General features: G+C 41.0%; 3 protein-coding genes across 3 annotated transcripts; 1 reads left to right on the forward strand and 2 right to left on the reverse strand.

Annotated features, from left to right (window-relative positions):
- The first annotated feature begins 17,516 nt into the window (after nucleotides 1-17,516).
- ufl1 (UFM1-specific ligase 1) lies at nucleotides 17,517-28,320 on the forward strand. Its single transcript, XM_038727001.1, has 19 exons — nucleotides 17,517-17,730; nucleotides 17,906-18,051; nucleotides 18,223-18,251; nucleotides 18,387-18,484; nucleotides 18,795-18,909; nucleotides 19,058-19,188; nucleotides 19,938-19,996; nucleotides 20,240-20,386; nucleotides 22,610-22,785; nucleotides 22,875-23,054; nucleotides 23,157-23,283; nucleotides 23,754-23,876; nucleotides 24,095-24,215; nucleotides 24,302-24,471; nucleotides 25,618-25,748; nucleotides 25,948-26,028; nucleotides 26,133-26,218; nucleotides 26,338-26,518; nucleotides 27,852-28,320. Exons 1-19 carry the CDS (start codon nucleotides 17,654-17,656, stop codon nucleotides 28,068-28,070), a joined length of 2,397 nt encoding a protein of 798 aa, XP_038582929.1. The 5' UTR covers nucleotides 17,517-17,653; the 3' UTR covers nucleotides 28,071-28,320.
- Nucleotides 28,321-41,186: 12,866 nt separating this feature from the next.
- gpr63 (G protein-coupled receptor 63) lies at nucleotides 41,187-49,800 on the reverse strand. The gene is made up of 2 exons (XM_038726987.1): nucleotides 49,291-49,800; nucleotides 41,187-44,440 (listed from the first exon to the last, which is right to left on the reverse strand). Exon 2 carries the CDS (start codon nucleotides 44,340-44,342, stop codon nucleotides 43,110-43,112), a length of 1,233 nt encoding a protein of 410 aa, XP_038582915.1. The 5' UTR covers nucleotides 44,343-44,440; nucleotides 49,291-49,800; the 3' UTR covers nucleotides 41,187-43,109.
- A 17,175-nt stretch (nucleotides 49,801-66,975) lies between these two features.
- On the reverse strand, nucleotides 66,976-68,600 carry LOC119909226 (putative nuclease HARBI1). Its single transcript, XM_038727332.1, has 3 exons — nucleotides 68,435-68,600; nucleotides 67,464-67,934; nucleotides 66,976-67,296 (listed from the first exon to the last, which is right to left on the reverse strand). Exons 2-3 carry the CDS (start codon nucleotides 67,862-67,864, stop codon nucleotides 67,074-67,076), a joined length of 624 nt encoding a protein of 207 aa, XP_038583260.1. The 5' UTR covers nucleotides 67,865-67,934; nucleotides 68,435-68,600; the 3' UTR covers nucleotides 66,976-67,073.
- Between the last annotated feature and the right edge of the window lie 3,489 nt (nucleotides 68,601-72,089).

Here is a 72,089-nt window from a genome sequence, read left to right on the forward strand (position 1 = left end):
GCTAATGTTGTTTCCTAGCAGGTAATCATAGTGGCTGTATAAAAACAATAAACACATAAATACATGCAACAACAACAGTACAGTGGCTACTTTTTAAGAAATTGGGAAGGGTCAGAATAAATAACTAAATAAATCCCTATATTACTTCTTCATCTATATTACTAGTATCAGGAGAGCACCCATAACCACAGAATTAGCCTGTATGCTAATGTTTGAAGTATTGGCATTGGATATTGTAATTAATTTGTGACTCTAGAGAAAAATGACTCCAGGATTTCCAGAGCCTGAAAAATCAATATGACCGTATACTCACTGGTAAATGAATCAGGGTCAACCCGTCTCTGAGGCAGTTTACTGCTGAAAACCTAGCCACAACTTTCCTCGGTGGGAAGGTCCTGAATCTGTATTTGTATAAATATCATTGTCATGTTAGTGGTTTCCCATTTTTAGTTTTATTAAACCAACCTTTGTTAACCTAGTGTTATTTAAGCAACAAGAACGTAGAGCTCCTCTAAATAATGAGTGGTTAGTTCTCTAAGATAAGAGATAATTGATCCTGGGGGGGGGGAGATCATTTGTTACAGCAGCACGGGGGAAAAGCTTTCAGCTTTAATTCCAAACTATCATCACCAGCAGTAAACAGAGGCGTTAAAATCGACAGCATCGTTAGTGTGCTGTATATACACAGTACAGTATGTGCTTGACAATCACAAATAACAGTTGCTAAATCTTTAAGGTGTTTGTATGAGAGGTGTGTGGGTAAGATGAACCGCTTTAGTCATTTCTCAAGTGTAGATGAATCTTCTATGTTGCCATTGGAAAATTATTATTATTATTAACTGAACACAGGCATTAAGTACACCAAACAGGTGTAAGACATCAAAGTAATGAAACACGATCAAAATACAGACACAGATGAGAAAACGGACTAGACAGACCGACAAGCAGACGGAACCCAGAACAAATGACAATGGACCAGGATGGCTGAGCGCATGTAAAATCTAAACGGGAAAACTAATAAAACTAGTAAACAGATCTAAGAACTAAGACAGGACTACACACTAAGACATGAACTAAGACACAGGACTAAAAACTAAGATAAGAACACGGGGAATGGAACAGAAATGGTAATAACTGAACTAACACTGAACATGCAAATAAACAAAGCTGAATAGAGGGAAACAGAAGACATGGAACAAGAACCCCAAAATAACACAAGAAAACCCAAAACCATGACACCTGGTGCTGCTTGTAGCATAGCACAACTCTTGAATCTCTAGCCGTGTCCCATCAACGTTTTTTTTTACGCGCATTAGAAAAGGTTGATGGAAACGGCAAAATAAAATAAAAAATCCTTAATTTCGCAAAAAAGTTTTTACGCTGGCTTGAGGTGGGTTTGGTCATTGTCGAAAAAAGACTTAATGTGCAAAATGGGAGATGGAAACACTTTTGCCGAATAAGTTCTGACGTAGCGAACTTGTAACTCATGTCTGATCAGCTGTTTCCTCTGTCAGCGTCTTGCCGGATATTCTCATAACATACGGAGACATGGCTGGCAGCAGCTTGCCCACTTGAAACACATTCCGGACATCTCTCCATTTCAAGATCAGTGGCCATCAGGTTCATGCTGCTGATTCGTTTCTGGTTTGGAACCCATACGTCTTGTTTATTACAACCATGTGTAACGTCAACTGCTGACGTAACTACGCTTGCCGCTGCCTGTTTTTTTCGCTCCTATTTCTTATTTTATTTTGTTTATTTTTTGCGACATTTCAAAAGTCCACTTAAAATTTGCATGACAATTAGATAGAAACATGGCTACTGTTGAGAGGAAATGGCCGTATTGTAGCAGCCTGAAGAAGTATCACTGGGGCGATGGCAGAATACAGTGGTTGTGTACTCTAAGAGGTATTGTATACATTCCCTACATACAATGTAGCAGCACCTGTCACCCCCCCCACAAACACACACACTAATTAACAGCTCAACTGATGTCATGATGATAAGCAGTCTGGGAGCACACCAGGTGGATATAAACGGTATGTTTTGGCATCTCTGTCGCCCACTCGTGATGATCATTTTGCACCAATACTAAAAGATAGAGAACTGATTACACCTGTCATCACTATCTCAGGATCTCTGCTTCTGTAATTATTGTCAAAATTAAATTATTAGCCATTTTAACTTTGCTGCAAAAGTATACTGTGGTAACAACGGGGTGCAACCTGATGTGTGAGACAAAAACGAGTAACAAAACTACAGTAAAACTTGATTCCATATGGGACCATTGGCACACAAAAAAAATATAAAATATAATCTTAGCAAATTCAATAGGGACCTCACACGGTTGTGCTCGGGCCCTAATTAAAGCTGCAAGCAGCGATGAGCGGGCCCAGACACCTCCCGCTTTCTGTTTCCTTTTGCTATGTACACAACATTCACAAGCAAAAAGGCTTAAAGCTCATAGTTTTGAAACAGACAGACACTAGTATTTGTCTTGTTACTTAATAGCAAAGAAGGAAAACACACTGAACTCACTGATATTCAGATGCAGTCTGGAAATATAGATTCAAAGGAGCGAGGCCCTGAATAAGGACAGAGCCGTCCCTTTTGTTCATGGTTTATAGCGTATATGCTAAAATAACTTTGATCATTTTGATCATTGTGCTATTTAGCAGGCAGTATACGCATTACTGATTATTTTCTATTAATGTGATGTGAGACAGATATAATTGAGACTTGCTATGGGCAAATAAAGATTTGAAAATCTGAATTAGTGGACTCGGGTCATGACCTCAGGACCTCTAAAATCCTGGCTGTGGCCCAAAATGACTTGCCTGTGTTTCATTTGTTTGCAGATATTATTTATTGCTGCCTACGTGTTGTGAAAGGAATGAATATGTTTTCTTCATTTGCATTTCTTTTGTTTTTTTCAGTCCATATGCTTGTGTTTTCTTAAGCTGCAGTGAGCTCTCTCTCTCACCAAATAAGTTGCATTAAATATGTAATTCCAAGCATGTATTAGTTGTCTTTTTCACTTCTGCTACCAGGGCCACTGGTCCCTGAGTAGCTCCTCAATCTTTAATATATCTATCCTTCCCCCTTTAAAACAAACCAAAGACAGTTCACATAGTGATCATTGTGGTGTTGCAATTATGCATTTCTGAGTCAGTACAGCCCAATTTATTTCTTAAGGATTTATTGACCAACTCATCTTCAGCTCAGACATTGTATTGACCTTGAATGTGATCTAATACTCCAACCTGGTGGCCAGCAGAGGGCATGCTCCTTATTGTTAGGGGGGCTTGTCACCATTGTTTTGCAGTAGATTGTTTTGCAGTAGAAATTCCGTTCTTCGGGCAAATGTTTCCCTCTGATTTTGGCTTGCTTTCACAAGGGCCGTATGTGCAGCAGAATAATATGTACCCACCATCCAAGGTCCCTAGCCCACAAGAGTATCATGACATCTGCTGATGGAATTTGTCTCATGCCCAGTATGACAGATCCAAGCAATCTGGAGCCCAAGGACACAGGACATAGACCATGCCAAAGGAGGATGATAGATTCCTCCCCTCATGAACTAGGACTGAACCAGCAAATCAGATCTCAAAACCTTCCCTTCCTTTGGCTTTCCTTTTCCTTTCCGTACTTAGTCTTTCCTTACTTTTCCTTCAATTGCCTCGAATTTGCCTGTCATTCCATCTTCTTTCCATTCCATCTTTCCATAACTTCCTTCGGTTTCCTTTTCCCACCATGCCTTTCCATCCTTTCTTTTGCCTTCCCTTTCTTTTTCTTCCTTTGCCTGTCCTTTTGCATTACTTTCCTTTCCAAAGATTACCTTTCATCCAATTTCCATCCCTTCCCTTTCAATCCCTTTCCTTTTCTTTCTTTTCTTTTCTTTCTTTCTTTTCCATTCCTGTCCTTTTGCATTCTTTTCCTTTCTAAATATTTAGTTTACTTCAATTTCTGTCCTTTGATAATTGACTGTAAAGTAGTGATGGGAGGAAAGAATCGGTTTGTAAAAACACAACATACCTCTACAATGTTGGAAAAAGGACAACAAAAAGTGAAAATGCCATATAATATCTGTAATCTATAATGTGTCAATGTGTAGAATGTGTGTAGAGAGTCCTGTGTCTTGATGGAGGCTGCAAAAATGCAGCAAAGCTCTATATCTCCCACAGAAATGTTTTGCAGACCCCAAAAATTCTTAGACTTTTCAGCTGAGACGACATCCGGAACACAATGGTGAGGTGACTGATAGCTGTCTAAAATGATCTTTTAAAGAGGTGGTATTATGGTTTTTGGCTTTTTACCTCTCTTTAATTGAGTTATATACCTGCTCTGAACTGTCTGAAAACAGCTCGTTTGTAGTCCAGCCTTTCCCTTTCATCCCTGTGATGTCACAGGGATGAAAGGGAAATACACGTCATAACGCTCGCCAAGCGGCTAGTCCGACACACCCTCAAAAACAGCGGTGGAAAAACAGTGAGCTGCAGCACACAGCTCTCCTCTCCCTTCCAAACACTAGCTACCCTCCAGGCAGTCAGTGGACATAAAGTTGTTCCTGTGATGTAGAGACAGAGCTCAGTTAAAACTTTATGGATGAAAGATACTTTTGTTACAGATTAATAACTCACCACTCTGAAACTCTTGCTCCAGTCTATGCTGCCAAGCTGGTAAGAGGATGTACTGCTCAACCGAAGCTTACCAGTTTCTCACGACCCGCCCTTCTCTGCCTCTGATTGTCTAGTAGTCCTTAACTAGGAACTGCGCATGTGCAACTCCCAAACAAAGATCTTGTGGAGGTGAGATGTATCACTCCATAGCAAAAACGAAGCTTTCAACAGAAAAGAGGAGCTGCAGCAATGTGCAGAGTGATAAAAAAATATGGTGTTTTTTGAAAATGAAACCACATAAACCTGTTCTGGTACAACCCCTAAATAAAATGATCAACCGGAAATTGAGCATAATATGACCTCTTTAAGAAGCTCTTGTGTTTTGTGTATTTCCAAATGGGGAGATTTAGTAAAATTATTGGAGCCTCTGTGTGTGGATGGGTGGTCATTGTGTTGCACCATCATTACACTCTGCAGCAGTTTGTACACCCATAACCTCACCTCAGCTTTAGCAGCAGTTGGACAGCTGACACATTCTCCATATTCCCCTCTCTCAGGTCGTCTGCTCACTCTCACTTGCTGCTACTTTTGCCAGCTACCGCCGCTGCTCTGTCTGATCCAGCAGACACGCAGCACATGTTACAGTTTTTTTCAATTGCTAAGAAGCGTTTAGCTAAACATAACACTTTGTCAAAACTCTTACAGTTTTTACAACTGCTTACACACAAAATATTTATGTCACACAATTTTTGAAACCTCTCTCTCTTTTGAAACTACACTTCAAATCTCCACAACCTTTAGCTCTTTCTCAGCCTTTCACTCAGTTTTCAATTGTATTGTAAATGGCATTACGAAAACTGCATTACTTTTCATGTTTCAGCTCCACCTGCATACAGCATACAGTGTGAAAAATGTTGTTTTTTGTAATTCAGTTTCCCTTTACTGTAAACCACCCTACATTTTTGGCTTGAGGGGTCGAATGTGTGCATCTTTGTCAATAAACTATGTCAAAGTGAATGAGTCATCTTTACATTATAGAATATACAGTAGAAAAACATTGTTAGCGACAGAGTTACAGAAGCAAAATCTTTATTAGCAACATGAAATTGCAGCCAGTGATCAACAAATAATCCAACCTATGTGGCTTTTGGTTCAAAAGCTGTATAAATATATTTACGTTCCTTCTCGACCACAAACCAACGCCGCCTGGCTCTGTCATCCCTTCACACAAAGCAATCTCAGTCCCTGTTCTCATCTGTGACACCACGATGGTGGAACAAGCTACCACAGGCCATCTGAGCAGGGTCCCTCTCTAACTTCAAGAAGCTCTTGAAAACTCATCTCCTCCATGAACACTTCCTATTATAACACCTCTGTCCCCTAACCTCTAACATGCACTTCCTGTGCTCTTCTTCTTCTATCTCCTTACAATTCTCTTGTATTGATTGCACTATTCGTGAACTCTTACTTCTTTCCCTAGGTTTTTACCCCATTGCTGCTCTTACTAGTATTTACTGTATTGTCACTTGTAGATCTCTTACTGTATTGATGCTTGTATGTTCCTCAAATGTAAGTCGCTTTGGATAAAAGTGTCTGCCAAATGAGTAAATGTACAGTAAATACACAATTAGATTGAAACAAAAAAATGCACAGAAGGGAAAGACACAAGCCACATGTTCTCATCCACATTACATCTAATGTCATCTCTCGCTATGCACCTGGATAGAAACACTTACTGGTGGTTCCGCTGCTCCTCTCCCGGGCCCAACTGTTCTTCTCCCTTGTTCAGACATTATTCTTTCATATTATTTTTTAACTTCAACACCTGCCTATGTCTCTGGTTGAGATTAGAATTAGCTGTGGTTGATCTATTTTACCCAAATTACAATTAATCAACTATTTCTTAATCTTTCAATGATATGTTCATTCAGAAATTCTTGTCAGCTGTTTCAATATAGATTTTTGAGCCACGTTTGTAGCAGAAGTAGAGGCTTTATACATTATTTAAGGTTTTGAAAATGATGTCTTCGTTTCTGACATGTTGTGTGTAAGCGTTAGTAAATAAGACAGAAACAGCCATATTTTTGATATTGGGTAAGCTTGTACGTAAAAAAAAACGTCTATTTAGCATTTTAGAAATGGGTTAATTGGCTGCATATTCTGTGTAAACAACATGAATTGTGTTGTAGTTTTTCTCAATTACTTAAACAAATTGCAAAACCATAACTCCATTTTTCAAAAAGCACACCCATTTCCCTAAACTCTACACACAAATCCATTCATTTCTCATAGCCTACACCATGTGGTCATTGAGAAAACACTGACATTCAGTATTGTTCACTCAATCAGCGCAGGTTGAGCTCAGTTAGCACACAGCTACCCAGGTGGAAACACAAAGAGTCAGAATTGATAACACACCCATCAGAAGCTTCAATAGATAGATAAAAGGGCCAGGGTCAGTTCATTCAGTTCTGGAACAATGAATCCAGAGAAATCTGAAGGAAGGGGTAGAGGACACCAGAGAGGAGGAGGAAGAGCAGTATGGAGAGGAGGGAGAGGTGAAGGAAGAGGAACAGTAGGAGTTGGAGGAGATGGGATGGGACAAGAATCTCTGGCCTGTCCCAGACCAAAGACAGGATGCTGGGGCAGAATAATGAGTTGTTTGGTGTGTTGTACTGTACAGTAAGGAATAAAAATGTGCAAATGTTTACATTTGTTATTTCTTTTGTCGTGTTCATCATGTGAAAATGTTTTTGAGGGGGGGAACCACAAGGGGCAAAGTTTGGTTTTTCAGCAAGATTGAATGGTTTTGAGTGGAGAGCTTCATTTTGACCTGGCAATAGGTTTTGGGGGAAATTGGGTGAGAAGTTGTGGATTTGTGTTTAGAGTTTCGAGAAAAAGAGGCATCATTTCAGTAAATGTGTTTAAGCAATCGAGAAAAACTTTAATGATATGGTCCTGAACAGACCGATGTTGGGCGATTTGTGTTTAGAGTTTTGAAAATGTGACCACAGACTGGACAAAAGGATGTTAGCGGCTGTAAAATACTTCTAAATTAGCTAAGCAAACAGTAAAATGTCTGATCTAAATGCTGTGACCATAACACACCTTTTTATAATTGCAATCAGTGAAGTCAGCCCAGGGCTAAAGGCACTCTGAAGCTTCTTCTTTTAAATTCTGACCTAACTGGGGCTCTTAGCCATGGGGCAGCAAACATTTTGCACTGCTGTCTTTTGAAGTGGGTATGAAGGGACCTAAATTTAACTTGGGTAAGAGCTCAGTCCTTCATGAAAATATGCAGATGTGTGACAAATGAAAGAAAAAGCAACATGAAGTGCCTCCAGCCACCAGCCTCCAGAACAGCATCAGTGCTGCTCGCCAAGTCTGTGGAACCCTGTTGGAGGGATGGACACCACTCATCCATCAGATATTCCCTCATTTATATACAGGTGTATCTTAAAAAATGTCAATATCGTGGAAAAGTTCTATTTTCTTTTGTTATTTAATTCAAAAAGTGAAACTGTCATTCTAGATTCATTACACAAAAAGGAAAATATATCAAACCTTTATTAAAATTTAATCTTCATGAATAGAATTAGAAATGTTGACCTGAGACGAGCTCTAATCAGCTCATTAACTCAAAAAACCTCCAAAGGTTTCCTGAGCCTCTAATCTCTCAGTCTGGTTCTGGTGTTGACAAAGCACTTTCCACAATATTACATTTTTTTGAGATGTACCTGCATACCACCTTTATTTAATTAGGTCATCTCATTGAGATCAACGGGGACCTGAGCACAGCAGATAGAAAGAAACACAAGCCAGACAGAACAAAATAAAAGGCATCACAGACATGACTACATAGATCTGAAGATAAAAGTTTATAGAACATAATTTAGTGTTATAGAGATGGTGGTGGACAGCATTGTCTTACACGTTGGTCCAAAATCTTAAATAGGTGAGAAACTCACCAAATCATTCACTGAGCCCTGGTACACGGAAGCATCTTTGTTTGATATGTTTCTCCACCCTGAAAATCAGGTTTTTCATTTAATTCGTCCCTCATACTTTAAAAGAAACACTCCAAAATGTGTTATCTACTTATTTGTTTCTACACATTTTTTTTGGACAGAAATGAATGCAGTTTGTGTCTGTTCTGGAATAGACTGACTGTTTGGCCTGAATAAATAAGTTCCACCTACGTGTGGGCGCCACCACCGACTGCTATAATATCTGTCAGAGAGCTACCACCAGCCACCTCCGCCTTGAGGAATCAGAGAGAGATGAGAACTGAGGTGTCAACACCATTGGAAGGCAGGGGAAGTCAAAGAATCCACCTGGATCTTTCTGGTGTCAGTTTCAGGCCTCATGCTAGCTCTGCTTCTGTGCCTGCTGTATTTTTAGCCTAAAATGATCGAGCTGATGATTGAGTCAGATTCGGGTTGGCTGAACTTTCACAACATGAATAAGCTACAACACTCAATGACAATCTGTGGGGTTACATGCACTCAATGGAAAAATATGGTTTATTACAACATAGGTTTATTTTTCGATTGGTTCTGCCCGTTAACATTATACTCATAATGGGTCCAACAAGGCAAGAAAGCTGAGCAGAAAAATCAAACCAGAGTTAATAAAAAAAGAAAAGACAATGCGAATTTGTCACATTTCCATTAACTGGTTTGGAGCGAATAAACCGTAAACAAAACCAGTCACATGGATCTGAGAGAAATGGAGAGAGGTGCTGAGCAATGTCTTTCAACTGGACAAGTTGCTGCCAGTCATCTTTCTGCCCGCCAACACCGGAAACAGCTGATGAGTCGTGAAGTAAATGTTGTACTGTAATGGAAATGAACCATTCTGGAGATGTAAAATAAAGTTGGTCCTGAACAAAGAGTTGTCTTTGCCGCATTTATTCTGAGGCCTCAGAGGTACGAGTAGTGTTGTAGTCAAGACTGCCCAAACCGAGACCAAGTCAAGACCAAGACCAGAGTTTATCGAGACAAGACCAAGACTTTTAGGGGCTGAGAGCAGTCGAGACCAAGACCAAGGGAGGGCGAGACCGAGTCAAGACCAAGACCAGTTCCCCGCATTGCATGGCACGCAATAAAATGTGAAACGAGATCATAGGTAGTTCTCAAAGTGATCTGAAAGATCCACATTCCCATTAAAACACCCACATACAAACACTAAGAGCTGAAATCAACATAAGCATCGCAGGGAGGGGTGACAGTCGTTAATTAGGGTTATTGGTTGCATTTGAAGCAATATGTTTTACTTCCAATCAAAGTTAGGATGTTAACAAATCAGACAATGCAAAAGCTATTTATTGATATTTCCAAAGTTACAGTCTTGACTGTTCTTGAAATAAAATCCCGAGTCCTCAATGTCTGAGACCAAGACAAGACCGAGTACAAATGCAGTCGAGACCGAGACGAGACCAAGACCACTGAAAAGTGGTCTTAAGACCAAGACCGGTCTCGAGTACTACAACACTAGGTCATACAGAGTACAGAGCAGTCTGCAGGAGAGTCCAAAGAAAAGAGAAGTGTGTATGTGTTTTATAGAGCTGTGGAGTGTGGTTGTTTTTAGCATCTGTTGCTGTGAGGAAAAGGAGTATGAGTGGCAACTACTAAAACAATGAGTTACAAACAGGAACTTTGTCTGGTACCTGTCCGGCCGGATTGGGCCCTGGGTCATCGGTGTGAATAAGAATAGAGAAGTAGGAAAGTACTGAGGATGCTGTAGTGTAAAACGCTGAACTGACGGTGACCTCGGTGAAGTACATTTTGATACATAAATTACATCAAACAGTATGAGAAACATACAATAATACAGCAAAGGTGTTTCCATCTCCCATTTAGCGTGTGAACTTTTTCTCAGAAAAAAGCAAATAACACCTCAAGAGGTCGTGTAATTTTTTTTAGAATTTTGCCGTTATCATCAACCTTTTCCAATGCGAACCTCCAAAATGTGCATAAACAAATGTTGATGGAAATTCTACTACACTACTGTCAACCTTGTGCGGTAAACTTATTTCTGTTGCCTTCACAAATTTTTTGGCCACGTGGGGAGCAAAACAAGCTGTGAACACAAGATTGACGTACAGTATTAGGTGTGTCTGACCTCACGTTTCTCTTCGCACCGCTGACTTAATTTGATGCATGCTGGATTTAACAAAACGAATGCTGGCTAGAAATTTTGTATGACTTTTACTGGCGCTGCAAAACCTCAAGATGTCACATGACATTAAAACCTCGCAGGAGCAAGGAGGTGGCAGTTTTTTACCATCATTTGTTTAAGGCTTCACTGACATGCATGACGTTATTATTCTAAGAACTTCAGATCCGTTATCTCTTCTGAAGGGGATGCCATGTATTTGATCTCCTCCTTCTGGCAGCTCACTATTTACATATGGCCACAGTTTACGCTATAATTTTCAATTCCAACAACAATGCTTTCAAAACGAGCCTGTAGAAGCACAGAAAAACGACCATAGCCACACATTATTACGATTCATATTTACGTTTATTGTGGCAGTGACCTCTGCTGGCTGTACAACACAAACAAAGACATGACAAAGAAGGTTATTATAAATAACCATAAAGTTGTACTGTGGTGGGGGGTTGGGTGGAAGGATAGTAAGTAAGCTGCTTTTCACCCAGTAGGCTGGTGTTCGGTTCCAGTTTGAAACAAGATTGATATGTTTTTTTAATAGAGTTAAGTAGTATTAGCTACATTAGCTTTGTATCGTTAGCGTTAGTTTTAAAGACGCTGGCAGCCCCCCGTAGTCCCTAACCCGTATCCTAACCTTCACAGGGGTGTGTGCCTAAACCTAAGTCAGTGATGTATGCATGTCGACCAGTGAAGTGTACAGTAGGTTTATTAGAGCTTTTTAGCAGAAAACAGCTGCCTGCTGGAAATGAAACTGATGAGAACGGTGAGATTAAACCAAAATAATAAAGTTGCAGAACGCAAAACCAAAGCAACATGCCAAAAAATCTCATAGAACAAGGGAAGTGTGCAATTGGGTGATAATTCTCTGTTGGTTCATCACTTTATATTACATATTATTTAAGTGATACATTAACGTGCTATATAAGAATGCTGATTAGTGCAGCTTTATACATCATGTATATAAAAAAGCCTAGCTTCCATATTTGGGGAGGGAATTAGCGATAACTAATATCCCCAACTATATTTCTTCTGGAAGAAGCTGATTTCATGCACAACCAGGTCTGTAGTGTGTTTTTTTTACATGTGCACATGTGGACAACAAAGACTTCAGAGAGGGAATATATCTCACTGTGATCTGTGCGCAATGCAGAAGTCCCTAAGGCAAATTAATGATTTGTGATATTGGGCTATATGAATAAAATTGACTTAACTTGACAAGATGAAAAGACAGATTGTTGGCAATGAATCCTCATATTTGAAATAATTTAATTCAAACTTGGCCTGAAATTCGATGTATTTGTTTGCTTCAAACAAAGTGCTTGTTGGAGCGTCAACCCACCCAACCACCACCACACCATTCTGACAGTGGAATTGGGGGTTGTTGCATCCAACACGTCGATCACACCCACTTGAAGCGGGGATTGGCTGGAAGCAGAGGTGAGAAAGTATGAAGGATTTGAACTCCACTCTCAAGCTCTCTCTTTTTCATCTTCACACAACTACCTCTGTGTATGAATGCCTTTGAGGAGAGACTGACTGAAAGTGCACGCTGTTATGTAACAAGTGTTTCCTTTTTCTATGACAGCAGGTCAGTGTGGCCGTTTGGAACAGCTATACACTTTCCGACAGGGGCACAGTGTCTTTTATAACCAAAGCCATGGTTTCACAATAAAGTCTGGGGTGAAATAGTTACCAATTTGCTACCAGTCAGTAACCAGGTAATTATGGTGCGTATGTATTGTCCTATTTCCGTCATAATCTAATTGTCGAAGTAGTCTGGTTTCTTTTGAGTGTAAACCTGCAGAATGTAAAATCTTCCTCGTGCATTTAAGGAACAAAAAGGATTAATATTAACAAGCATCTTGCTTTTTGTTAAGTGATATCTTCTAAGCAAATGTTCCACCCAATCGACAGTGCAGGATCTGAAGTTCCGCTGTTTGAAGTCACAGGAGAGAAGTGTTCGCCCCTGCTGAGGCAAACGTGTTTACTTACGGACCTCAACTTGATTACAATTCAAAGAGGCAGTCTCACAATGCTTATTCACTGTGGAAATATGACCTAAATTTTGTCAGGGAGGCTATGCTTTGAAGTTTGAAATTAGAAGGGGGAACTTTCATTCTTCCTTTTAGAAGGAGGCGGCTTATCAAACACTATTTTTCATTTAATTCTTAATATCAAAGCTTTTGAAGACTCAATTAGCCACATCTCTGGGCTTGTCATAAAGCCACTTTATAGAGGGTCATAGAGAGCAGAATGGCAGACAGGCCAGTGATATAAACAGGCTGTTAGACCTGTTTCCGGCCACTTACTCAAAGGATGCACAGCAGTCTGTTTGCTGTTTCAGGAGCGGAGCTTGTTTGTAAAGCGTTACGGCTCTGTGAATGACATCATTCAGGATTCCTGGGCTATCACACAGAAACATAAACCATGGAGCATCTGGTTGTTGGGTGTGTGCATAAATCCAATCTGACTCCAGTCTGTTTAAGAGAGCACTCTGGTTACACTGCTGCAAACCAGCATGACGGAAAGAGATGCAAGGCTCACATGGTACATAGAACCAAAGAAAGGCTAAAAAGGTCACATTGTCAAATGGTTCCAATAGTTCCACATGTACAGCAAGCAAGTTAAAAGTGATTTTGTAAAGTTTTATAAATGTACTACTTTAAGGAAACTGCTCTAAACAGGTAACTAGGCTGATTTCTTTCTTACAGCAACTTACAGCACTTTAATGTTTTGCACATTTGAGCACATTTTCATTTTCAATCATTTCTGTCACGATATCCTGAGATACAATTGAAATTATTGAGGATAAAAATGGCATAAATGTAAAAATGTTTCCTGTTGGAAGGGTTAAATGACCAAATGGCAGCACTTTAAGTCAGACAAGAAAGGGTCAATCCTAGTTAAATATTTTATATGTAAGGGGTAAGTGAAACAGAAACGCCAGTTGACTTATTTCAATTGCACTGAAATTGATCTGCATCTTCCCACATTTGTTTTTGTTTCATGTTTATTTTTATTCAGGCACAACAACACACAAATGCTGTTACAGCAAAGATACCATCACACCCGATCATTTATGACTACCTGACTGAGCCCTGAACAAAGCACATTAGTTTACAAACTGCTTAAGATGTTATTTATTTCTGGCAGTAATAATGTCCTAATGTTAACGTTGTCAAGCATAAAAATATTATAAAGAGCCAAAAGCTTATTTCCATGGTGATCCTCATGAGGAAAGATAGAAGATGAATGTTCAAGTCAGGAAAGAAAAACAACATTCTTTCTCAGTTGCTTCAGAGATCCCAGAGAACATTTCCAGAGAACTGCAGCAGAGTATAAAAGTGTTATTGCCCATGGTATTCCCAAATCTAAAAGGAGCATCATTAATTGTGCTGTGTTTTGTTGCTTATCATGACAGGGAAATTAATTTATATTAGATGTTCTACATATGTAACAGTTTTATGCAGTAATTTTCATTTTGACCTTATATTAATGTTAAATTCTCCCACATTCATCACAAACCTGTGATCATCCGTTACAGATTCAAACATCCACAAACATGCAACACCAAGAATACATCTCTGTACGCAGCAGCACTGTTGATTATTAACTGAACACATTCATCTTTCCTCAGTTAGCTGTGTCACGTCCTACAGCGCTCCCCGACCAGGTTTACGTTTGCTGGAATGGGATGCTTAATTATTAGCTGCCCACACTGGGTCCGACTCACTCAAACCTGTGTGGAAAATTCCTTTAAAGTTGCCTATCAAATGGGAAGTTTGCAATGGCCCACGTTTTTTGCTTTTAACAAATGATCTAATATTCAAATGGGTCAGATTTGGACACTCCTCGGCTCCGTTTTCACCGTATCCAGAGGTGTATCTCACCCACACATTCCTCCTGGAACCAGCCAGACCTCCTCCACAACATACTTTAATCATACTTTAATTTTCCTTTACCTTGACTGGTCATTTAAATCTGAGCTTGAAGGCAGAAATTATATGGAGAGAATCATATAATATATCCTAAAGTTTGAACAAATCTACTTACAACTTTTCTCCTGACTCTAAAAACTTAGCTTGAGGCTACTGATTAGTTTCTTCTTTACTCTCATAGAGAGTGTGTATTTCATCAGACTGGTAGACCCGCCACACTATATAGTGATGTGGAGGCTGGTTGTAGAGAGGGTATTTCAAGAAGTTCCTCATCACAGCAGGTTATTAAAGTGTACATGGCTGTAAGACATAGTTCACTTTTGTCAGGCACGGAGGGACAGTTTTCTCATTGAGATTGTGGTTTTTTAAAAATTTACTTGCTATTAATTACATACGGGCCTGCAGTGAATATGCATATGACATATAATTACAGTATTTCACTCCTACCAGGTCTTTGCTGGCATGATGGAGTGCTTCATACTATACAGCACCATCTGTTAGGAGGGAATTTAATGGCTTGTGGTCTACTGCTCCCTAGAGTTTACAGGTTTGCACTGCAACTTGTGTTTGTTTGATTTCCTTTGATGTCATGTTTTACTGCAAAGGCAGGATGGACTTTTTAAGAAAGGAATTTCCAAATGTATTCATGACAGGGGGGTTCAATTAGAAATGCTTTTGACGTCAACTTAAGAATCCAAGGAAAGTTCAAATCAAGGGCAACTGGTGAAACGTTTTCGAGTAGCTTCAACCAAGTACACTTGCCCTTGATTTCAACCTTCCTTGGATAATAATGGCTTGGATGACTGGAAACCTTCACAGAAATTAACTTAAGAATTTCAAATGTTTCCCCCATCATTTTGTATCTGGGTTTTTTTGTAGCTTTGATTAGTTCTGAATGCAGTAGGGTAAATGTTAAAGGCAAGACATAAATGGGTGACAAAAAAAAGTGAAATACTGTATATAAAATTGTATAGTAAAAGAAGAAAAAAACAATTAATCAGATTTGCATGTATTTGTATGCCTGTTTCCACTATTAAAGCTCTTATTCTTCAGATATTGCATTCACTAAATCATGAGGTATTTTGTTAATTCAGAATTAAAAAGAGAGCAAAATTTTTTTTCAGCCCAAACGTATCTCATAATCCTGATATAATTATCTCGTTAATTCGGAAAAAGAGAGGAGAATATCCTTTTCTCAAGTGAAACCTTACATTCGACATCTGCTGAATAGACTTTTTTCACAGCACAGGTGTAATTAATAACATTACTAAAAGGTCCCCTGTTTAATTGTCACAGAAAGATGATAAATAGTTAGTACAGCTTATATTGATAAATATAGTTGTATAAAGGTTACTCCAAACTTTTCAGGAAAAAAACATAATATAATATGTAAACAATAAATGATTAATGCCAATTTTCCTTTGTGTGTGTGTATATATATAGTGCCAGTGGTAATCGGAGCACTGGGGGCTGTGACCCCCAAACTGGGAGAGTGGCTCCAGCAGATTCCAGGTAAAACATCAGAGGTCTCTGTCCAGAAGAGTGCAGTCCTGGGAACAGCTAAGATACTGCGCAGAACCCTCAAACTCCCAGGCCTCTGGTAGAGGACCCAAAGTCAAGGTAAGTTATTTACCACATAGTGGCACATACTGTCTTTTTTTACATCCATGACTGCATCTGGTAAACTCGCAATCATTTATTCAGACTCAAGTTGGTCACTGTCAGTTTACACAACAGTGATTCAGACAGCAGACCAGACATTTTGATAGAAATACAACAAATACACTTTGAATGACAGGTCTTGCAGTCATATTTTATGGGTACCAGCACATATTGGCATCAAAGGAAATGAAATGGAAGATAAGACTGCAAAGGAGGCCACAGAAAGAGATTACATTTGAGTTGCAGTTAGCTTCAGTAAAACAGAAATCAGGAATATAACTAAACAGAGTATGAAGGAAAGGAGGCTAAAGCACTGGGCGGAAGAGAGGAAAGTTCAGAAGAAAGTGGAAGAGATGAGATGTGCAAGAAGGAACAGGAGGGACAAGACTTACTTAGATTTGGACACACTGGACTACATTATTCAAAAGAGGTAAACATAATTCAGGCAGATGTAAATGAAGAAGAATCTGGTAAATGAACTAAACAAAACGATTTGCTGTAGTATTTGACGCCATTCCATGAGGCACACAAAAGCTTTATAGAAATAGGTGGAGGTCTGCCTGTATTTTTAAAAAACATGTTTGCCTTCTTCTGTCTCCCTCCCCAATCCAGCCGAGTCACCACAGTCACACAAAATGTGTTTCTTTCAACATCCTCAAAATAGTACAAACATGCCTTGTTTTCTTGTCCTTTCTGTGAAGACCACCCAGAAACTGTTTTGCACCTCATTTGGCATTATTTACACACGAGAACATTGTGGAAAGACTTCAGCAGATTCATCATTGACCATGTTTATAGAGATTTTGCATTGATGTGGGAGAGTGTGGTATTTAGCTTTTAAAACAGTCAAAGAAGAGAAAATTTACGAAACAAAAAGGCTAACAAAACATGTTTACAACAACATATTGACCTCTTTTAAAATATGTAGATAATATAGACTACCCCTGGCAAAGATACTGTTATTTGTGTCTACTTATATATTTGTATACTTACTTACTTCTGTATACTTCTGTATGTCCCATCTACACGTTATTCCTCTTTTTGCAATTAAGATTTTAGAAAGAAAAAAACTCGAAAGAAGTGAGGTGATTTTTGGACCTTGTCGCCTACGGTAGTACGTCACTGTATGTTGACGTGTGGCTAGTTAGGCAGAGAGGTGCTTTCTGGTTAGCCTGCTAACGCGAGCTGGACAGTTGCTTCTTCTTCTTGTTCGACAGCGCTGACAGCTGACTGTTTGTACAGACGCATAGACTTTCAGTAATGGCGGCTGACTGGGAAGAAATTCGACGGCTTGCTGCAGATTTTCAGAGAGCGCAGTTTGCTGACACAGTGCAAAGGTAACCGCAGCGTGCAGCTAATGCTAGCTAACATTAAACTTTCATACTGAAGGAACGCTGTCAGTTGTGGTTTGTCTCCTCTCTGTTCACAGCTGTCGTAAGCATAGCAAGAAAGGAATACAGGTTTATAAGTAGTTGGGAAACGCCACTAATTACAAATTAAACCTTTTCACAGGCTTTCAGAGAGGAACTGCATTGAAATTATTTCCAAACTGGTGCAAGAGAAGAAGCTGGATGTGGTGCACACACTTGATGGGAAGGAGTACATCACCCCAGCTCAAATCAGCAGGGAGATCCGAGATGAACTCTACGTCCATGGAGGTCAGTTTAACCAGCAGAACGTGAAACACACAAATGATAATGATACCTTCTGTGGGATTAAATCACTTTCCCTGCACTGACTGGTGTCTGACTCTTTCATACATATCAGCTGTAGCAAATTCAGAACTGGACATTGTAACATGGAATAAATCCTGTCATTCTGTTTCACAGGGCGAATCAACATTGTGGACCTACAGCAGGTGTGTATACCTTGATATATAGTCATAACATTACTTTGAGCCCTGTGTGTTACCAGCTGTATCCTCTACCGCATGCCATTATCAAGTCTTTTATTAAAATGTCCCATGAGTTATGTCCTGATCTCTTCTTTTCAGATTATCAACGTGGACTGGGTCCATGTTGAAAGTAGAGCGAGTGATATTGCAAAATCCGATAGAGGGGTACAGCTTGTACTGGGACAACTTATTGATGAGTGAGTATTAAGTGACGGGTCTACCACACTAGGGCTGGAGCCCAAGGCAGTGGCAGCCAGTCTGTCTGTTGGTCAATAAAGCAGAGTCCAGGCTGCCCAAATACTCTATGACACTGATACTGGCTATTAAAATACGTTAGGCACGATTCTTGGATAGTGATCAAACAAAAAATCAAGAACATGGTGAATCAAATCTTAATGCTGTTAAAATCCTAACTGAAGTGTAAAATCTGAAATGAAGAGGCAGAAAGCAAAATGAGAAGCATCATATTGTCAGACTTTCTGGACATGTTGATAATCTTGTGTGCAGCACGTACCTGGACCGCTTGGCTGAGGAGGTGAATGACAAACTGCAGGAGGCCGGTTTGATCAGTATATCAGAACTGTGTAAGAACTACGACCTCCCGGGAGATTTCTTATCTGAGGTCAGTGACATGCCTTTACCTGCATGTGTTTATTAAATCTTATAAGAAGTGAGGCGATAAATCGTGTCATGTTTGTATGTATCTCTGCTGACTTTGCTGTAAATTATGTGGTCAATGAAGTGTATGTATGTTTTCTAATATGTTTCAGGAGCTGTCCAAGCGTCTTGGGAAGCTTATCCAAGGTGAAATGGACCAGTACAACAGGGGAGTCATATTTACTCCAGCTTTTGTTGCTCGTCACAAAGCCAGGATACGAGGGCTCTTCAGCGCCATCACAAGGTAAACAATAAGATACTTCACACATGGGGCCTCATGCAAGATCCACTTTACAAAGAGATTTCACAGACTTGTCGGGGTCACAAATTTTCTCTTACTTCCGAGAAAATTCTTCAGTAGTTTTTGACCAGGTGACATAGAAAGGAGCTTTACACCAAATTTAGCTGTAACAAACTGGAATTATTAAAGCAAGTTTGTTACTGCAGTGAGGTGTTAAAGTCAGAATTGCAACGCAAAAAAAGAAGCAGTCAGAGCTCGGTGACGGGCGAAGGGTCTGGTGTCTGGGAAAGCACGCAACACTGGCCAGGTGTTCCCCGTTAGCAGAATGCTGCCTCAGCTCCACGCAGCAGAGGAGCTACAAGACACACACACACACACACACACACACACAGAGTGCACGGGACCCGCTAGTGCCTCACAAGAGGCCGCTTTAGGATGATGTTTTTTAGCGTCTGACTTCATGTCAAACTCGTCCGTCTTTATTTCTGCCACCTCTGAGGACACGTCAGTGACTGCTGGCAGCTGCATGTCATTCATTCGTTTTTTATTTATTGTTTCTTGCTGTCATATTTAGGGATGATGACATCGGGTGGGGCGTGCGGGTGGGGGGGGTTAGCGGTCGTCTTATGTGCATGTGTTCACTCGCACAGACTTCGACCGATTACAATTACGTTGGCGGCCTAATGTCCTTCTTAATTGTATTGTTTAGGTTTTTTTTACTAAATGCCCTCCTGTTTGATTTTCTTCTGTAGGCCAACACCTGTCAGCAGCGTGACTGCAGCATTTGGATTTCAGGAACATCTTCTGTACTGTAAGGAGAGACATTTGATAGTTCTTTATCTGATTGGTCGTTCCACATTGTATTGATATTGTGATTGGTTTTGTTGCTAGCTGTCAGTGGGGGAAGAATTACTCCGATCTTATTGTGGTGTTGGTACTTACTTAAAAGTACCAACACCACAATGAAAAAATACTCAATTACAAGTAAAAGTGCTGCATTTAAAATCCTGCTTAAGTAAATTAACATTAACGTGTACGATTCCACTGCTGCCAGCTGTCCTGGAGGAACTGGTGAACTCTGGACGCCTTAAAGGAAGCGTGGTTGGAGGTCGGCAGGACAAAGCCGTGTACATCCCTGATATTTACGCCAAAACACAGAACGCCTGGGTGGACTCTTTCCTCCAGCAGAACGGATATTTAGGTATGGATTGTTAACTTTTTGTTTAAACCAGTTTTTTTTCCAGCTTCAAACATTCCTTTTCAGAGTGTGTATGCTCTTTAAAAGTCCATACAATACGAAGCGCTGCTCTGTGAAGTGACGTTCAGCCCTACTCCCAAATTTCTCTCCACTGTGCTTAGCATATAGGTACACACTAGGGCACACACTTTATTTATTTATTTTTTTAAGTTTTTAAAAAGGCATAGAGAATCCGTTCAATTTTCAAAATAAAACATCCTGTGCAGACTAATAAACACAGTTAAAACAGACAGAAAAGAAACAGTTTAACTACGTAGTCTACCTAATTATGGTAGAAGCACAAAAATCAAGGAGAGCTGAACAAATTAACAAAATCTGAACAAGTCAGAAAAATCAGGCAGGCAAAACGCTCTTATTCTAAAATGCTCCATGTGGGATGTGTAGCCTGCAGAGAGCGGAACAGAACAGGCTGACAGAGAGCTGTTCTCTGTAGTTGAAGCACACAAAATGCCAACATGTCAAACGTGTAGGCTAAACGCTCCGCTGCTGAAACACCAGTGTGAGTTGACGCCGGACAAACTGTGCCTGTGACTGTTCGACTGACGCCATCAACACATTTTCCTACAGTTTGTTGTTGTGAAATGCACACTCCCTGTGCCCGCTCTGATTGGTGAGTAGGACCATAACAGGAGGCGCATGGTGATTCTGATTGGCGAGCAGGTCTGTCACACAAGGATGACAACGGAATGAGTTTGTAACTGCATGAATGTTTAAAACGGGTCAGTTGTGCTGGATAATTAACCTACATTTTAATCGCTGTCTTCATGATAAGCTAATCGCGTTGTTTCAAATCACAATTTTGATTTGAAAACGATTAATCGTTCAGCCCTAGTATACACACAAGACTGTTTTAATCTCTCAACATCAAAGATGAATTGTGGCATTCAGTGCTACACACATCCATGCATATTGCACAAATCCTGAGAAAGCTGCATCTTATGTTAACATTCATTTAACTTTCAGTCTGTTTTTATGCTTTTCTAAACCTTCTTTGCTCTTTGTAAGAGTTCTCTGAAGAGCATCAGTGCGTGTGTATTTTTACACACACACACGCAATTAATACCTATATTTGTTACATCAAAGTATAAAAATAACACAACGGTCACAAATTGCATTGTTGTTTCCTAGCAAATCTGCAGATGCCGTCATCTTTGGGCCCAGTAATCACTAAAAACCCCAGGGTTCCTGGCTTTCTGCAGGGCTTAGGTGCTGTGGGGATGTCGTGTGTTTGTGGCGTTTGAGGCTCCTCCCCTCAAACAATTTTCACTAAACTATCAATAATTAAATAACAATAATTATACACTCAGACATAAGCAAGAAGAAATGTGAGACAAATAGATCCTCACTGATGAAGTTAGCGCGCTGTCCTGAAGTAATCCTTCACATTTTTGAGAGTGATTGCACAGTGTGCCATAAAAAAATAATAATCACTAAATAACATGGGTTAAACAGGCGATTTGCTCATCCTCCCAAAGTCATGAAGCCACTAACGGAGATGAAACAGTATGAAAATATCATGATTATAGTGATCAAAATGATCAGTTATCAGTATTATTGTGGTGTTGTTAAAATGTGCTGAAAACATACTGATACACACACTGAAACTGTCTCAACAAGCTTTACACTGATTAAGAACTTTTTGTTTCCATAAACATTAAAATAATAACAGCCAGTACCTTATGTAAACAAATGAAAACCATATCAAATGTGCATTAACATTAAATTATATACAATGACCCCATACACACGTTTACATAAATACAAATGAGTCTTAGGAAGACCGTGATCGTAACAGCAATGAGCCCAACGACTGATATAAATACAGGAGTCTGCTGCGTTTCTCCTGTTGGAACTTTTACAACCAATTCAATGACTGTCGGATTTGAAATTAATTATGTTAGATTGGTGACTAAACTACGCAACGCTATGCTTCAGACTTCAGTCACGCTGAAAAATCCTCCAGCCATGTTTTCATTGACCCACAACAAATTTGCTCCTTATTGATGTTATAATATTCAATTCAGTTTTATTTAATAAGAAGTCTAAAATATTTTCAGTTCATTAGGAAACTGTGGCTGGACAAATTAATTATCTAGACTGTGGCAGACTTCTGTAATGTGTGTGTATTGTAATCTAAATGTAACTGAAGGAGTCTTCCTCCTGCAGAGTTTGATGCATTGGTCAGACTGGGGATCCCAGACCCCCCCAGCTACATTAAGAAGCGCTTCAAGTCCAACAAGCTGCTGTTCCTCAGAGCAGCCTGCGTAGGTCAGGGTCTGGTCGACCAGGTGGAGGCCTCTGTGGAGGAAGCTGTCAATTCTGCTACGTGGACTGACATACAGGTGCTCTGCCGTTACCTGTCCTTACATGAAGTGGTAAAAATATTAGTTAGGCCTGCTTTTCATACTCGCTCTCCGTCTGGCTGTTCTAGCCCATTCTGCCCAGCTGCCTGTCAATGGAGGACGTCGGAATGCTGATCACCCAGGCTATGAGAAACACTAATGTCCAGGCCTCTGCCAGAGTGCTGGGAGGCACGGTCGTGGTCAGTGAGAAGTTCATCAGCAACTGCCTGTCTTTATTTGATGAAGCCATGCAGCAGAAAGCTCAGAAGGTACACATCTCCCGTGCAGAGCCACTTAGATCGGGACGTCTAAATGAAGTATAAAACACATTGGAAGTACAGCGTCTGTGATTTTGTTTGTGTCGCTCTCAGGAAGTCAAGAACAATCCAGTGTTTCTTATAACTGAAGATGATCTGAAGCAGACATCCATGCTGACGGAGAGCTCTGCACCTTCTAAAAAGGAAAAGAGAGAAGCGGAGCGCAAGAAGAAGGCTACAGGTAGGCTGAATCTAACGCTGACGCGAACTGTAACATCTGCTGCAAAGCCTCAAGACAGCACAGACTCTGTTAGTGTTTTAAACAGCTGAGTATACTAGAATATACTTACGCCCACATGATGCTGTTAAACTGCACTCTGTGGGATTAAAGAAGCCCAGTGGACAGCAGGTGGAGATGGTGTTGATACTGATGTCCCTCTAGAAAACCGAGATAAATGCTGTTAGTTAAATATCAAGTTCAAGTTCAGAAAGAAGTAAAAAGAACCTTTACATAAATTGATAGGTTCATGCATCACATCACCCCAACACCGCCTTTCTGAGTGTTTTCATTGAAAGCTTCATCCGGTCTTGGCTCTCTGCACCTGGTCTGGGATCAGTCGTGTAGTTTGTGCATCCTCGTGACCGCTCCAGAACAACACTGGGACACAAAAATGTCTCGTGATATAAGCAGTAATTCTGTTTGTGTTCCAGAGGGCAGCGGCAGCGTGAAAGCAGGCGGAGGAGGCAACGCCAGAGAGATCCGGATTCGTAAAACCAAGAAGAAAGGGAGGAAAGACGAGGACAGCGATGAGGACACCGGACCTTCACAGCAAAGTACAGTCACAGCTACAAAACTGTTTTATCTTCGCAGGACATAATGTTTCTATATGCACATTAAGCCTGTTCAGTGAGGCATTTTACTGTAACAGGAGAGTAATGGCTGGGTGGCTAGAAATCCCTCCCCTGGGTTGTTAAGCTTTTTTTTCATGGAAGACAAAGGTAACTGTAGTAGCCCCGTGAGACTAATTAGCTTGTGTTTTACCTTTGCCAAGATCGTAGCAAACAGACTGCAGCCCCCTTTATGGTCCAGGAGGAGATTGTGGCTGTTTTAGAGAAGAGAGTGAGCGACTGCCCCGAAGAAATCCTCTCTGAGCTGGCAGAGCACTTAGTGAGGTAATACACAGGTTACTGTCTCAAGACGCTCTCTGCTAACACAGCTGAGAACAACGAGTCCATTCTCCCTCTGTTCATGTCTGCAGGCCTCTGAGTAAAGCCTACCAGGAGGTGCTGCGGACAGTGTTCATGTCCTCCACCAGCTCTCCGTCCGGGGCCAACAAGAAGAAGAAGAGCGTGAAGGATCTTCAGGAGGAGATCACCAACCTGTACAACAACATCCGGCTCTTTGAAAAAGGCACCAAGTTCTTCTCCGGTAAATCCTGCAAATCAAAAATCACCAAAAGTCGTACCCTTTCTTCTCAGGGCCGGAACTCAGTCGTATCACAGCACACAGACGTCATAGACATACTGGACAGGTATCATTAAGATTTGAATGGTATTACTACCCTTACCCTGGACTCACACAGGCGATGTGTGCTGCGTTATGGCTCCAAAACGGTTGCAAAATCTTTAAATGGCTGATTGAATTTATGAACAACCCATAGCTAAGCAATCAGCTGGTTACTTTTACTTATGAACCCAGAAGTTCATTAACTCCCTTTGTGGGCTCCAGGCTGCTAGCATACATACCTGACATAAACAGAGCAACGAGAGATGCACTACGAACGAGGCGGTCAAAAACTACAATTCTCTGCCTGTGTATGATGCACTGTCCATTAATGTTTGGACAGATTGCTCCCGTTTCTGCAAGCAGGGTGTGCTGTAGCGTGTGGTGAGATAAAATATGTTTATGTAGCTATAATAAACAGGAAATGTATTTTCTTAATTTCTTCAGGTCTGAAAACAGAACAGATAACGTCAGTCGATTGTTGTCTGCACATCCATCATTACAGTGCAAACATTTCAGTTTGCATAACCCAAGGCATGATGGGAACCTTGGTGGTAAATAAATTTTTAACCCAAATGGAAATGCATGTTGTACAGTAGTACTAGGCTCAGGACGTCCCATCAGGTTCTTATTATGCCTGAAGTACTGACACTATCTACTCAACTGATGATGAAAAGCTTTGGACACGGGCAACAAAAATTCACTCTTTCAAAGGATGTTTATGCAGATGGTACCACTGACATAACCGCCATCTGCTCTGTTATACTGTGCAAGATGGGTCTAATAAAAGCTTGGTTGTAATCTGTACAGTATTAATGTTGCTGGCAGTGAGATTTAAAGTGCTTCGGCCAGTGTATTCGGAGGAGCCTTTACTTACTGTCACACATGCTGCTGAGTGTCCTCGAGCACTGAACCCATAACCAGGCTGGCAGCTTGCGTGGCAGCCTCCGCCATCAGTGTATGAGAGAATGTGTGAATGTTGGCATGTGTTGTAAAGTGCTTTGATTGGTCGGTAGGCTAGAAAGTGCACTCCATTTACCATTTGTTGGTCTTTTTTTTTTTATCATGCAGATGAAACCCAGGTCCACATTGCCAAGCACATCCTGAAGACCCTGTGCACGGATGTTACCAACATCCTGGTCAACTTCCTGGCTGCTGACCTGATGATGTCTGTGGAGAATCCCAGCACTATCACCAGTGAGGTGAGTGAACAGCTCCTCCGGTCTGTTCTGCATGTCCTCTCAGGACCCTTCAGTGGCTGTGTTCCAGGAAGTGATGATCAGACAGAGAGGCAAAGACCTGAGGTCACATTTAAATCAAGTTAGAGGTCATTAGGACTGTGTCATTGTTTGAAATGCGCTGGGGGACTTGTTTGGACTTGTCTCTGATGTGTTGCCTCAGGTCAGGGTGAAGATTCTGGGCAAACTGTCAGAGGACACCAGAGGACCTCTCATGAAGCTGCACAACTGTCTGAACGGCAAAGTAAGCACGTTTCCTGTCAGTTACATCATCAGCTGCTCACTTCAGGCTGAAGGATAAAAGTGAAACACAGTGAGGGAAACCTCTTCACTTTTTGTTCCTCACAGACTATTGAAGACTTCCTGACCAACATAGAGACCTGTGCAGAGGTCTGTGGCTTCATGCTGAAGAAGGGAGACAAGAAAAAGGAGAGGTAATTAAAAAGCAGAGTTTTTTTATTTTAGTTTGTATTTAATAGATATTAAGTTAAAATCCAGAAAAATGTCCATTTGAATGAGAGTGTTGAGACGTGTGTGAATGTGTGTCACCCAGGCAGGCCCTGTTCATGCACCGTCAGGCTCTCAGCGAGCAGCTGAAGGAGGCTGAGGATCCGGCTCTGGTCCTCCACCTGACCAGTGTGCTGCTGTTTCAGGCCAGCACCCACAGCATGCTGCACGCTCCTGGACGCTGCGTGCCTCAGATCATCGGCACCCTCACGGGCCGAATACCAACGGTATGTCTGACGCTCGCTGACTTACTGAAAGCTGAAGCCTCAATCTGACATGTGGCTGCTGATCAGTATATTGTTGTGACATAAAAACGGTCGTGTTTGCAGATGGGAAGCTAGAGAGGGTTTTACATTTCAAGGTATAGCTACGGGGTGTGAACATTAGATACTGGCCATGACCAGATCCCCTTTTAACACGATAATAATAATAACAATAATGTATTTGTCAGTGGATAAAATCCACAGTTCTCGTTCAGTGTAAAAAGTTAATGTGAGGCTTCTGCAGTCTGTTAGACAAATCAAGTGGAAGTTAGTCTTTGTAGTATGAAATTCTCTGTGTTTCAGACAGCTGGAGCCTAATTTGATTCTGTAGTTTGATGATAGACAGCAAATGTGGGGAAGAAACCATCCTTTAATTAGGAACACTGAAAAGTGTAGTGTTGTTTTTTTTTTCGCATTCAGATGTGCTATTAAAACCGCAACCCTGATCTGCCACAACAATGACTGCAGTGCAGAGGCAATTAGCCCCCCCACCACCCCAAAAACCCCAACAAAGTACAAAACCGCATCAAAGATTGTTATGAAGAAAGTGTCATTATCCCGCTGAAGCTTGGCTTTAATGGTGACCTATGATGCTTTCACGTATTTTCTGTCTCATTTATAATGTTACAGTGTTGGTTGTTCATGTTAAACGTAGCCAAAGCTTATAATATAATGTGGGAAATATATTTAAAAGAAATTCCTGTGAGCCAAAACCTCAAACGTTCCGGTTTGATGTCATGAAAGGCCAGTATACCACTGAATCATCCAAAGTTCACCATTCAGGACTCGGAGAACTACAACACAGGGCTGGTAATGCAGTGTAATATGTCTCCTTTATCACGAGGTTTTCCACGTTATGGGTTTTATTTGACTACCTGCAGCAAACCTACAGAGGTTAGAGCGCTGTTCCCAAACACAGAATGGACTAGAAACACACCAAAATAAAAGGCAGAAGCAAAAACATGAAACACATTTTGGTAAATGCAGTCAAATATACACCGTCTGGGATTTCCTGTGTACTGACCATAGTTTGGGATCTGTTTGTGTATGTTGTGTATTTCCATGAAAACCCATAAAAGCTTTAACTCAGTCTTAATAGTGTTTGTTTGTGCTTCAGTGTGGTCTAGATTCCTCAACAAATGTTAGCAACACTGCTTCATTTTAACATTGTTTACAGCCAGTTTTCAGACTCAGCAGCTGTGGGCAATCTCCATCTGCTGCAGCGTCAGTGTAACGGAGCGTTTGTTTGGTGAGTTAAACGGCTGAAATGTTTGCGTGCGTCCATGTGTTCTTGCAGGACCAGCAGCAGCTGCTGTCTTCCTACCAGAGCCTGGTGGTGAAACAGCTGGTGAGCCAGAGTCACAGCAGGAAGCAGGAGGAGGCCGAGGGCGAGGCCGATAAAGCAGAGGATCAGGACGAGGAGGCCAGGAGCGTCCGCACACAGCTCATGGCCCTGACGCCACAGGTCAAGGATCTGGTGCTGTCCCAGAGGAAGACGCCTTTCACAGAGGACTGAACATTCGAAAGATTAGAGAAATGTATGACTGAACTGATCTATAATGAATTCTTGTCTTACATGCTGGGATGAAACTGCTAGATCAGCTGTTAATACTGTATGTTTGTGATTTATCCATGTGGACATAATTCTAAATTATTATAGGAAATTCCTGTGTGGTGTGGGCTGTCTCCCTGTAAACCCAGCTAAAATGAAAATCCTCCATGAGGTTCTGATTTTTATGCATTCATTAAAGCTCTCCTCTTACTCACGTGTTTGAGTTATTTATTATAAAACTTCATCGTTTCCCATGCCTCCTATCTCTAAATCAACACTCTCAACTTGTCATCGTCTGATGTGGACCATGTGCTACAGTTGAAAGCACCAGAACAAGCAGATAAGTCGACCTTTTGTTGAAATTGAACGGTCACGTCTACTTTATAATTCATCTCAAATAGGAAGTGTTAGAGATGCTTAGGATCGTGTAAGTTTTACAGTTCCATGGCAACTGAGCAGTCAGTCAGCTGATGAGAACTCTGTGACTGAAAACTCCTGGAGTGCCTGGAAGAGGACTACTCATCCAATGAGTGTGGAAATTGTTTAGACACACTATATCCCTATGATATTTCTGTTTGAGTGAAAGTAAATGCATTGAAAAAATGGGAGTTATTTGTCTTCTTGAGGAAACTCTGCAACTTCAAAGGTCTGTCTTTCTATGTGTAATTGTCCTTTGTAACACTGGGGGGCACCAAACACTAAAGTAACATAAGTCATTTTCATCCAGCTCTAGAACACCAGACAGACACACACTGGTTTACAACCAAATTTTGATCATACCACAATTATCGTAACAGCATTGAAGAAACTCTCTGGAAGCACACTATTTTCAATGTGTTCAGGACAAACTGTTGATGTTACATTTAATTATGTGAACAACTGTGACCACAATTGCAGGACAATGGGAAATGTTAAAACATATTCAAACAGAATAAGTAAAGTGCCATTAAAGCTGCTTCAATCAATATTTTGATGTTAAAATGCATAAAAGGACTGTGCAATGTGAAAGTGGGTCACTGGTAACGATCAGACTGCAGTTCCTCTCAATTCTACATTTCTACGCAGACAGACAAAGTTAGGAACTAGCTGGTGACCATAGTGGAGCATTTAGTAGCCAAAGAGAAAGATGTTTTTCTCTGGACTTGGTGGAGACCAAAACAGAGTTAAAAGGAGAGTGATTATATTAACATGCTGATAATAGGTGTGTTCAAGATGACTGGGGCGTGAGCTGCAAGCGACTGCAGCAGTGGGGTATAAAAACTCTGCCGTCAATTCAGACATTTTCTACTTCCCCTGGAGTGTGTTATCTTAGAACAATGTCTGATCTTACACCATTTGCCTTTGCAAGTGCTGTGAGATCAGGAAAAAGGTGGTTGCCACTTGGTGCAGCTCGAGAAAAGCAACTGCAGTCGCCTTGCACCTGCAAGGTTTTAATGTCATGTGACATGGTGAGGTTTTGCAGCACCAGTGAAAGTCAGACAAAATTTCTAACCAGCATGCCTTATGTGAAGTCAGTGTTTTGTTTACAGCTGGTTCAGCTGCCCCAAAGTGGCCAAAAAATCAGTTAATGCAGGTTAAAGTTAGTGAACTGCCTCAGTGGTGTACGTTACACAGCAATATCTATCTAAAGTTTGCTAACATTAGCCATTATAAGCTACTGGTCATACCAGACCAGGAAATACTGTAGTAAGCAAAACATCTGGGTGTGCTAAATTCAACTTTGGGTGTGTTTTATTGCTCATAATTCAACTTTTCATTTCAGTTTTGCTTTACAGAAGGTGAGATCATGTATATAGCTACAGTTTGGGTAAAATGTAGGCCTTGTATTAAAGATAAAGTACTATTGTGGGGTTGCTGTGGCTCAGGGGTCGGTGGTCCACTAAACGGAGGGTCGTGGTTCAATCTCCGGCAAGTGTCCTTGAACAAGTTGAAGCCCAAAGTGCTCCTGGTGGCTGTGCAGTCAGTGTGTGAATTTGTATGAATATTGTTTCCATTCTGATGTGCCTCTGCCATCAATGTATGAATGTGTGTTGCTAAGACTAGAAAGGCACTATACAAGCACAGACCACTTAACATTTGAGTCTTTTCAAGGGGACCTATTATGCTTTTTCATATTTTCTGGCATATCTACAATGCTACAATGTCAGATGTTAAACTTCAAATAATGAGGTAAAAGTGTTTACAAGAAATCCCTGCGAGCGAAAACCTTACCCCTTTGTTCTGAACGCTCTGTTTAAACTGTTTTTTCTACAAATAACTCGGTATGATGTCATTCCGAGACGGATTTCCATATATGGTCATTTGCTCCAGGCAGATAATGAAGGCCTGCATGAAGTGCCAATTTTAGACTAATGCAAAGCTGCCATAGAGGAGTCACAGAACTACTATATAGGGCTGGAAATGTAGTATAATAGGTCTGAAATGAAAAAGACATTCTTAGTAGAGGGTTCCCACCATGGCTTGAACATAGCATGTCATGGCTTCCAAAAAACCCTTTATGCTTCTTCAGAAAGAAGAACTCAAGAGAAAAACTCCCTATTTTCTATGTTTGAAGAAAAGCTCCTAAAATTCCATGAAATCCATGACAGCACTGTGACCATAGATAGTATGAAACCTAAGCTAAAGGTTGTCAGAGTGAATGTCACTAAAATGGTAACCTCGAGCTGGTGACCATCTCCTGTGGATTTCTCACATTTTGAACAAATAATTCCTCCTATAAACTGGAGCCTGACATGTGACTGCACCATGTGCCATGTGGAGGCAGGCACACTGTCTGCATCCTGGCAGAAGAAGAGGCTGGTCAGGAGAATGTGAATGTGTGAGGTCACCATACACACAAGCACGTGCTCCACATCACCATGGAAACAAGCATCTCCTGACGGAGGCTGGATTCTTTTTCTTTCCTTCTTCTTTCTGTTTCCAGGAGCCTCTGGGGTTGGCAAGTGAGAGATGTCAAATGAGGAATTTCATTCTAAAATAAGAGATTCAAAAACAGAGCCTCCCACTCCCTGAATATAAATCATACCAATACAGAAACATAAACACATGGATAACTAACCAATTTATGAAATATATAGTCAGCGCTTGCAGTGGTGGATAAGGTATTATAATAGATACTTCATTCACACCAGCTGTACCACAATAAAAAAACGGTCCAAACAAATCAAAGCAGTATAACATAAGAGCAGTGTTCCTCCGCAAAAAGACAGTTTCAGGCTTTCAGTTTAGTTTCAACCCGTCATCAGGAGCAGCTGGAGGTGGTATGAACAGAACTGTAGGTTACATTGCAACGTTTGTTTTATGAGTGAAGAGACTATCTCTCCACCCAAGCTACATATTCCATATGTCTGTTCCGTTACCCGGTGGCTCTAACAGGTAGTCTGGACCATCCCTGTCTCTGTTCTCCCTGCACTTGCGGGGAAAAGAAGGGATAAAGCTCAATCATTTTATTGAGTTGTAAATCTGAGAGAACCTGCAAAGCCCCTTATGGACTGATGGGGCTTGAATTTCCCCTACTCTCGTTGTGGCCATTTCAGACCAACTCACCAACTCAAAGGGTTTAAAGGGATCACGCAGCACAATTTCCAGGACCAACTCCAGGTCTCAAGGTGGGACCGCCAGGGCTCTAACATGAGCTCCCTTCAAAAATCATGAAATAAAGATACTGCAGCCCTCAAAAAGACTGCACTTTCCCTCACACAGCTTTGAAAGCAGCCACCATACCTTTTCGATAAAACCTCCCATTCAACTGATCTTCTGAGACCCACACGAGTGGGTCTGCTTGGTTTGCCTCACACCACAATTCACCAGTATGAGTCTGCCCAGAGTTTTTGTGACTTGACATGGCACCAGTCTGCTGTCATGTGTGTGCTCTAGCAGCTGGACCGCATGTCGGGGACGCTGTTCTTCTTTCCGCGCACATATCAGCCAATTGTCCAGATAATTTAGAATTCTTTCGGCTGCACGGCCCCAAGGACTGCGTCCATACACCTGGTGAAGGAGCGAGGAACCAGCGATCCCAAAGAGGAGGACAAAGTATTCAAATATCTTGTCCTTACAGGCAAACGGCCTGTGATCTTCCCAGGTGGTAATCTGAAAGAGGGCATCCGCCTACATAGACTGCCTGCCTCAACCTGGGAATTGTCAACATTTTGAACTTCATGGGCTGTGGAGACGGATTGAAGTCTCCCATCCTTTTTTGAGATGAAGTAGCGCGAAAAGAACCCAGCCGGCTGATCCCCTGGCTCTACCTCCCTGAAGGCTCCATGAGGAAGGTGGAAAGCTCCACACACAAATGGCGCCTAACCATCCACAACGCCTCTGCCTGTTATCTTATCCCCCTTGGGAGCATGTAAGCAATTTGCCTCAGTTCCTCAATAAGTTGATGGCTGTAATCCTTCCCTAAATCCTGAGTAAGCTGCCTCCGTGTTAGCTAGCTGCACCTGGACAGCCATGGCTCTGTGCATCTCAGCCAGCAGGGCATCCATAATCTTACAGTACTACTGGGGTGCCCACTATGCCCAAGATGGACTTCAGAGGTGAAATCCGAAAGCTGCTGTAGCATCCACTGGGGGAAATTGGCCACAGCAGATGCTCTCTCGGTTGCTAAAAGCTATATATATAAAAAGTATATATAAGTGACCACTAAAGATTTACACCTTCAGTAGAAACCAATGGGCTTGGAGCTGAGAGCCACAGACAGGGTGGGGAAGTCAGAAAGTACAGAGAGATGGACTAACACTTTTTATGAGCTTTGTCGACAATAAGATAAATATAGATTAAAAGCACCATTAATCATTAATGGAAATACTCAAATACAATACATAATACATACATAGTACATAATAATACAAAATACATATCAAGTACCAGTATCTCAAAACTGCAGTTTGGTGCACTACTTTTATTTACCTTTTTTTGAGTTTGTGTTATTAGTGAAAACATGTTGGAATACCATAAATGGGTTCATTTTCATCACATTTGGCCCCAGTGGGAATCAACCATAATGATAGCAGTTAGTCCCACACTCTCTCCATTACATGATACAGAGCCGTGTGAGTGGCTTATACACTCAGTCTAATCTATGTTTATCCAGTCAATATAACTGATGTTGTTTATGTGAAACCCTAAAAGCCCCTTCAAAATTCACCTTTGTAAACCATGTACTAATGGTTTTAGGGACACTGGGTGACACTGGGTTCCCTTAGCAGCACAGCAACAACAACATTATGTTTACAATCATTTCTAAAATCCCGTGGCAGCCTGAGCAATCACAGTTCTTATATTGATTCAGGAACTAATAGACCATTGTTCAAGCAGTGCAATCTTACATTTACTTGACCTTTCAGTTCTTTCCCTGCAAGATCATTTGAGTACAAGGCATGACACCCGTGTTACTACGGGCAACAAGACACTATAAAATTAAAATATATTCCAAGGCATTCATGGAGACAGGACAGGAACCAACACAGAGGACTTAAGATTCTCAAAAGATATGCTCAAAATTACCCAGAAATCCCAGTGCTTGTTCCCGTTAGAAGTCTCAGAACACCAGCTTCACAACACGGCAGGTGTGAAAGCAACAATCAGCTGCTTTTTCTGAAACATCACAGCCTTAGAAGACTTACACCTCATGTTAAAGTGGTTAGGAGAAGAAACAAACACTCTTCTTCACAACCTTGAAAATCGAATGTTGAACTAATAAGGAATAAAACACATCCTTGGTTAGTTCCATACATTCCAGCCTTAATTGGTCTGGTATGACCAGTAACTTATTATGTGTTAGCTAATATTAGCAAATTTCATATTGGTGTTTAACTCACATGTTTTAGAATGTCACAGGTAAACATTTCAATGGTTTTATTACAAACCAAAAGAAGTAAACCAAGAAGTAAGCACACCACACCTCAGCAGGAGACATGCTTAAGACTAACAGCTGAACAGCGATAACTGACATCATCATTGTCAGTTTGTGCAACAACCATGCAACAGGATTAATATTCTTGCTGCATTAATGTGTATGTTGCGGTAGATGTATGGGGTTGTGTTCATTCTTTACAACTTTATATACTGTTGGGTAGTTTAATCTACAGCAATGCATCATATGTTGGTAGCACCGCTGTCCTGTGAGATCAGCATACTGTATTTCTAAAAAGTCAACTTTTCACAAGCTCAGAAAAACAGACCAGATGTTTCCAGCTGATCTAAGGTCAGTTTTAATACTTTATTTACATTAAGAAGTAGGGCCATTTCCCCAGCCTTTAAAGGAACACACTTCATCCTTCAGTTTATCAGAAAAAATCGAATTCAGAATCACCACATTTGGAGAAGGTTTTCACTGGACAGGAAAGGTAGGAAACACTGTGATTAAAAAGTAACTAGTGATTAAAGCAAATGTGGTGGAGTAAAACGTACAATATTTGCCTCCGAGATGTAGTGGAGTAGAAGTGTAAAAAGTAGCATAAAATGGAAATATTCATGTAAAGTACAAGTACATTAAATCTGTACTTAAGTACTGTACTAGAGCAAATGTACTTAGTTACACTCCACCACTGGTAATGTAATAAAAGACATGTAAAATCACTGGTCCCTGTCTATGGCATTCTCCATCCATTGTTATGATCATAAAGCCAGAAAGCAAAGAATGAATACTTTAAACTACTACAGTAATACTTGGTTTGTGTTTTTGTGTTTAAAAGCACAAAACAAACAGCCGGCATCTGTTAACGTCAGTCAATAATTCAATGTTTGTGCTGCAGCATCAAATCTCTGGCCTGCAAGAGTGATGATCACTGGTTTGAGTCATTTGCTGCCTGGTTTCTGGCTTGGTGGGGGGAGGGCGGGGGGGGGGGGGGGGGGGGGGTTGATTTGTTCACGCTTCAAACCAATGAACAGCAATCATGGACCGTCAAACCGAGTGATAGTCAAATTAAATAACAATGCCGAAGTGGTATGCACACACAGTTGGATAATCACAAGTGCTTCCATGACTTTGTCTTATATCGTTAGAAGAACATCACTCCATCCACCGTCACCACACTCTCTCCAGAGACATCTGCAAGTTCCTGTTGCTTAGTAATAGTCTTCAGTGGTATGATTAGAGTGAGCTTCAAAGCTCCGGGCACGCTCATTACTCATTGCCGGCTGCATAATGAATCCCAGGGAGGAAGCTGATTAAGAACGCCATCCTTTATAATCACAAGTCCGGAGCGAATCAAACTCAACTCCTCTCACTGCTCATTGGAGGTATCTGTACCCGGCCCAGCTGCAGGGGGTCACAGAGGTCATTGGAGGTCTCATCAGTCTGATATCGGCTTGGAAAAAAAGAACCTGCTGACCTTTTCCGGACGGGCGGTGTTATCCACATGATGCTCCGAGCTGCCAGCAACCTCATTTGCTCTGCTTTCATGTCTCAGTCCACACAGATTAACTTCTCTTTGATCTGTCTTTTGGGTTGACATTAAAGGTGGGCAGCTTTGAAAGGCCTTCTGTTTGAAATTAAATACTGACTTACAATCAGTCATTACACAAGCAACACAACATGGGTAGGCAGTTGTGTCAGCAGGAATCATATTTGACTGTGTTCATTTGTATTTTATATTCATCATATTTTGAAATTCTTATATTACTATATAATCAATTAAATATTAAGTTTTGTATTTGTTTCCCAGATGCCTAACAACTGTGTTGAATAAAACATTTGTGTAGCTCCCCTCCAGTTTAAACTCTGCTACAATTTGCAAAGCCATTTAAAAAAGGTTTTAAAAACTGCTATGTTTAAAATGAGCTATTAAGAGTTATTCAGCCCGCCTTAAACTGGCCTGGTTCTTTAATCTTGTTCTGAATGGTCTAAATTTGTTTGGAGAAACAGTTGACCAATCAGATTTAGAACTGACCTGACATTTTTCTACATAGGGCATACATCTGAAAAATAGTGACAGAAATTTGGCAACAAGCATGGATGAGATTGGCACAGCAATCTCTCAAACTTGCAAATTGGCAAATTTATTAGATTTTTGTGAAAAACACTCCGTTAAGTGCTCCTATAAATTGCTACCACAGCTTCTGTGTCGACTGAAAATGCCGTTTGTCACTTGCTAATGATTGGCTAGGACAAAACAAACAACATAGACTATCCAGCTAGAAATGGGCTAACATGAAAACGTACGATGAATGAAGTCAAACGAAGTGTTAACGAAGTCTGAAACAAAGTCTGTTTGTCAGCTTAGCTTTTCACTGACTCATCAGCATACTCATGCACATGTGTGCTTTCCTGCTGGTAGAGCAAAAGAAAAAAAACTAATTTCTTCATATTCAGAATTAAATTTGAACCACTGAGTGAACCATCCCTCTGTCAGATAGTAAATGGCTACTCATCACATGCACCACATTGCTCTCATGTAATGTCAAGACAATAGCTAAATTTGGGTGTTAAATGTATTGTTTCTTACTCTCAATGTACTCCAAATTAAAGCTCTATATTTGTACTAGCCTATCTGATGAACAATGAAGCGCTTGACACATGTATAGACATACACATACTCAAAATGTTACCTGTACCAGTGTTAGTCTGTGCACATCAGATATTTAGTAGTCACAGGAAATAGAGTGTTGGTCTAACCCTTGCGCTATCTGCTTCCCCATCGCTACATGAATCAATAACTACAACTTCCGAACTAGCAAACTACACGCTGGAAATGGCAAGTTAGCCCAACCCTGTGGGGATTTTTTAAAATTTGTACAATATTTCACCAAAACAGGTTCCCCACAATACTATCTGCAAGGCCTCCATCGCTGCATCCTAGACTTAGTGCCAACCAAGATGATTGTGATTGGTTTAAAAGAAGCCAGAGTGTTTTTTTTTTATATAAATAAGAAACCAAGGTATATCACTCACTGGCCACTTTATTAGGTACACCTGTTCAATTGCTTGGTAACACAAATAGCTAATCAGCCAATCATATGGCAGCAACTCAATGCATTTAGGCATGTAGACGTGGTCAAGACAACTTGCTGAAGTTCAAAGCGAGCATCAGAATGAGGAAGAAAGGGGATTTAAGTGACTTTCAACGTGGCATGGTTGTGTACTGGAATTTTCACACACAGCCATCTCTAGGGTTTACAGAGAAAAAGTCTGATAAAGAGAAAATATACAGTGAGGGATGAAAGCGCTGTGAGATAACTGTTGTTGTGATTTGGCGCTATATAAATAAAATTGAATTGAATTGATTTGCGCGGCAGTTGTGTGGACGAAAATGTTGTTGATGTCAGAGGTCAGAGAAGAATGGGCAGACTTGTTGGAGATGACAGGAAGGCAACAGTAACTCAAATAACCACTCGTTACAACCAAGGTATACAGAACACCATCTCTGAACGCACAACACGTCCAACCTTGAAGCAGATGGGCTACAGCAGCAGAAGACCACACCGGGGGCCCCTCCTGTCAGCTAAGAACAGGAAACTGAGGCTACGTTACACACAGGCTCACCAACACTGGACAATAGAAGACTGGAAAAACGTTACCTGGTCTGATGAGTCTCGATTTCAGCTGCTGCATTCAGATGGTAGAGTCAGAATTTCGCACAGCACTCTGGCCACTCCCTCACACAGTGGGAAACATTTGACTGCAATGGCTGCCTGCTCCAAACCCACAAAAAACACTCTGCTAGTGTGATGAATTTATTTTGAGAAACTCAGAATTTTATCATTTAGAAAACAGAATATGGGCACTGCAAGCACAAATATTTCCATCCATATTATGTTTTCTATACTTCTCCATACTGTGTAGAAACCGTGTAATTACTGTCTGAATTAGAGATTTGGCAGAAACTTTTTTTAACACCTAAAAGAGAAATTACATATCACACTAGCCAAATACTCATCTAAACTCACTTTAAAATAGTGAGACAGTGTTGTTTTAGTTGTTGTTTCATAGAAGGATCAGTGTATACAAGGTACCACTTTTGCTGCTGAACCTTTCTAACAAATAGGAGGAATGTGGTGTTGCTAATGAAGGTGCTCTTCTCATTAGTGAAAGGAGAGTGTGGTTGATTTTCTCCAAAGAGCTTCTGGGGGTGGTACTTACTCAAGTGGCTTTTTATGTAAATGTCCAAGGTTAACAAGAGTGTATGTGTTCCGGAGTCAAACACCACGTACTGAACAGCCACTAATGCAGAGCTCAGACTGACACAAACCTTTTGAAATGGATTGTAGCTCATGAGTATGTGGATTATGCACCGAGCTTGTCTGCAGAGTCACAGACACAGTGTTTAGTGGAAATACACTTTGTTGATGAATTTTTTGAATGTAATGTTCAATGCTTTGAGCACTACATGCAGTCTTCCATTCACCTCCATTGTACTTATGTCGGAGACCAATTTATCACAACCTGAATAAATAAAGCCAGAACCATTTGCATGGCTGCCATCAGGGTTACTCTTTAAATCTTACACATTTCATGTTGAAGAATTGATTCTGAATCAGAGGTTGAATAAGGTACTTTGGATTTTTTAATGTTATTTAATGATCACCTCAATTCAGAAAAGAAATTGTCTCATTGCACTTTTCATATAGAGCAGGTCTAGACCGTACTCTAGAGTTCCCATCACGAGCAAGCACTTGGTGACAGAGGCAAGAAAAAACGCTTTTAACAGTCTGAGAAGCCTGGAACACAACGGTGACTGACTACCAGATGGGGTTGTAATTTTGTGTGTGATCTAACTCAATCACAATCAGTCAAATAAAATACCAACAACCAGAATTTCATAAACCAAACACGACACCTTGCATATGAAACAATGTATTCACATGCACAGAGCATATGCTAGTACAGTCCCCTCCAAAAGTATTGGAACGGTGAGGCAAATTCCTTTGTTTTTGTTGTTCACTGAAGACATTTGGGTTTAAGATCAAAAGATGAGACAAGAGTTCAGAATTTCAGCTTTTATTTCCTGGTATTCACATCTAGATTTGTTAAACAACTCAGGACATACCACCGTTTGTATTAGACCACAGCATTCTTAGGTGAGCAAAAGAACAACTAATCTTAAAGTAAATAACATTTAATATTTGGTGGCAGAACCCTTGCTTGCAATAACTGCCTCAAGCCTGCGACCCATCAACATCACCAAACTGTTGCATTCTTCATTTGTGATGCTATTCCAGGCTTTTACTGCAGCTTCTTTCACTTCTTGTTTGTTTCGGGGTGTTTCTCCTTTCAGTCTCCTCTTAAGGAGGTGAAATGCAGCTCTGTTGGGTTAAGGTCAGCTGATTGACTTGGCCAGTCTAAAACCTTCCACTTTTTCCCCTGATGAAGTCCTTTGTTTTGTTGGCAGTGTGCTTTGGCTCATTGTCCTGCTGCATGATAAACTTCCTCCCCATTAGCTTCAATGCATTTCTCTGTAAACTGGCAGACAAAATGTTTCTGTCCACTTCTGAATTCATTCTGCTGCGACCATCATCAATAAATATTAATGACCCTGTTCCAGAAGCAGCCATGACATTACCTCCATGCTTCACAGATGAGCTTGTATGCTTCGGATCATAAGCAGTTCCTTTCTTTCTCCATCACTTTGCTAGAGATTAATCTTGGTCTCATCAGTCCATCAAATTCTGCTCCAGAACTTTTGCGGCTCATCTCTGTACTTCTTTGCCAATTTCAGTCTGGCCTTCCGATTCTTCCTGCTGATGAGTGGTTTGCATCTTGTGGTGTGGCCTCTATATTTCTGCTCTCTGAGTCTTCTTCCAATAGTGGATTGTGATACCTTCACCCTGCACTGTGGAGGTCGTTGCTGATGTCACTTCCTGATGTTTTGGGGGTTTTCTTCACAGCTCTCACCATATTTCTGTCATCAACTACTGTTGTTTTCCTTGGCCGACCTGTTGGACGTCTGTTGCTCAGTACACCAGTAGTAACACCTGGGCAACAAGAAAGATCTGTCAGTCACATGTTCCAATTGTTTTGCTCATTTGAAAAATGGGTGGGTTCAAACAAACGGTGCTATGTCCTGAGTTGTTTAACACATCTAGATGTGAATACCAGGAAATGAGAGCTGAAATTCTGAACTCTTGTCTCATACTCATCTTTTGATCTTAAATCCAAATGTCTTCTTTGCCTTACCGTTCCAATACTTTTGGAGGGGACTGTATATCCCAACATAAAGGAATCCAAAGTTTTACTTGGGTTGATGATTTACATTGGATACACAGCTCTAAAGATTACAGATTACAACAGTCTTCACATATCCTAAATATACAACATAAAGCTATTACTGTGAGGTAAAGACAGCGCAAACTTAAAATGAAACGTATAAAAGATACAAATGTTACAAATTACTAACTCACCTCTGAAAGCCTTGCTCCAGTCCAGGTTGTGAAGCTGGTTTGGGAACATGAACAGCTGAACCTAAGCTGTGGTTACCAGCTTGTCAGGACCCGCCCTACTCTGCTTCTGATTGGCCAGTAGTCCTTACCAAGGGGGTAAGCCAGAGATTGGACTGCGAAGTCGACCAAAGCATGCATGGAGGGATCCATATGGTCCTTACTGTGCATGTGCAACTCCCCACAAAGATCTGATAGAAGTGAGATGCTTCACTTGGTAGCACACAAAGAGGAAAAGAAGAGCTGCAGCAGTTGCAGAATGACAAAAAATATGGTGTTTTAATAAAATGAAACAAAAAATCTAATCAAGATTACATAATTGAATTTAATTGAATTACATTTTTAAATGTATCTAATAATAGTGAATAATGACACGCTAATAACGCCACTGTAAGGGAAAGGCTGAGCTGGATTTTTAAGACAAAACAGCACGTGGCACAATATTAATTTTAACTGGATTAACTTATTTTTATAATTGTTGGAAGGCAAAATCGAAATCATGATTAAAATGCGATTAATTGCACAGCCCTATGTAAACCTATTCTGGTAACACCACCAAATTATGAGCATAATATAACCACTTTACATACCTGAGCGGGGCAGTTTGAGAAAATGAATCTCACTCATTTCCAGTGATCAGATATTGATGTCACTTAAGACTAATCCACAATAAATGCTCAAAGAACACAAACAACAACTTAAGACAGTTTACCAAGGTAAGAAATGTCTATTTCTTTATTACATTCAACAGTACAGTACACTGAAATTGCACATTTTCACCAGATATAGCAGCATTCTGACTGGCAAATGGACTAATCAATAGGCACATCCAAAACATTTAAATAGAAATACACACGTCCAAAGTGTCGTGGCCACTTTCAGACCACATTCAAATTCCATTTAAGCTGTTAATTTACATGCCTCGTAAAACAAATTCTATGCAGCTAAAACACAAGGTCCTTTCCCTTCAACTCCAGATTCCAGTGGCAAGAGAAGACATGTGGTCAAGTCAAATCAGTCTTCATAATAAAAGGAAAAAAGCACCCGTTTATCCTCTCACACAGTATGTGCTATTCAGTGCTTTGCAGGAGTTATAAACTGTTTTAATTTGCTTTTATAGTTTGCTTCAGTTGCCTTCTTCACTGACACTGTATCACCTCAGAGAAGAAGTGTGGGCTGTGTGTTGAGCAGGTGGAGAAAGAGCCATTGCCATAGCATAAGAGAAAGACAGTGAGGTTATGGTTCTATTTTTAGCAGTCAATCTCTTGTTGCTGCACTGCATTTTGGTCTACTGAGTAGAGCTGGGTATCAAATTTAAATACGTTCTGTACCAAAAGCAATGTGTCGATAGAACCAAGTGATAAGAACAGTCAAGTATCAAAAGATGGCATCAAATATTTGGACAGTTTTATAGTGTTTTTGACTTCAATAATAATTTGGCTGTTTTTAGGTACAGCTCTTGTATGGTTGCTTGTGTTTAGACAGCACTGAGCATGTGACAACTTTGGTATTAAAAAAAGCATTATGCAGGCATTAGATCAGCCCTAATATCAAGCATTTTTAAACAATACCCAGCCCTACCACTGAAGGTATGGAGATGAGTGTCTCTGCTTCCTCTTTAAAAAGGAGGTTTTACAAATGTGTTGTTTTTCTGCTATTTGAGACTGAGACTAAACAGCCAGCGCAGCTGCCTTTGAGTTGGTACTTCTTGATATACAATGACCTGAATGAAGAAATCTTCACACTTAAGGCAACTATCTAAATGAAATGAAGCCAGCAGACAGGTGCGGGACCATCTACTGTGTGAGGAGTGATTTTATGACCTGCTGCCAAATTCACTCCTGATTATTATAGAAAATGAAGCATCAAGTACAGGAAGCTGACACTGAGTATCTGTGCTCAAATAGTACCATAAAACTCAAGGTTCACTTAATAGCTATTTCTGGACCTTCCAACCATATCCCAAAGCCTGAACAGGAACAAACTCCCCGCCTTATAAAACCTGTTATCATGTGACAGGTGTTCTGTGGATAGGTGACATATAAGCAAGTTCCATTATTAAAGAAGACAAAAGCTGCCCAAAAGAGCTAGTAAGTGAACCTTGAGTTAGAATATTTTTTACAGTACATTAAAAATGTATGCTGTATTTTATTCAGGCAACATTCTGGTTCAAGGTTCTTGTCAAATGTTAAAAGTTGTCTAAATAGAAACAGCTATACAAGTTTGGCTTTTTTTGTAAATGAAAATTTTTTTTTTTTTAGAAAATCAGGTGCGATATCAGAGCTAGAGTTCAAAAATTTCCAACATCGATTTTCCAATGAAAAACAACCCAGCTCTATTCCAAAGTTTTAAAATCCTGTCTAATAAACCACTATGCGCAAGTGTCTTGTCATCAGACAAGCCTTAGAACTCATGCATCTTTAACACAAACTGGACTTCCTTGATTGCATTTCATCTTCTCACCCGGCACCTGCAGCAAAATGCCCCCTGTCACATTTTGAATGCTGTTTTCATTCTGAACACCAGCCGAGAGAAGTATACCACCAAACAAGAAAACAGGCCCAGAACTGCAACAGTCCATCAAGTAAAATGTCTTTTTAACAGTGTTGAAGTTGGAGTCCTCCTTTAAACCCCAGAGCGATGCTCGCCGCACACATACACTGCGCTGGGCTGTATGCGCCTCTTGGTGTTACCTGGCAGCTGAGGAAGAAACTTGAAATACTTGGGCATCAGATCAAGGCAGGCATCGCGGAACTTCTTGATCCGCCAGTAGTAAATGAGAGGGTTAAGGGCCGACTTGAGGTAGCACAACCACAGGACCCAGGTGCTGATTTGAAAAAAGCTGTCTTTGTGGTAGAAGCCATCACTGAAGGTAGCTACAAGAGTGTAGGAAGTGAAGGGTGCCCAGCACACCGTAAACACAGAGAAGAGGATGAGGATGGTGGTGAAGGCACGGGTCTTGAAGCTCATGTCTATGTTCATTTGGAAGGGCCTCTGGAGGCTCAGCAGGCCCAGTTTGCTGGCCTGGCTCAGACAGATGCTGTCAGGGTGGCTGTGGATGCGGATGGCGTTGTGGCGGATGGTGTTCAGGATCCCCATAAATGTGTACAGCATGACCATGAAAGGCATGAAGAAGAAGACTAGCATTAGTATCAACACATAGGCGTGGTAACCAGGCTCAGTGCTGTAGCCAAATACACACTGAGGGGCCCTGGGAGGGATCTGTAGGGGAGGGGAACCAACAGCCAGCGGGAAAGAGAAAATGAAAGACAGTCCCCATGTGACCACTATGAGCAGTTTAGCTCTCTGTGGGCTCAGCTTGTCTTGCTTCTGGACAATAATAAGAAAACGATCGATGCTTATTATAAGCAGTATAGCCACGCCCTCCATCACAAAAAACCAAAAGAGCATGGCCGACACTCGACAGAAAACCTCTCCAAAAATCCACTGGGTGGTCACGACGGTAACCAGAGCGAAGGGCATGTTCAGGATGGCCAGCATCATGTCTGCAAACGCCAAGCTTGCCAAGAGGATGTTGATAGCCGAGCGCATGGCAGATCTCTGGTACACCATCAGGCACACCACCACGTTTCCCAACAGAGCCAAAAGCAGGATGGCGACCATGATGAAGCAAAAGAAGACCTGCAGAGGTAGGCCAATGCCCTGCAGGCTCTTCACAGCCTCCACCGTCGGCGTGACCGGCTCCGGGGGCGACTGGGAGCCCAGGGAAACGTTTGCCATGGAGATGTTTGCCATCGACGGCCTCTTGGAAACACTCAGCAGCCCCGTAACGAGGCAGCAGAGACTGGCGTTAATGTCCCCTGCCTCTGGAAGGGGAACAGTAGTGGAGTGAACCATTCTTCCCCGGGGTGAACAGGCATCATTGCTGGTGAGCTCACGCTAAACATGGTGATGTAGATGCATCAGCTCAACGCGACATGGCGGCGTCTTCATGGCTGCAAGACCCAAAGAAATACACAAAAATATAGTGAATTCCAAGTGAATCAAAAAGCGGATGTGATACGAGATTAAACTGGCATCATTCCCACCCAAATTCCCCTGGAGTTGAAATGACCCTGAGCCTGTAATCCCTGCATCTCCACAATCAATCAGCACCGCTATGATCTGACCTGCAGAATCTACCAGAATAAGACACATAATTAGTACTGACAAAAAAGAAAAGTGTTTAAATTTGCATTGCAGCCCTTTCCATTTGATTTACATGCAAACTACTTCCCTTCAACAGAAGCTAATCACAATTTGTTCAATTTACAGCTACAAATTTGTCTGCATTAAAGCGTGACTGATTATGATTACAGTGTTATGATTCAAATTAACCGTGGAACCTGCACACTAAAGTCTTCCCTCGGCTTTGTTACTTTTCTACAACTCAGTACATCAGATAATGAGGGCAGGCTGAATGAGTTTGACGACCTAAAGGAAGTTAATCTGCATTTGTTTCTGCTGCCGCACCACCAGAGTGCAGAGCAGCTTTTTCCCCTCAAGCTATCAGACTTCTAAACTAAAAAAATAACTAAAATTTCTGTCTGCAACATTGCAGAAGGGAGTTACAAACTCAGTTTCACTTCAGAACCTGTTATGTGACAAATAAATATAACTTGTTTTTAAATAAATCTGAATGCTACATACACTCAAAGTCAAGAAGGCCAAGGGCACAGAACATGCTTATTCACTTTCTTTCTGACAATGAGATGGAAACATAGAGATCAATCTGCGTTCTTATGTCATTCTTTAAGTAGACCTGAAGTTAACACGTGGTTAGCCAAGCTTAGCATAAAAACCGGAAACGGGGTGAAACAGCTTGCCTGGCTCTTAGGGGTGGGAAACACCAGAGGCCCCACGATACGATATTTTCACAATACTTATATCACGATACGATATTATTGTGATTTTAAACATATAGCGATATATTGCAATTTATTACCTTTTTTCCAACTTCAAATTGTGTCCCCAAAAGAAAACTCTTTTTCCAGTGGACTGATTTATTATTATATATATACCAAAAAGTAAAATTCTCATGTACAATTGATATAATAAAAGACTGATACTTGACCTCTGTGTATCGATACAACATTGCCAGGGAAAATATTGCGATTCTATGCTGTCACCCCCCCCCCACCTGCTCTGTCCAAAGTTCAAATCTATACCTACCAAGTCCTCACTTCATCTCAGAAAGAAAGAGAATAGGTGTATTTCCCAAAATGCTTAAAAACAAAAGTAGAATATAAACGGAAATGCAACTGGAAAACATGTCTACAGAGAAATAAAAAGACCTCTTTTGTTTGCCCGAAACGTGATAACAAATCCTGTTAAAATGCTTTTCTTAACCGCTGCCAGAAACCAACAGCCAGTGTTCAACTGGGTACAAGTCAAACACTGCAATAAAAACCCTTATCACTTGTATAAACACTGGACACTGTTATTTCAGACTGCCTGGTATAATTTACAATGGCTAAGCAGCAAACGCCAAATAATACATGCGCTGTGGAAAAGAGTCCATTTGTAAGTACTTAAAATGATTAATTCCCATGTACGAAGCCTTTTCATTCATTTTGAGTCCTGTGTGGGTGTAGAAATCAAGCAAATAAAATGATCATGAGAACAGTGCGTGGAAGCCTCTCATGTAGCCATGTTAAAACAGAGGGTGGATGCTGCTTTGATACCTGGGTATGCAGCCATTTAACAGATAGTATTATCACATGTCACCAAGAACGTCAAGAGAGAAAATGCTGCTGTAGGGGATAACAGGCTGGCAACAGAAAAGCAGGGAAGACTTTGCTTTATTCATGGTGATGACAAGCATACTGCCTGCTGCAATTACCCACTGCTCCTTCACAACGAAGACCTGGTGAAAAAGAGCAAATAAGAAACTGGATTTAGCCTACTTCCTGCTTCACCCACCCCCCCTTCCGTCTTCAGCACAAGCCTGTGGATCACAATACTGAACTGTGCAGCAGTCTACCTCTGCAGGGAAGGTAATGACACATCTCTTTCCCTTCATTTAGGGGCAGAGTGACCTAAAATGTTAAAATAGCCACTTCAGCCTCCAAGCAATCAAGTAAACCTGCAGTAAAAATGAATGATCGGGTACTTAGCATTCTAAAGGACTGGCAATGGTTCAAATACTGTTTGTGGCAACGCAATTATGCAACATGGAACTGCAGGGAGAATAATAGTAGGAGAGCTTTTCAGCCACATCTTATAACCTTGAATCACTAAGAGACAAAGGGTATAGTGGAGCCCTGCCTAGGAAGTCCGTGGTGGTAAGATTTACTAGTGTGTGGCAACAACAACCTGTCGGAGTACCTTATTCATGGCAGGTGGCATTATTCAACACTGATGATGTGTCTTTGTGAGAAATACCTGTCTCTATCTAAATGACCTGATGTCTCAACATTAACCAGTGTTACATTTGATGGAAACGAATACTTACAGCAGATTCTATAATACAGTATCAGTGGAAAGAATGCATTTGTCAAATCTAATCCACTGAAGATTAAATCTGCTGTAACACATTTACAGGCGGGGACTGAGGTTAGTCTCAGGCTACAGACATGGAAGCAAAGAAAGGTCATAATAAATTTCAAAATTTATTAACAACTGAATACCTAATTGTGAATGTCCCTTTTTATTCAAAATTCAAACTACAGAGCGAAAAGCAAAATTAAAAAGTTATCAGTACAAAGGACAAGCACATCATCTCTGGATGATGAAGACTCGACTTGGCAAGCCAGCTATTAGTAGCTAGCGTAATGTTAAAAGCCACGTTACATCAAGTTATTTGCACTAACATCGTCTATACAGTTTTCTTGATCAATGGATTGTTAATGGCGTTGTCAGTAGCAAATAACTGTTACACAATAATCCTGTTCACATTCCAAACATGTCCTAGCTTTACAATCTTAAACACTGCTCGTTCATGGTGGCGTTCAGGCTGGAGAATGTGCTGCTGTTGAGTACACAAGTTTAGACAACAGTGCACAATTTGATACGTTCTAAATCACAAAAAGTTCTACAGCTGCCGTCTGCGTGCTTCTATAGTTGTGTGGACCCTCAATGACATAATGCGTGCTGTTGGTTACACCAGGGGGAAGGTTCATTAAAAGACGTATTTTTGAATGAAAATTCACCTGTATTCTCTTTATTGTTAGCTAGCACACGCCTAAAACAACCTCAAGCTAACTTTAAAAGCTGAAAGTTAAATAAGAGCCACTCTGTGATTCATAATCTGAATAGTCGCTTATTTGTTTCAGTAATCAACAGATTATTCAGCCATGAAAATTGTGGTAGTTGCATCCCAAGCTCACACAATGCCGGTTAAGTCTATCAGCACCTAGGGCTGAACAATAAATCAAACTTTTATCGAAATCGCAGCCTGGCCTACTGCAATTTTCAAATAGCAGGAGATGCAATATTTGTTAAAGTTGTCAAAATACCATTTTTTATTAAATATTATCGTATTGCAGAGATGTCCTGGCCTATACAATATTGTAGAGACTTAAGAAAACATCTTTGTTTGGTACAGATCCCTACAAAAGTCACACTGTAATTCATTTCAATATGTTTTTCAATGAAAATGAGAATAATGTTAAAATAATCATTCCCTCTAGTATTGCAAATCATATTGCAATTACAATATCAGTCAAAATATTCACAATTGGATCTTTTTTTCAGAATTGTTTAGCAGTATCATTCACTATTAATTCTTTGAAAAAGTGCAATCACAACTTAATAATTACTTTCTATTCTAATTTATAGTGTTGGAATATTTACATTTTGCAAAATGCTGTTGATCCAGGTATGACTAAGCTTATTTGAGAAACGCGATAAATATATTTTCTTAAATACTCAACCCTTAAATGTATTAAAAATTTAATCCTTTTCAAATCAAATAAAATTATGTTTTTGAAATTGCAAAATGTACCTTCAGGAAATTTCAAAGAGGGGAATTCAAAGCACATCGGAAAGTTGGTTTTCACAGTAGAACCTATCAATACTATAAATTCAGTGATATTTAACCTCTGGTATTCAGTAGTGATTAAATTCCACATTTAGATTCAGTTGCTTCGAAGGTGTAAGGATTAAAGGTTGTATTTTCTTGAATAATAGACATTTCATTCTCCAAATAGGAACTTATTTCATTTGTGCTGGTACCTAGTTTTTGTTCACTTTCTATATTAAGTTTGGTATGTGTGTTTATAAATAGAATATATTGCTAAATCAGTGCAGCTTTCTGACCATAAAAATCTTCTAATAAGCTAGCTGGTTGCCATATGTCAGACACCTGACGGTGGTGTCACTGGAAGAGAGATTCACACTGAAATCCATTCAGAAGATCCGAGTATTTAAAACTACTGGCGGGTAGGCGAGCTCAGAGGCGCCCTGAAGACTGACCCAAATGTTAGGAATACCAATGCCAAATAAATCACACCTGGTTCCGACCAGACTTTCACTTCGTCGACCTCAAATAAGAGCAATTCAGGCCAACCCTGCGGCTCACTGCTCGCCATTTAGTGGTCTACGACAGTGTGGTAGCTTATTTGGTCTCAGTAATGTGGTACCGCCTCGACTGCTGCGTTGTTCTGCCACCAAAATGGTTGAGACAACAAACTGAGTGATTTGCGAGGAGTCCTCGGAGAGTTCCATCTCTGTGGACGACAGCAGTGGGTGTTCATAACAGAGAGGCTACGTCTATGTCCTAATTTCCTTATTTAGCCAACACATATGAGAAATAATGTTGTAATATTGTTGTTGACCGACCCTGTTCGGGTTCCATTGATATTACCTGCTTCATTCTCCCATGTTGGAGATCAGGAGCGGGTGAAGCGCTGGAGCTCAGTCCCCCAGATGGAGCATCTCGCCGCCCACAATGCTCTCCTCCTCCTCCTCCTCCTCGTTGTAGTCAAAACAGTTCTTCAAGCAAATAAGTAGGCCGGTGGTGCTTTTTCACAACGTAGGCCCTGGAGCGGTGTAAATTTAAATCAACAGTGCGGGAGCCGGCGACGCCACTAACGTTACTTAACTTACACGACTGGAGCCGTAGGTGAAGTAAAATCCGCATCTGGTTAGTCTCGCTTTGTTTCCCGAGCAGCACGAGAGAGACAGCGCTGCTCCTCCGCGTTTTTATGGAGAGAGTAAATCTGAAGCTTTGTGTTTTCCAGCCTTCTTTTACACCATTTTCCTTCACACAGCTGTAAGCGGCACATCCTCCAGCACCAAATGTATCCGGCTGTGTACTGTTTGTACTGCAAATGATCACTAACTACACTCGCTGTGGGCGGAAAGAACACGAGAGTAAACAAATACCACTTCCTGTGTGGACTTTCAAAATAAATGCCTTTGAGGCGGGGGTGAAGTGTAGAACCCAAAGAAGTGCATTTGTGTGGAAGATTTCTCTTTCAGAAATACATATTGGAAATTTCTGCAATGCACATTTTTTAAATGTTTAAACACTCATGTACTAGGGGAGACAACAGGGCAGTAGCTACAGAGGACACAGATAATATCCCGGGTATTACTCTTGGAAACTTGGGGCGGCTTTTATACACGGATAGCAATTAACATTCTATAGTTATACAGGTTGGACTTTTGATGGCTGAATATGATATTTTTAAGACTAAATTTGACTGTTTTTTAGAATCCCCCCCCCCCCCCCCCCAGGTCGAAAAGAAGTGCTCTTAAAGGCATTGAAAATATACTAGAAATTCACATAGTATGCTTATAGTACATTCATACTTCTAACATGCTTACTACAAGTGTATTAAAGATATATTCCCTTGAGCTTTAACATACTTCTCAAAAGTATACTTTGAGTAAATTGGTAATGAATAAATGCTTAATTAAACTTTTAATGAATATGCTTAAATAGAAGCATATTTTGCTTTTAACATGTAAGTCTATTTATCAAAAATAGATTTGTACCACTCTAAATATTATTTAGCTTTACTTTGTGGAAGTATATTGTTAAACAATTAAACTTTTAGTGGGTTAAAAATATATTCATGCCAATTATGCTTCATTGTGTACTGCAATGTATTTAAAATATTTATGGAATTGCCAAATGTTTTATGATTTTTAAAATATATTTTTACAATATTTTAATATATTTTTTAAAAGCATAGTATTTCTTATATAGCTTACACTTTTTTATTTTCATCTCTTTTTTTATTAAAATTTTATTCAAGCAGGTAAATAGCCAAGAAGGCCAAGAAGGTAGCAGCACATGTCTTTAACGTAACAAACAAACAAACAACAATGTATAGTAATGAGCATACTTTAAATCATAATAATAATAATAATAATAATCCTTATTTGTAGAGCACTTTTCAAAAACAAGTTACAAAGTGCTTTAACAAGTGTAAAGAATAATACAAAAAAACAAGATAAGAGCATTAAAAATTAATATAAAATTAGTAAATACAATAAAATAAAAGGGATAAAATAAAGTCAAATAAGATCGGGAAAGGCTCTCCTATAAAAGTATGTTTTAAGAAGGGACTTAAAAGAGTTCACTGACTCAGCCGACCTGATTTCCTCGGGCAGGCTGTTCCAGAGCCTCGGGGCCCTGACAGCAAACGCTCTGTTCCCTTTAGTTTTCAGTCGAGGGACTAAAAGGTCAGAAATATAACAAGGCGAGAGGCCATGAAGAGCTTTAAAAGTGATCAATAGAATTTTAAAGTCAATTCTAAAACATACTGGGAGCCAGTGTAATGAAGCTAAAATAGGAGTAATGTGGTCATATTTCTTTGTTCTGGTGAAAAGCCTGGCAGCTGAGTTCTGGACAGTCTGGAGTCGATCAGTAGATTTTTGGGTTAAACAGGTGAAAAGGCTGTTGCAATAATCCAGGCGTGATGAGATGTAGGCGTGTAAAATGGTCTCGGTGTCCTTAAAAGTTAACATAGATCGAATTTTTGCTATATTTCTAAGTTGATAAAAACATGATTGAACAAGCTTTGTGGTGTGCTGCTCGAAATTTAAATTACTATCAAACCAAACACCAAGGTTCTTTGCCACAGGCTTAATGTGATTTACTAGGGAACCAGCAGATGGCAGTATTTGATTTGCCATCTGCTGGGACCCGATGACCAGGATTTCTGTTTTGTCTGAGTTCAGCTGGAGGAAATTATTTGACATCCATTTTTTAACTTCACAAAGGCAGTTGTTAAGTGAACTCAGCATTCCAGGGTCTGTGGATCTGACGGGCAAGTATATTTATGTGTCATCAGCATAAATATGAAAAGAAATGCCATGTTTATGGATAATATGTCCAAGGGGAAGCAGATACAAGGAAAACAAAATGGGTCCTAAGACCGACCCCTGAGGCACACCATATTTAACTGGACAGAACAAAGAGACAGTTGTTTACAGACACGCAAAACTTCCTATTTGACAGGTAGGATGAAAACCATTCTAGGGCAGTACCAGAGATCCCCACCCAGTGCCTCAGTCTGTCTAACATGATGTTGTGATCAATGGTGTCAAAAGCAGCGCTAAGGTCCAGGAGTACAAGGACTGAGCACATGCCTTCATCAGCAGACATTAAAAGGTCATTGGTGACTTTAAGCAGGGCAGTCTCAGTGCTGTGGTACTTCCTGAAACCAGACTGAAACTTTTAAAATATTTGTTATTTTCCAGAACAGTGAGCAGCTGTTTGGACACAATTCTTTCTAGAATCTTTGCAATAAAAGGCAGTTTTGAAATTGGTCTAAAATTATGTGGGAGGGAGGGATCTAAACCAGGTTTCTTTAAAAGTGGGTTCACGCAAGCCGTTTTAAAATAATCAGGGACACAACCAGTAGATAGGGAGCTGTTGAAAACAGAGATCAAATGGGGCCCAATAGAATCCATTACTTTCAGTAAAAACTTTGTAGGTATTACATCAAGTGGGCTGGAGGACACTCTCATTAGTGATACTGTTTTTAAAAGCTCAGACAAGTCGATGGGATAAAACTGGTTAAAACTCTCTTGTTGCTGGTGAGGAACCTCTGAGTAAGAGGCCGCGGGGGTAATAGAGGCTCTGATTGACACCACCTTATTGGTAAAATAAGATAAAAACAATTCACAGTCATCATTACTTCCAGCTGAGGCACAAGGAGGGGTTGGGTTTACCAGCTGATCCACAGTCTTAAACAGAAACCTAGGATTGTCTTTATGTGTAGTAATGAGTTCAGAAAAATAGTGTGTTCTCGCATCCTTAACCATGTTATTGTAGTTAATTAATAAATCCTTCAGACTGAGGTAATGGACTTGGAGACTGGATTTTTTCCATCTGCGCTCTGCTTTCCTGCATTCCCTTTTTAGGCTGCGAATGCTGTCATTTATCCAGGGTTGCTTACTAGCTTTAGACGTAGGCCTAACCTTTAGAGGAGCAGTAATATTTAGTGACGACAAGCAGATATGATTGAAGTGATCGACCAGATTGTTGGTGTTGGAATCAGACAGGTGTTGGCTTTGGCTCTGAAAGAATGCACAAACCTTTGAGCACTTAGGCTCAGTGTATGAATGTGAATGACTGGTGAATGCAGATGTAGTGTAAAAGCGCTTTGAGTGGTCAAAAAGACTAGAAAGGCGCTATACAAGTATGGAGCATTTACAAAACTTTGAAACACTTTGTACATTAAAGATGCGAGAACACACGGAGCTCGGTGAGGCAGCATGAGTAACAGGCGAATCGCAGCTAAAAACAATACATCTGTGGTCAGATATGGTCATGTCCACTAATTCCACAGAGGAAATGCTGACACCCAGGGTAAAAACCAAGTCCAGTGTATGACCACGGTTATGTGTTTGCCCTTTGACATGTTGTTTGAAGTTAAAAGAAGTGGCCATATTTAAAAAGTCAGTTGCATTAACATTGGTGGGGTCATCAACATGAATATTAAAATCGCCACAAAGAACAACTCTGTCATAATTTAAAACCAGAGTAGATAAAAATCCTCCAGCGTACTTGATGACATTTAAAATTTTTCCTATACACGCTCACTAGCCCACCACCACGACCACTGACCCTCGTTTGACTAAAACAATCATATTGAGGCGGACACAGTTCAGCTAGCTGGCTATAGTCATTCATTTGCAACCATGATTCAGTTAAAAACATACAAGATTTGCAGACTAGATAAAAATCATTTAAGGTAAAAGTCTTACTTGACAGAGATCTCACCTTGAAGAGAGTCATTTTAAATGAGTTTGTTCTGGGTGCTGGAGTTGGTGACCTGGACCTGGAGTTTTTTTAAAATGTCAGCCGTGGTGGCACCGGGGAAGCAGCGAGTGGTAGCGTTAAAGAAACGGATGTTTCTGGTTATGGAGTCACCAATTATTAGTGTGGTTGGGGAGAAAAGGGGACGAGGAGATGCCGGTTGTGTGGTTCCAGAGCAGGACTGAGCAGAATCTGCTTCAACACTGCGTGCGGACTGAGGATGGAGTTTGTGAGCTGCCGAGTGTTGTGTTGGAGTAGCAGTAACAGACCTGAGAGAAGAGCTACCCGACGGTGCAGGGTAGAGACGGCCTCCGGAGCGTCTGAGCACAGCCTCCTTCAGGATCTTACGTTGGGAAGCGGAGGTTTTTGACGGGAATACGGCCACCGATCAGGCCCAGCAGCAGACCGGCGGCCCAGTGCAGGAGATGTAGCCGGTGGAGGAGATGCAACAGTGTCGGCAGGCGCTATCCGTCGAAAGAGATCCGCATCAGGGAGACTCGAAGCGGAGTGTCGTTAGACCCACCCAAACCCTACGCAGAGTCGCAGTCTAACACACTTCTCTGCTCCTCCATTTCAGGAGTTACTTAGTGAAAATCCTATAGTGACGGTGTCTGCCCCCCGACCATCGAAATTATTTAAAAAGGTAAACAGAAGAGGAGCTGTGCATAAAAACCTCATAAAAATTAAAACCACAAGAGCAATAGTGCAAACGAATAGGAGAGTTAAATGTGGACTCTTAAACATCAGATCTCTCTCTTCTAAAGGTGTACTAGTAAATGAACTAATATCAGATTATGATATTGATTTATTTGTCTTACTGAAACCTGGCTGGGTGATGGAGAATATGTTAGCCTAAATGAATCCACCCCTCCCAGTCATATTAATACTCACATTCCTCGAGGCACAGGCCGAGGAGGTGGAGTTGCAGCTATCTTCCACTCTAGCCTACTAATCAGCTCTAAACCTAAACTAAACTATAACTCATTTGAAAGTCTTGTTCTTGGTCTTTCGCACCCAAGTTGGAAATCACTGCAACCAATTCTCTTCGTTATAGAGTACCGAGCACCTGGCCCGTATTCTGAATTCTTATCTGAATTTGCAGAGTTTTTGTCAACTTTAGTCCATAAAACGGACAAAGTTATTATTGTAGGGGATTTTAATATTCATGTGGATGTTGAGAATGACAGCTTTAGTACTGCGTTTATCTCTCTGTTAGATTCCATTGGCTTCTCTCAGAGTGTTCATGAACCGACTCAGTGTTTTAACCACACCCTCGACCTTGTTTTGGTGTATGGTATTGAAATTGAACATTTAGTGGTGTTCCCACAGAATCCCTCTTTGTCCGACCACTGTTTGATAACTTTTGAGTTTGTATTGCTGAACTACACGCCATTGGGCAAAAATTTCTATACAAGATGTCTGTCTGATAGTGCCATAGCTAAATTTAAGGATGCGATTCCATCAGCTCTAAATACATTATCTAGACACAAAGTAACAGAGGACTCCTATGCTAATTTCAGTCCCTCCCAAATCGATCATCTTGTTGATAGTGCTGCAGGCTCGCTGCGAATGACACTCGACTCTGTAGCCCCTCTAAAAAAGAAAATAATAAAACAAAGATGGTTAGCTCCATGGTATAATACTGAAACTCGCAAATTAAAGCAAATATCACGGAAACTTGAGAGGAATTGGCGTTCCACCAAAGTGGAAAATTCTCGTTTAATTTGGCAAGATAGTCTTAAAACTTATAGGAAGGCCCTCCGTAATGCTAGAGCAGCGTACTACTCGTCATTAATAGAGGAAAATAGGAACAACCCCAGGTTTCTTTTCAGCACTGTAGCCAGGCTGACAGAGAGTCACAGCTCTATTGAGCCAAGTATTCCCATAGCTCTCAGTAGTTACGATTTCATGAGCTTCTTTAATGATAAAATTCTAGCTATTAGAGACAAAATTCACCAAGACCTGCCCTCAATTGGCACCAACTTATCTCTTAACTCAGGAACCTTAGAAACAGCTGTAGAACCAGATACATGTTTAGACTGTTTTGCTTCCCTCAATCTTTACCAACTAACTTCAATAATTTCTTCATCTAAACCATCAACCTGCCTCTTAGACCCCATCCCGACTAGGCTGCTTAAAGATGTTCTACACTTAGTCAGCACCTCTATACTAGATATGATCAATCTATCTTTATCAACAGGCTATGTACCACAGTACTTTAAAGTAGCTGTAATTAAACCTCTTCTGAAAAAGTCCAAACTTGATCCGGATGTTCTAGCCAACTATAGACCTATATCTAACCTTCCATTTCTCTCTAAGGTTCTGGAGAAAGCAGTTGCTAAACAGCTGTGTGACTTTCTACAGAGCAATAGTTTATTTGAGGATTTTCAGTCAGGATTTAGAGCTCATCATAGCACAGAGACAGCACTGGTGAAAATGACTAATGACCTCCTTATTGCATCAGACAAAGGACTTGTCTCTGTACTGGTTTTATTAGATCTTAGTGCTGCATTTGATACCATTGACCATCAGATCCTATTGCAGAGACTGGAATATTTCATTGGCATTAAAGGAACCGCTCTAAGCTGGTTTAAGTCCTATTTATCAGATCGATTTCAGTTTGTACATGTTAACGATGAGTCCTCCATGCACGCCAAAGTTACTCATGGAGTTCCTCAAGGATCTGTCCTTGGACCAATCCTCTTCACTTTATATATGCTTCCTTTAGGCAATATTATCAGGAAACATTCCATAAGCTTTCATTGTTATGCAGATGATACTCAGTTATATCTATCGATCAAGCCAGATGAAACTCATCAGTTAGCTAAACTTCAAATGTGCCTTCAGGATGTTAAAACCTGGATGACCTGTAATTTTCTCATGTTAAACTCAGATAAAACTGAAGTTATTGCTCTGGGGCCTAAGCACCTCCGTGACGCATTATCTAAAGATATAGTTTCCCTGGATGGCATCGCCTTGGCCTCCAGCACCACTGTGAGGAATCTTGGAGTTATCTTTGATCAGGACATGTCGTTTAAGTCTCACATTAAGCAAATTTCAAGGACCGCCTTTTTTCACCTACGTAATATTGCGAAAATCAGGAACATCCTGTCTAAAAATGATGCAGAAAAACTAGTCCATGCATTTGTTACTTCTAGGCTGGATTTCTGCAATTCCCTATTGTCAGGCTGCTCGAAAAAGTCCATTAAGACTCTTCAGCTGATCCAGAATGCTGCAGCACGTGTTCTGACAGGAACCAGGAAAAGAGATCACATTTCTCCTAGACTAGGAGCCATAGCGTTCAGCTATCAAGCTCCTCTCCTGTGGAACCAGGTTCCAGTTTGGGTTCAGGAGGCAGACACCATCTCCACATTTAAGAGTAGGCTTAAGACTTTCCTCTTTGATAAAGCTTATAGTTAGGGCTGGCTCAGGTAGTCCTGAACCATCCCTTAGTTATGCTGCTATAGGCCTAGACTGCCGGGGGGATTTCCCATGATGCACTGAGCTCCTCTCTCCTCTACTTTCTCTCCCTCTGTATGCAACCTTATCCCATTATTGCATGTTACTAACACAACTTCTCCCCTTTCTGGTAGTCTTGTGCTTTCTCGTCTCTCTCCTCTCTCCTCCTATCACTTCCTGCAGGTTTTCTGGCTCTGGAGCTGTGGAGTCTGGATCTGTGGCTGCGGGTCACCTGCTGCCCCCGTGTTCCTGCTCGACACCCTCTGCTGCAACGACTATTGTTGCTAGTCTTATTGTTATTATTGTTATTATAATCATTAACATTACGATGGTTACCATTAACACTATTATAAATATCTGTACCATTTTTCATTTAGTCTATAGCAACATTACCTTCACTGTGTGTATATTGTGTAGGCTGCCTCCCTCCCCTCTCTCTCTCCTTACATCTCTCTCTCCTTACATCTCTCTCTCTCTCTCTCTCTCTCTCTCTCACCCCAACCCCAACCGGTCGAGGCAGATGGCCGCCCACCCTGAGCCATGGTTCTGCTCGAGGTTTCTGCCTCTTAAAAGGAAGTTTTTCCTTGCCTCTGTCGCCTAGTGCTTGCTCTTGGTGGGAACTGTTGGGCTTCTGTAAATAACATCATAGAGTATGGTCTAGACCTGCTCTTTTATGAAAAGCGCTGTGAGATAACTGTTGTTGTGATTTGGCGCTATATAAATAAAATTGAATTGAATTGAATTGAATTAGACAAGGCTGCATAGCGGTTGGAGAGGCCGATGTGCGGAGGAGAGGCAGCCCCGTCCGAGCCTCTCTTGCAGCCACGGACCACCACTTCAGCCCAGGTTGACTGATGCTTCGGAGTCGAGCAGGATGAAAGCCCTGGAAGGGCAGAGGGGTCCCATAGCACGGTGTCCTGGATGTTAGCGGTTGCGCAAAGAGAAACAATCTGTTTAGCTTGTACTGAAGCCACATCTATAAAGCCAGTCAGCAGGGAATCTTTCTCTTTGAGTTCCTCTGAAAGTCGTCGGATGTCTTCCATAAGGTCAGCAATCTTTTTGTTCGCTTTCTTAAGGAGTGTGCAGTCCTCATGGGGCAGAGTTATCTCGGCTAGCATAGTCACCAGAGCTTTGTTGTGGTCAGTAGCGTTGATGGCGTGTTTTACGGTCAAGAGGTGAATTTGTGCATTATACTTTGTCAATTAGAGAAAGCCAGGTAGCCTTCTGTGTTTGAGAACTGCGCTGTTTTTTAAATCGCCCACTAGAGGGCTGCAGCGCTGCAATAACCAGCCTAGTTAAAATGAACGAAATAACACAAAGAAATATTAGTTCATTTTAATAAACGAGATTTAGTGACTTGAGTCTTTCAAAAGAGTGACTTTCCCCATCACTAATTCAGACGCTCCATGATCCGCCATTGCTGTGAAAAACTGGTCCATTGGAGTGAACGGAGATGACGCAACTCTCTCTTTAAAGGGCTCTGGCATGAACCAGCTAATTAGCTGCAGGACTTTTTATTTCTGAGCAAATGTGAGGAAATAAATTCTCAAATCGAATGAAATATGTTCTCATACGATCACTGATTGTCATATGCCAAAATAAATAAAGTGTGAATGAAGGTATTTTCTTGTGTGGCCAATAAATTATGCCTCTCCTCTGCCAGCACTTCCTAACGTTAGAATGGTTACAGTATCATAATAATTTTGTTGAAGGTACAAAATGAAACAGGCAACCAATGCTGTCACGTTAGTATCAAAGCCATTAATGGATTAAATACTTTAAAATGCGCCTTTTTGACAGTCTGGACCACCTGTGAGCACGAGTTTACTGGTTCATGATTTCAGTAGAAACAAGTCTATGTCCAGTTTAATTAAATTTATATTATTAAATGATGAGTGCTCCTGACAGTAGGGAGGAAGGTTCATTTTGCTTTTACATTAAACAAAATACTTTTTTCCCCTTTCACAGATGCTGTGATGAAGCACTTTTCAAATACCACAGTGTCTGCTGTGCAAGTCCTCATTCGCAGAAAATGCAACGAGTCCTACTCAAAGAAAACACACCCTCCACTTGAAGAATAAAGATTGTGACATTCAGTTTCAGTGTTTGGTTCCACCATTTGAACTGTATGCTTGTGACGGAGTACCATCACTAAGGCTGAGTATGCGCTTGGACTGCCAGACCAATGAGCCTGGCTCTTTGGCGTTGCAGTCATATTTGTATGTTTGGTACCCTGTAGACCTGTGTTTGAATCTGGGTGACTGCTCTCGCTCTTCGCTGCATATGCTGTCAGAAGTGGGATGGCTTGACGTGAGGTCATTGGAGGCACGCTGATTGTGTGAACTGTATGAGGGACCCTGATGGGTATTAATATCATGGAATATGTATAGTGTACTCTTTAGAAATAATGGACATTTCATTTATTTTATTTGAACGTTTTTTGGCCTGCTGTACCTTTTATTGTACAGGAATGTATTTTTCTAATGTACAGAAGATTAAAGTTTTCAAGTTGTCTGTATGTAAATTTTTTACTGATTTATTATGCTATAAGGGCATTTAGACAGGTATTTTTAATGCATTAATAATGAATTATTGTCATACTGAATGATTTTTATAAAGCAGCTTCGTAGTATATTAATAATAAAATTACTAATAAGCTGAAATGCTTATAATAATGTTCAAAGTATAAAACTGTTCTTCAAGTATAGCACAAAAGGGTAATTTAAGTTAAACTTAAAGAAGTGTATTTAAATTATAGTAAATATATTTAAAGTTGTTCCATTTTAACACAACTAAGTATATTAAAATATATTGCAATTATCTTAAAGTTGAGTTTAAGTATTTCTAAGAGAACACAACATGATTTAAGTTGTTCCAAAATAACACATTTAATATACACTTGGTATAGTACAATAAAAATGTGCATCAAGAAAAATCACAACTTGGTTGTGGTTCGATTCCACTTAATTTCAGTTATTATTTTCAAACATTATGTTGCTCCTGAGATACTTTCATCACATACCAAATAATTTTTATTTTTTTTAAATATCTATAGCCTAGGTGTAGTTGTTCTGGACAAGATTTTCTTGAGATAAAGTGACTGCCTTATATTGAAGGCTACCAGCACAGCTTCAGGCAGCATTCTGCTTCCTCTGGTAAGCTTGACTCAGCTTTGTGTAGCCAGTGGGAACAGCAGCCAGTAGCACGGCCAAATGCATAGAGGGCCAAAAGTGGACTTTTCGTGGGGCGCGCCCTATTTCCAGCATCCTCCAATAGAATAGAAAAACGACATCTTTTGCAAATAGGCGTGGCTTGGTTGGAGGAAGTGAAATGGATCCTGGTATTGCGAAACCTTACCCATCCATCCATCCATCGTCAACCGCTTATCCTGCGTACAGGGTCGAGGGCTGCAAAAGCTCAATGTTGTCAAAATATTATTTAGTGTTTGCTTGAGCTATGAAAATGATTTTAATATTCATGATTTCAACACAACATAGATGGTTACACTGCAGAAAAATTAACATGTTGAAACATAGTGCTAATGCATAGAACCCATACAACCATCACCACACAATTAGGGACAACACCTAAAATAACATGACAATATCATCTTTTATTTTCAAAAAGTGTGCGTATGTGCAGCAAATTGGTGCCACAAGACAATTCTTATCATCGGCAAGTGTGCCTCCTGTTGTTGCAACACCTTATTCCTTTTAAAGTTTTTGGCCTCCGATATATCTGTGAAAAGCTAATATCGGGCAGGCTCTCATTTTTAAGCTGTACAATGTTAGCTTACATATGTGGCCTCTATTGACTGCATGCACAGTGGTAGCAGTTAAGTTTAACCATGGGCAAGGGCCAGCCTGGCTCAGCGTTACATGTTATGAGGTCACAGTTATTGGGATTTACATGAGCCTTAATATTACACTGCTGTCTTTGGGAGTTTTATGACTAATCATGTAAACGTTTTAATGTAAACTATAAAAGTGAACATTTCAGCTTTCATCAAGAGGCCATTTTGCTGGGGGGCCCACCGGCCACTATTTGCCTACCACTTAGTAGAATCAATGTTGGCAAAGTAATCCTTTGTTAGCTACATACCTTGATTCAGGATATCTAATAGGAACTGCCATTGGAACCCTGAGTGGACCAACACACCACTGCTGAACCGCAAGCACTTCACTGAAACTGTTCCCCTCTGCTATTATTTGTGCAACAGGTGTTCAGTTTGTAGGCTCCCAGACAGTGGATTAGAAATTTGAAACCTCCAACAATCAAAAAGACTGCTCAGGTGAATTAATGACTGCTAAACAGCAGGCTGATGTTTCCAGCTTCAAACTAAGAATCTTTCACGTATCATGTCAAAATAGATGGCTATGTACGCATAATACAGAATACTGTTTTAACTGGATGTCCATACTATGCAGTCTGTAGTCCTCTACAACACAAAGCAATAGTTCAACACTGTGTGATGTATGCTTATTGCTTTCTTCATGAGAGTGAGCTATGAAGAGTACAATAGTACACAGCTGGAGTCAGGACATGGTTAGCCTAGCATAGCATAAAGACTGGAAGCAGGTGGAAACAGCTAGCATGGCTCTTTCCAAAGTGAAAAAATCCACCAGACCAAACACCGAACAGGCTAGCTCACATGTAAAAATGATCATTTGTAGTTTTATATCTGGTGCACACAAGAGGATTTTCAAATCTTAGAACACCACAAGTCATGTTTCCATCGTTTTTTAATGCGCATTGTAAAGTATCGCATTAGAAAACGTTGATGGAAACATTTCAAAAGTTTGCTTCAAATTCGCTTGACAATTAGATGGAAAAATAGCTACAGACATAATAATATTAATAAACTTCAAATTTTAATCACACACAAGACGATTCAGTCCAGATGCAGGACCACACACATGACGTTTTTACAATGGTTTCAGAGTGGCGTTTCCGGGGACTTTGGTTCTCAGTAGTGTGATCAAACGGGACTTCAGACAGAAACAAACATGGAGGCTGACTCTCGTCATTAAATACCTGCACTTATGTGAGCTGTGTTTTGCACAGAAAATTACTTTCACAGTATGTTACTGTATCATTTTAAAATTCATTGTTGTAAAATGATAGCTGTATACTGTGATCTCACAGTATTTATGCCAGTAGAGTACTGTGATTAAGCAGTATATTGCTTTAGATTTCATGTATTTAACTGTAACTTCATAGTCAATGACCAGTAGAGTACTGTGATTAAGCAGTATGTTGCTTTAGATTGAATTGAATTGAATTTTATTTATATAGCTCCAAATCACAATAACAGTTATCTCACAGCGCTTTTCATAAAAGAGCAGGTCTAGACCGTACTCTGTGATGTTATTTACAGAAGCCCAACAATTCCCACCAAGAGCAGCACTAGGCGACAGAGGCAAGGAAAAACTTCCTTTAAGAGGCAGAAACCTTGAGCAGAACCATGGCTCAGGGTGGGCGGCCATCTGCCTCGACTGGTTGGGGGTGAAGGAGAGAGAGAGAGAGAGAGGCAGCCTACACAATATACAACACAGAGGTAGAGACAGTAAAGTTGATGTTGCTATAGACTAAATGAAAAATGGTTTAGATATGTATAGTAGTGTTAATGATAACAATCGTAATGTTAATGATTATAATAACAATAGGAGAAGTAACAATAGTTGTAGCAGAGGATGTCGAGCAGGAACACGGGGGCAGCAGGTGACCCGCAACCACAGATCCAGACTCCACAGCTCCAGAGCCAGAAACACCTGCAGGAAGTGATAGGAGGAGAGAGGAGAGGGACGAGAAAGCACAAGACTACCGGAAAGGGGAGAAGTCGAGTTAGTAACATGCAATAATGGGATGAGGTTGCATACAGACGGAGAGAAAGTAGAGGAGAGAGGAGCTCAGTGCATCACAGGAAATCCCCCGGCAGTCTAGGCCTATAGCAGCATAACTAAGGGATGGTTCAGGACTCACCTGAGCCAGCCCTAACTATAAGCTTTATCAAAGAGGAAAGTCTTAAGCCTACTCTTAAATGTGGAGATGGTGTCTGCCTCCTGAACCCAAACTGGAACCTGGTTCCACAGGAGAGGAGCTTGATAGCGGAACGCTATGGCTCCTAGTCTACTTTTGGAGACTCTAGGAACCACAAGTAACCCTGCATTCTGGGAGCGCAGTGCTCTGGTGGGGTAGTAAGGTACTATGAGCTCTTTAAGATAAGATGGTGCCTGACCATTAAGAGCTTTGTATGTAAGAAGAATGATTTTAAATTCTATTCTGGATTTTACAGGAAGCCAATGCAGAGAAGCTAAGACAGGAGAAATGTGATCTCTTTTCCTGGTTCCTGTCAGAACACGTGCTGCAGCATTCTGGATCAGCTGAAGAGTCTTAATTGACTTTTTCGAGCAGCCTGACAATAGGGAATTGCAGAAATCCAGCCTAGAAGTAACAAATGCATGGACTAGTTTTTCTGCATCATTTTTAGACAGGATGTTCCTGATTTTCGCAATATTACGTAGGTGAAAAAAGGCAGTCCTTGAAATTTGCTTAATGTGAGACTTAAACGACATGTCCTGATCAAAGATAACTCCAAGATTCCTCACAGTGGTGCTGGAGGCCAGGGCAATGCCATCCAGGGAAACTATATCTTTAGATAATGCGTCACGGAGGTGCTTGGGCCCCAGAACAATAACTTAAAACTACAGGTCATCCAGGTTTTAACATCCTGAAAGTACATTTGAAGTTTAGCTAACTGATGAGTTTCATCTGGCTTGATCGATAGATATAACTGAGTATCATCTGCATAACAATGAAAGCTTATGGAACATTTCCTGATAATATTGCCTAAAGGAAGCATAGTGAACAGGATTGGTCCGAGCACAAATCCTTGAGGAACTCCATGATTAACTTGGGCGTGCATGGAGGACTGAAATCGATCGGATATATAGGACTTAAACCAGCTTAGAGCGGTTCCTTTAATGCCAATGAAATTATCCAGTCTCTGCAATAGGATCTGATGGTCAATGGTATCAAATGCAGTACTAAGATCTAGTAAAACCAGTACAGAGACAAGTCCTTTGTCTGATGCAATAAGGAGGTCATTAGTCATTTCACCAGTGCTGTCTCTGTGCTATGATGAACTCTAAATCCTGACTGAAAATCCTCAAATAAACTCTTGCTATGTAGAAAGTCACACAGCTGTTTAGCAACTGCTTTCTCCAGAACCTTAGAGAGAAATGGAAGGTTAGATATAGGTCTATAGTTGGCTAGAACATCCGGATCAAGTTTGGACTTTTTCAGAAGAGGTTTAATTACAGCTACTTTAAAATACTGTGGTACATAGCCTGTTGATAAAGATGGATTGATCATATCTAGTAGAGAAGTGCTGACTAAGGGTAAAACTTCTTTAAGCAGCCTAGTCGGGATGGGGTCTAAGAGGCAGGTTGATGGTTTAGATGAAGAAATTATTGAAGTTAGTTGGTAAAGATTGAGGGAAGCAAAGCAGTCTAAACATATCTGGTTTTACAGCTGTTTTTAAGGTTCCTGAGTTTAGAGATAAGTCGGTGCCAGTTGAGGGCAGGTCTTGGTGAATTTTGTTTCTAATAGTTAGAATTTTATCATTAAAGAAGCTCATGAAGTCGTAACTACTGAGAGCTATGGAAATACTTGGCTCAATAGAGCTGTGACTCTGTCAGCCTGGCTACAGTGCTGAAAAGTAACCTGGGGTTGATCCTATTTTCCTCTATTAATGACGAGTAGTACGCTGCTCTGGCATTACGGAGGGCCTTCCTATAAATTTTAAGACTTTCTTGCCAAATTAAATGAGAATTTTCCAGTTTGGTGGAACGCCAATTCCTCTCACATTTCCACGATATTTGCTTTAATTTTCGAGTTTCCGTATTATACCATGGAGCTAACCGTCTTTGTTTTATTATTTTCTTTTTTAGAGGGGCTACAGAGTCGAGTGTCATTCGCAGCGAGCCTGCAGCACTATCAACAAGATGATCGATTTGGGAGGGACTGAAATTAGCATAGGAGTCCTCTGTTACTTTGTGATCTGATAATGAATTTAGAGCTGATGGAATCGCATCCTTAAATTTAGCTACAGCACTATCAGACAGACATCTTGTATAGAAATTTTTGCCCAATGGCGTGTAGTTCAGCAATACAAACACAAAAGTTATCAAACAGTGGTCAGATAAAGAGGGATTCTGTGGGAACACTATTAAATGTTCAATTTCAATACCGTATACCAAAACAAGGTCATGGGTGTGGTTAAAACAGTGAGTCGGTTCATGAAAACTCTGAGAGAAGCCAATGGAATCTAAGAGAGAGATAAACGCAGTACTGAAGCTGTCATTCTCATCGTCCACATGAATATTAAAATCCCCTACAATAATAACTTGTGTGTGAAAGACCAAGAACAAGGCTTTCAAATGAGTTATAGTTTAGTTTAGGTTTAGAGCTGATTAGTAGGCTAGAGTGGAAGATAGCTGCAACTCCACCTCCTCGGCCTGTGCCTCGGGGAATGTGAGTATTAATATGACTGGGAGGGGTCGATTCCCTTAGGTTAACATATTCTCCATCACCCAGCCAGGTTTCAGTAAGACAAAATAAATCAATCATAATCTGATATTAGTTCATTTACTAGTACACCTTTCGAAGAGAGAGATCTGGAGCCGGTTGCACCAACAGGGCTTTACTAAGCCTGGTCCTAACTGCTAAGTAGGTCTTAGTTAAGACCAGTCTTTAGAGTTGACCTAACGTCGGTTGCACCAACCAAACTTAAGCCTAGGCTTAACTACGCCTGGTCTTAGCGATGCGCGTTCATGTGAATGGCCACAGAACTATAGCGGTTGCCTAGCAGCGTGCGTTGCTGGGTTATGCTGTAAACTATCTTCCGCTGTTTTGTTAACTTGTAGCCGTCTCAATGGATGATCAAAGAAAAAGGAAAGGAAATTTCACCGACATTGAGATACGAAAGTTAATTGAGCTGTACAGTCAGCACAGACACACACTGACTGCCAAGCAATCAAACTCAATAACGAAGAAGAAGAAACAAACAACATGGAAACAGATAACGGAGGCGATTAACGATTGCTCTGACTCTGGCTGCTTTCGGACAGAGAGCGATGTGAGGAAAAAGTGGAAAGACCTCCTGAGCAAAGCAAAAAAAGATTTGTCTTCAAAAAAACACCACCCGACCGGCGGGGGTCCTCCCCCAGAAACCTCCGTGTACAGTACCATAATTGTGGATATCTTTGGAGAGGATTCCCCGGCTTTTATTGGTTTGGTCGGTGCGGAAAGTGGCGGTACCGATCTGGAAGAAACTGCTGTCTCTCTAGAGATGGATGTCGACCACTCAAGCGAGAGTGTGAATTGTGAAGGTGTGTAGCCTATATATTGGAGTAGCCTCCAATAACAGTTTTAGTAGTTGTCAGGTAACAGTAGGCCTATGACAGATTCTCTGTATTTTCAGACTCGACGGAGGCCCAAGTCACTCCACAAAATACTCATGAAGGCAGCAGCGGTGCACCGCCGATGAAACAGAGGAGGAGGCTGGAAGATCTGCAGCAGACACTTCTTGAAAAAGAAATTGTTAGAGTGGAGGCTGAAACAAAGAAATTACAGGCCGAGCAGGAAAAGCTGGAACTTGAAAAACAAATAATATCATTAGAAATACAGTTGCTCCAACAACAGATAAGCAGGTCATCTTCGCCTATTTCTGAAGAGGATGGGCGGTCTTTTGTAATTCTGTAAATAAGCCTAATGGCAAATTGTGTGCAATGAATCAATGACAATTATATGTAAATTAAAAAAAGAGTTTATTATAAACCTACTGGACTTTCTTTGTGGCTTATTTTTTATGGCAGAATTATTTTAAGTGAAGCAATAGTTTATAACATTTATAAAGCATTAATAATACGTGTACGGACTAGTCGTCCACCGACATCTTCATGCCCTGCATGGTCCACAGGGTCGGCACCTTCCTCCGGCACCGGCTGGTGGTGTTGCCTAGGGAGAGGGATCCTCTTGGTGACACAGATGTTGTGGAGGACAGTGCACGCTGCTATTACGGTGCAGACTTGCTCAGGGTGCATCCGCATCTCTCCATGAAGACAATGAAACCTAGAAAAAAGAATTAATGATTAGGCTACTGTAAAACCTAAATCTGTCACGTTTGCCGAGTTTTATATAGCCTAGGCCTAGTCTATTTATATAGTCTTCAGTGATCTAGTGACCACACTATATCAGCACCATGGATAGCGGCACAGACACTGCGGAAGGAATTTTACCTGCGCTTGAGGACTCCGATGCACCGCTCAACGAGGGACCTAGTGGTGGTGTGGATGGTGTTATACCGTCGTTCTTGCTCAGTCCTCGGAGCAATTATAGGAGTCATCATGCAGTGTTTCAGTGGGTATCCACTGTCACCGAGAAGCAGCCCATTTACTCTTCCAGCCTCGAAATCCTGGTATAACGCACTCTCTCGGAGGATGCGTGCGTCATGGGTAGATCCAGGCCATCTTGCCACCAAATTAAAGATGTTATAATTGGCGTCACAAGCAATCTGCACATTGATTGAATGGTATCCCTTGCGGTTGACATCAGATGGTGCTTGGATCCGGATGTGAGTCCCATCGATGCAGCCCACAATACCAGGAATGTCAGAGGCCCGGAGGAATCTGTGTTTCATCACCGCACACTCGGCCTCAGTGGGGAGGTGAGCAGATCGTGGAAGGCGACGGCTCAGTGCCAGTGACACTCTGCGGATGGCCCGACATGCGGTGGATTTGTGGACATTAATCATGTCTCCAACAGTGTTTTGAAACGCACCATTTGCATAAAAACGTAGCGCTATTAACAGCTGTAATGCGGGTGTCAATGCTGCGTTGTGATCCGACACAAACTGTAAGTCGGGTGACAGCTCTTCAACAAGTTCATATATATCTCTCCGACAAAATCGAAACCTCTGAATCAGCTCCTCATCATTGTAAATGTCCAATGGATTGCTTCTGTCCCTAATAACTCTCTCCCATCTAAAAGCCCGCTCATTGTAAAGTCTGTGTATAAGGCGCGCCATGTCTTTACTGCTGAGTTATCAAGTGGTTACTATAGAAACTTTCCTAGATTTTTACTTTACGCCTGCTACTGACTAGGCGTAAGATTTACGCCCGGTCTTAGCGAGAAGAGGACTTAAGCCTGGATGGTGCAACTGTCATAACTATTAGGTCGGACTTAGAATGCTGAGTTAAGACCTACTTACCTTAAGCCCAGGCGTAAGCCCTGTTGGTGCAACCGGCTCCAGATGTTTAAGAGTCCACATAGGATCTTCACTAAGTAACTCCTGAAATGGAGGAGCAGAGAAGTGTGTTCGACTGGTCTCAACTCTGGGTTTTCATAGATTTGGTCCACTAATAAACTTGGCCAGATTTCTAGAAATGAGAGCTGCTCCTGGGATGGATGCCGTCTCTCCGAATCAGACCAGGTCTTCCCCAGAAAGTCTGCCAAAGATCTACAAAGCCCACATCGTTTGCTGGACACCACCTCGACAACCAGCGGCGGAATGACGACATGCGGCTATACATGTCATCACTGGTCAGATTTGGCAGGGGTCAGGAGAAAACTACAGTGTCCGACATTGTTTTTGCATATGTACACACCGTCTCAACATTAATCTTAGTGACCTCCGATTGGCGTAACCAGGAGTCATTACCGCCGACGTGAATAACAATCTTACTGTATTTACGTTTATCCTTAGCCAGCAGTTTCAAATAAGAATCAATGTCACCCGCTCTGGCCCCAGGGATGCACTTAAACTATGGCCGCTGGCTTCGCTAACTTCACGTTTCTCAAAATGGAGCTGCCAATGATCAGTTGGTTTCTCAGCTGGTGTGTCGCTGAGTGGGGAAAATCTGTTAGAAACGAGAAGAGGTTGGTGATTACCCGTGGGCTTTGAATGCTTACGACTATTCCTCCTTCAGACATTCACCCAGCCACCCCTTCCTGGCTGCTCAGGAGATCCCGGGGGACGGCTACCACAGGCTAACTCAGGCCGTTCCGCACCGACTACGGGGACTGGCTAGCTACAGTAGCTAAAGACTTATTTACCAAGGTGCGGAGACGGACTTCTAAATCACTGAGCCTTGCCTCCATGTCTACAAATAAACTACACTTGTTACACGTACCATTACTGCTAAAGGAGGCAGAGGAGTAACTGAACATCTGACACACAGAGCAGGAGAAAGTAGGAGAGCGAGAGGGAGAAGGAGAAGCCATCTCTAGCTGCTGAGCTAATGTCGCTAACGGCTGAGCTAAAGTACTGTAGCGTCAGCTACCAAAACTTTAGAACAACTATGAGATTGAACAGCAGTCACTAAAAGATGGAAAGAACTGTGAGTGCTTAGGCAAAATTATTGTAAGAATAAATGTTTAGTGGACAGTTGGCCGCAGTAATCGAACAAATTTAACTGGTATTTAGCGAGAGCAGCACAACACGCTGCCAACACACAAGCACCGGAAACGGATGAGTCAACACGCTTACCGCAGTACGTCAGCGTACGTCAGCCGACGTCTAAAGCAACATTTAATGTATTTAACTGTAACTTCAGTTAATGACCAGTAGAGTACTGTGATTAAGCAGTATGTTGCTTTAGATTTCATGTATTTAACTGTAACTTCATAGTCAATGACCAGTAGAGTACTGTGATTTAGCAGTATGTTGCTTTAGATTTCATGTATTTAACTGTAACTTCTAACTGTAACTTCACTGTAACTTCATAATTACCTACTTTATAAAACAATTGGCGCAATATACATACAATTGAATTTTAAAGACATCGTAACCTCCAGTTTAACATGAATCAATTCCTCGCTGTCTCTTCGATTTTGTGCCCGTCTCTGGATTAATGCCCCAAAACACCTATAAACACAAGGAAAGCCGTTTCATTCAGGTAGGATGATAAAGGTGGCATTTCCCAAACAGTCCCCCCCAGCTTTCAGTGGGTCACTGCTGTTGTATGACAGAGCTAAACTTATCTCTGTCTGGACAAGGTGACATTACTGTGGTTCAGATAAAAACCAGCCATTTAAAGAAACAGTAACTGAAAACCATTTTCATTACAAACACTTCAATCAACAAAGTGCAGGTGTGTGATTTACCTAGGCAGAGTAGCCTGAGCGGTACTAGCCTGTGCCATTGACAGAGAGGGGCATGTAATGCATGCACCGGGGGCTATACGGGGTGAGGGTGCTTTCCCCGATTGGGCAAATGCAAAGTGCAAACAATTCTGTCATTCTGTCATAGGTGCTGAGGCGTGGCCTTGTGAGGGAAAAACAATAATGGGCGGAGCATGGAGCATGTAAAAAATTGAACTAAAATTCAAACAAAATATTAACTTCAAATCTACAAAAGTACTCAGAACTGAACAAGGACAATTTTTAAAACGGCTTCCTCTCTGGTCTCCAGCACAGACACGTGTTGAGTCTATAATACAGCTCTCAGGGAGGCACGTTAGCAGTTGCCTGCTGTGGTCCTGGGCTGCTCACAAACACAAACACCCAAACATAACTACTTTCAACAAGCCCTCAAGCACAATAGTAACGTAGACATTTACCTTTAGATAAATTCCAGAGTGCATGAAGCACCTTCAGCATACTTCTAATTTAAATTGTAATAGCTGGCGAAAACGACAGCCAAACCACTGACGAAGTCCTGGTGAGGTCCTATGACCACTTGGCCCTCCGCAGACAGCATCCATGCACTGGGCTTCATTATGTCACCTGAAACAAATTCAAATATACTCACCATACTAGTGGAGAGCTGCTTCTGGAACGCGCTGTGGCACGTCTGTTGTCAGCACAAGCATTGACTAGACTACCTCAATATGGTGCAGGCTTTCCCTGTGTGGATTCAGAGTATGAATAAAATAATTTTTCTTTAAAGAGAAGTTATGAAAATATTTGTGAATGCTCTTAGTTAATGTTCTTAGAAAGAAAGAAAATCAGAATCAGCCATTTTCAGAAAACCATCCATCCATCTTCATCCGCTTATCTGGGGTCGAGTCGCGGGGGCAGCAGCTCCAGCAGGGGACCCCAAACTTCTCTTTCCCGAGCCACATTAACCAGCTCTGACTGGGGGATCCCGAGGTGTTCCCAGGCTAGTGTGGTGATATAATCTCTCCACCTAGTCCTGGATCTTCCCTGAGGCCTCCTCCCAGCTGGACGTGCCTGGAGGCGTCCTTACCAGATTTTAAATATTGACATTTTCATTTCAGGTACCTCAACATGTTCTCGACTCGCTGGAAAAGGAAGTAACTACTGGAGCTGAGATCAGACCACAACAGAGAGCTCACAATTCCACACATAGATGTGAAGATGTAAAACAAATTCACTGTTTACAATTTGATTTAGCCAGGAGGAGATTAAGAGCTGGAGGGATAATGTTTTTGAGGAAGTTAGGGATAAAGGACAAAAGTGTAGTTCTACCAGATGAGTGTGCACAGCAAAGAGACACTCGCTGGATCAGTACCAAAAAAGCATGACTTGATGGTGTGAAATGCATTAAAAAAAAATTAAGAAGACATCAACATTATCTTGGTGTGCTTGGTAGCATTACCATCCTTTCAATGTCAGTGGCTGTGGCACACACCTGCAAATATAGAATAAGAAAAGATTAAGACTCAACTGTTACCATATCTTGTACCCATAGATTTATCTTTTTTTTAGTCAGTACACATATTGTAAAACTTAGATTGTGATCATGTGTTATGTATGAAGTACTCAGTCCACTCACCAAGAATTTAGCTATCACTATAAGGAACACCTGTAAACCTGCTTATTCATGCAATTATCCAATCAGCCAATCATGCGTTCAGGGTTTTTCCTGCAAAGAGATGTTTTTAGCAAGCGCCAAAGGAAAA

This window comes from Micropterus salmoides, unplaced genomic scaffold, assembly GCF_014851395.1.
Source record: "Micropterus salmoides isolate LMB-PRFRI ecotype aquatic unplaced genomic scaffold, ASM1485139v1 Ms_hic_scaffold_18, whole genome shotgun sequence".
Classification (NCBI taxonomy): Eukaryota; Metazoa; Chordata; class Actinopteri; order Centrarchiformes; family Centrarchidae; genus Micropterus; species Micropterus salmoides.

Excerpts from the sequence above, each read along its gene's own strand:
- ufl1 (XM_038727001.1), top strand. The coding sequence starts at position 17,654 with ATGGCGGCTGACTGGGAAGAAATTCGACGGCTTGCTGCAGATTTTCAG. Across the intron at positions 17,731-17,905 it reads TTTGCTGACACAGTGCAAAG|GCTTTCAGAGAGGAACTGCA; the intron begins GTAACCGCAGCG and ends ACCTTTTCACAG. Across the intron at positions 19,189-19,937 it reads CTCTTCAGCGCCATCACAAG|GCCAACACCTGTCAGCAGCG; the intron begins GTAAACAATAAG and ends TTTCTTCTGTAG.
- gpr63 (XM_038726987.1), bottom strand. The coding sequence starts at position 44,342 with ATGGTTCACTCCACTACTGTTCCCCTTCCAGAGGCAGGGGACATTAAC.
- LOC119909226 (XM_038727332.1), bottom strand. The coding sequence starts at position 67,864 with ATGAAACACAGATTCCTCCGGGCCTCTGACATTCCTGGTATTGTGGGC. Across the intron at positions 67,297-67,463 it reads ATCGGAGTCCTCAAGCGCAG|GTTTCATTGTCTTCATGGAG; the intron begins GTAAAATTCCTT and ends TCTTTTTTCTAG.